This window comes from Nicotiana attenuata, unplaced genomic scaffold, assembly GCF_001879085.1.
Source record: "Nicotiana attenuata strain UT unplaced genomic scaffold, NIATTr2, whole genome shotgun sequence".
Lineage (NCBI taxonomy): Eukaryota > Viridiplantae > Streptophyta > Magnoliopsida > Solanales > Solanaceae > Nicotiana > Nicotiana attenuata.
This window is the reverse complement of record NW_017671512.1, coordinates 168,952-240,926: the sequence shown is the minus strand read 5'-3', so window position 1 is coordinate 240,926 and position 71,975 is coordinate 168,952. Positions and strand designations below refer to the sequence as shown.

At 38.4% G+C, this 71,975-nt stretch overlaps 4 protein-coding genes across 7 annotated transcripts; 2 read left to right on the top strand and 2 right to left on the bottom strand.

Moving 5' to 3' along the window:
- Window positions 1-16,440: 16,440 nt before the first annotated feature.
- LOC109208718 (L-ascorbate oxidase homolog) lies at window positions 16,441-21,453 on the bottom strand. Its single transcript, XM_019371866.1, has 8 exons — window positions 21,298-21,453; window positions 21,052-21,161; window positions 19,140-19,410; window positions 18,112-18,214; window positions 17,663-18,008; window positions 17,187-17,549; window positions 17,026-17,104; window positions 16,441-16,909 (listed from the first exon to the last, which is right to left on the bottom strand). The coding sequence occupies exons 1-8, from the start codon at window positions 21,433-21,435 to the stop codon at window positions 16,697-16,699; spliced, it is 1,623 nt and encodes a 540-aa protein (XP_019227411.1). The 5' UTR covers window positions 21,436-21,453; the 3' UTR covers window positions 16,441-16,696.
- A 16,241-nt stretch (window positions 21,454-37,694) lies between these two features.
- On the bottom strand, window positions 37,695-38,273 carry LOC109208717. Its single transcript, XM_019371865.1, has one exon. The coding sequence runs from the start codon at window positions 38,217-38,219 to the stop codon at window positions 37,884-37,886; it is 336 nt and encodes a 111-aa protein (XP_019227410.1). The 5' UTR covers window positions 38,220-38,273; the 3' UTR covers window positions 37,695-37,883.
- Window positions 38,274-47,537: 9,264 nt separating this feature from the next.
- Window positions 47,538-47,975, top strand: LOC109208720. The gene has a single exon (XM_019371869.1). The coding sequence runs from the start codon at window positions 47,538-47,540 to the stop codon at window positions 47,973-47,975; it is 438 nt and encodes a 145-aa protein (XP_019227414.1).
- A 6,465-nt stretch (window positions 47,976-54,440) lies between these two features.
- On the top strand, window positions 54,441-66,967 carry LOC109208715 (large proline-rich protein BAG6). Of its 4 annotated transcripts, none has more exons than XM_019371863.1 (18): window positions 54,441-54,651; window positions 56,652-56,800; window positions 57,116-57,233; window positions 58,246-58,350; window positions 58,423-58,544; window positions 58,636-58,704; window positions 58,946-59,095; window positions 59,194-59,263; window positions 59,343-59,497; window positions 61,740-61,904; window positions 61,986-62,057; window positions 62,172-62,295; window positions 62,420-62,578; window positions 62,754-62,908; window positions 62,994-63,149; window positions 64,153-64,749; window positions 66,309-66,464; window positions 66,607-66,967. In XM_019371863.1, exons 2-18 carry the CDS (start codon window positions 56,672-56,674, stop codon window positions 66,667-66,669), a joined length of 2,565 nt encoding a protein of 854 aa, XP_019227408.1. In that variant the 5' UTR covers window positions 54,441-54,651; window positions 56,652-56,671; the 3' UTR covers window positions 66,670-66,967. The 4 variants fall into 4 exon arrangements, with proteins under 4 accessions (XP_019227408.1, XP_019227406.1, XP_019227407.1 ...); XM_019371861.1 differs by having other exon boundaries at window positions 62,420-62,593; XM_019371862.1 differs by having other exon boundaries at window positions 56,637-56,800; window positions 62,420-62,593.
- Window positions 66,968-71,975: the final 5,008 nt, after the last annotated feature.

Below are 71,975 nucleotides of genomic sequence, written 5' to 3'. Positions count from 1 at the left end.
ATAATTGCCCACGACAAGCCACACATGATGTTACCACAGTTGTTTCAATTGCATCAATCACGACTTCTTTCCATCATTTATTTCACAGCCCTTACCACATAAACACATTCACACACACACTTGGTTTGTTGCCATTTATTCACACCGTCATATCGGAACATTAACCAACAATGTTCAAGGCAATTTAGTCACAAGAATTCATGAAATAGGCCATCTTGCCCTAACACCCGAGAAGCAAACAAAATTCACAAATAGTTCACATAAGAAAGCATACCAATTACTCGTACACCAAACAGGGTGACTTTACAAAGGTTAAAGTTAGCCATACATACCTGGAGTCAAATTTCCCTTTTTAACTTCTACTTTCAATTCACCAAACAGCCTAGTACCGTCAATCTAGTTCACAAGTCAACACATATATCTTAGAATTGAAGTTCACAAATACAATCCGAACTTATTTAGGTGATCAACCGCTCCTTTTTGCAAATCTTTACTCCTGCCCAATTCCTCTTACTAGATTTTAGATATTAAAGAACATGCATGTATGGTTCAACTTATATTTTCAAGAATCAATTCATGAGAATCCCCTTTTTGTCTAAATCTGAAAACAAATGAAAAAGGGTTGGGGATTTTACCTGCAAGAACGAAGATGAAGATAATCACTCGAAATGTTCAGGCCTGGGTGACTTTGAAAATCAAATTGATAGAGATAAGACTTTCTCTATCAAGAATCCTCCCTTCCCTCTCTCTACTTTAGTTCAACAAATGGGTTAAAATGAAGGGTTGGGGTGTTTTATTGAAGAAGGGGGTCGGGTTGAAAAATTAAAAAAATTGGAGCCCCGAGTCAGTTTTGCGATCGCAAAGTGGAAATGCGGCCCGCAGAATGGACCGCAAAAGTGCTCCCAAAATCTGGTCATTCTGTCTGGGTATGCAGCAGAAATACGGTCCGCATACCCGTTCTGCAGTCGCATAATGCACCGCAGAACTGCCTTTTACAACATTCCAAGATAATTATGAGATGACTATGCGGTCCGCATATCAGTTATGCGATCGCATAATGGACCGCATTTTTGACCTCAAATTTGACTAACACACTGACTCACTTTGCGGTAGAAATACGGTCCGCATACTTGATTTGCGACCGCATTCTGGACCGCATAATAGCACTTTTCTGGAAAACTTTGATTCTTGATTTTTTAAATGCTTAGATCAGTACAAAGGGTCCGAACAAGTTTTGAGTTCGTATAGGTCGGGTCCAACACTAATATCCAACGACTTCTAAGTTTTGAGCACAATTTTTGACGGGGCCTTACAGGTCGGGTCCAACACTAATATCCAATAGCAGTTCATAACAGTGTAAAGCAAGTACATAGGAAGTAGCTCAGAGATAGAATGCTCAGCCTTTTCATATTTTTCCAAAAATGGTTCCGCCTTTCAAGAATATCAGTGAAAAACTCAAATTCTTTACCGAAAATGTCATGAAATATGAGATAGTTTGTAAACTGTATTTTTTTCGGAAAAACCTTTTTCACAATAGATAAGATGTTTCATTTTCTTTCCAAATAGAAAGTGTGAGACACTTCTCTATGACAACATAATGATGTGTGTAAAAATGTCATGAATGATGTGAAACCGTGCAACATGAGGAAGATGCGTCTCAATGCGTGTATATCATATATGCATGCCAATGCCATGTACCTTAGAGATGAATCATGTACTCACACTCTCAGAGTACTCAACCGCACTGTATCACACTTTCCACTCATCATGCTCAACCACTCGATACTGTATATGGCTCATACGGCCCAAGGAAGATCCATCTCGGAATATATACATCACTGACCATCAGTCTCCAGTGTCACACCCCTTTTTTTCACCTCACTAACCCTCTTAAATAAATAAAAAGATTTGTAAAGCTTGAAAGGGTTTTCAAATTTGAAAAGTGACAAAGAATTGTGTTCAAAAGGATTTTTCAGAGTCGCCACCTGACATTGGTTTTGGTGTGCCAGGTCACCGTTTTAAAAATGATATTTCCTTTTAAAACACTTTGGACTCCAAAACTAAGTCTTCACCAAAGATTTGGGGTAAGGGGGTTCATTTGACCTGGGGAGAAGGTGTTAGGCACTCCCCAAGTCCTGTAACTAGTACGTTGCATACTCGATCTAGTTGGCTTTTAAAATATTCAAATTGAGGTAAAAACACAGAAAAAGAAAAATAAACACACTAGAGGCTCGAGGTCGTCCCCACCTACCCAAAATAAAATAAAATAAGAAAATAAAAGTAAAATCCTAAATACTAATATATACTATACTTTTTCACGAAGTTCGTCATGGCCTCCAAATACATGATACTACGGGGCATACCCCGGATAAAAATATATACAAATCCTTCGGGGCATTCCCCGGATAAATTTAACTAAGGGAATGACCTCTCGCCTCATAACTAACAAAAATCCTAAGGCTTGCCTACCCAAGTGACGACGGCCTATGCATGCTCCTATTCGAAAAGTAACTAAAACAAGAATAAAAGAACAATATTATTATCTTGAACCTAAATTTTTTTATAATTTTTTACCAAGCAACCCAATTTCTATACTGCGATAAATCACGTTCAACGACCCCGAAGATGAAGTTTCAATCAATTTGATACGAGGAAAAAAAACACAACATTCGAAGCTCGAAAAACAGCCGCGAAATTCGATGACAAGAACCGGCGGAACTCTGAACTTCGAAGGCACTCGGTGGATAACGACCTTCAGCGACCTCGAAACTCGCCGGATTGCATGGTTTTAAAAACTGAATGCAGAAGAACAAGCTAAACTATGAAACGAAAATCAGTAGGATTTGAATCCGAAATCAAACTTTGAAGTTCTTATATGTTTTTGCTGTGCTCGTCTCCTTCGTCCGTCCCTCTTAGATCTGTTTTCTTTTTTTTGTTTTTGTTTTTAGTTTTCTGAATGTGTATGTGTGTATAGTGAGTTTGGGCGGCTGTTTCTGAGAATTGTTGGCGGATTTCTGACGAGCTTGGTGATGCGGCGGCTGTGTGTGTGCGTGAAGGGGATGGAGGAGATGTGGTGGTGTGGGGTGCTATGTGACGGGGGGGGCGGAGGGGGGGGGGGCTCGTTGGCTGGGTTTTAGGAGGTGGCGGCTGGAAGGTTGTTCTTTGTTGAAGAGGGTTAAGGTGGCGGTTCTGGTGTCTTAGGGTGGAGGTTTGGGCGGCTGTCTCTCTAGGGTTTTTTTTTGTATTTGTGAAGATGAAGAACAAAGGTCTAGGGGTCTTCTTTTAGGCGACGACTGGAGTGATGGCTGGTTTTGTTTTTTTGGGGGATTAGGGTTAGGTCTTGTGTGTATTAAGGGTGAAGAAGAAGGGTTTTTTTTTAGGGTATTGGGTATTGGGCTTAATGGGCTCATCCGAAAATTGGCCTAAGATTGGACCTATCAAGACACATGGCCCAAAATTCATTTCTTTTCCAAGGATAAAATAAAAGTATCACAGATAATAAAATATAATTAACAAAAATATTTTAATTATATTTTGGGGGGGGAGGGGGGGGCCGGCGGCCGGCCAGCTCATGCTGGTTTTAGGAGGTGGCGGCTGGAAGGTTGTTCTTTTGTTGAAGAGGGGTTAAGGTGGGCGGTTCTGGTGTCTTAGGGTGGAGGTTTGGGCGGCTGTCTCTCTAGGGTTTTTTTTTTTGATTTTGTGAAGATGAAGAACAAAGGTCTAGGGGTCTTCTTTTAGGCGACGACTGGAGTGACGGCTGGTTTTGTTTTTTTGGGGGATTAGGGTTAGGTCTTGTGTGTATTAAGGGTGAAGAAGAAGGGTTTTTTTTAGGGTATTGGGTACTGGGCTTAATGGGCTCATCCGAAAATTGGCCTAAGATTGGACCTATCAAGACACATGGCCCAAAATTCATTTCTTTTCCAAGGATAAAATAAAAGTATCACAGATAATAAAATATAATTAACAATTGACTTTAACTGAAATGGAATTAAAACGAAATTATTTTATATATTTTTTTTTTCAAAGATTATACTAAAAATAGGATAGGATTAGATTAAAATCATCACAAAATCATAATAATACTACTACCAAAACAATAATATCCTTGAAAACAAGTGGAACTATTTTTGTATTTTATGTAAGGTAGATAAACTAAAAGTAACTAGATAAAATATCAATTAGCTAAATAAAAGAAAATTTTTGCAATTTTTATTTTTGTTATAAAATAAAGTAAAATAGTTAGAACTAGTTAAAGTAGCGATATTAGGCCTAAACTAAATATTTAAATGCTAAAATATGTAAAACCTTGGGGAGGGTCAAAAATTACATGTCTACAGCTGCCCCTCTTTGACTGGAAACACGAAGAGTTTTCAGACAAAGAATGACGAGACAGGTTTTTTTTTACCCGACCCTTATTTAGAGAGACCAAAAACTAAAAGAATGGAGAATGTGACCGAGCCCTGGTATCTGAGCTGCCTACATGTCCTTAGCTATAAAGGAATCAGGCCACGTGTAGTTCAGAAATGAGGAGAGCGACGAAGTATACCGAAGTGGAGAACCGATTGAGGTGTCGTCGAGGTTCCAGTCCGCGGTCCTGTTATTACATCAAATCAAAATCTAAAAGAACTAAGCAAGCCTATCAGCTATGAGTTACAAGATCCCTATCTATAAGTCTACTGAAGCTTGATCTTGAGTCTTGAATGGTTCTTCATGCAGACCTTTTGATTTGAACCTTGATGCTTGCTAGCTGCAGGTGCTGATTCATTCTTCCACGACTTCTTTGGATCAAGACCGGACATGCAGTGCTCATAACTTCAACCATGTCTTGAGCAATTCACATCTTTCACCTACTTCTGCATTTGGATTTACTTCTTTTTTTTTTTTGGATTGAGACTTCTTCTTTTGGTCATCTTGGACTCTCGACTCACATTCTTGAGGCGAGCTTCTGCTACTTTTAACTTGAATTGAATTCTGAAATGACTTCGCTCGTTCTCCAGGTGAGTGCGTGCAATCGAAACAACAAAACAAACAAAATTTCTGCCCCAGTTTGCACTAGGAAGATTTGTGAGTTGTTAGCAAAACTGTAAATCACTTATTCTATTGATGTAATGATGAGAGTAAAACTAAAGACTCGACTAGGATGTGCATCTCCTAGGGATGAACTCAAACGACTCAAACTAGGAAGTGCATCTCCTAAACAAAAATATAACTTGAAATACCCAGACTAGGAAGTGCGTCTCCTAGGGGTGAAACTTCAATGACTCAAACTAGGAAGTGTGTCTCCTAGGGATGAACTTAATAACCTAAACTAGGAAGTGAGTCTCCTAAAGGTAAAACCTCAATTTAGGAAGTGCGTCTCCCAAAACAAAAATATAACCTGAAAGACCCAGACTAGGAAGTGCGTCTCCTAGGGGTGAAACTTCAATGACTAAATCTAGGAAGTGCATCTCCTAGGAATGAACTTAAATGACCCAAAACTAGGAAGTGCGTCTCCTGGGGGTAAAATCTCAATTTAAGAAGTGCGTCTCCTAAAACAAAAATATAACCTGAAAGACCCGGACAAGGAAGTGTGTCTCCTAGGGGTAAAATCTCAATTTAGGAAGTGCGTCTCCTAAAATATAACTTGAAAGACCCAAACTAGGAAGTGCGTCTCCTAGGGGTGAAACAATGACCCAAACTAGGAAGTGCTTCTCCTAGGAATGAACTTAAATGACCCAAACTAGGAAGTGCGTCTCCTAGGGGTAAAACTTCAATTTAGGAAGTGCGTCTCCTAAAACAAAAATATAACCTTAAAGACCCAGACTAGGAAGTGCGTCTCTTAGGGGTGAAACTTCAATGGCTCAAACTAGGAAGTGCGTCTCCTAGGAATGAACTTAAATGAACCAAACTAGGAAGTGCGTCTCCTAGGGGTAAATGCTCAATTTGGGAAGTGCGTCTCCTAAAACAAAAATATAACCTGAAAGAACCAGACTAGGAAGTGCGTCTCCTAGGGGTGATGTGTGATCTTCTCAGCAGAATTGGGGCATTGCACTTGAAAAATTCAAGCTCCCAAGCTTTGATATGAACATACCCTTCATCCCTGTTTCAGACAAAGAAAACTTGTGAGTTCAAAACATGGTGGTTAGTTTTTGGCCTTGATTACGAGGGCGATTTCTCTTGCACTTGTCACGATCAACTTGAACTTCGACTTGGAAGACCTTTCCTGTTATTGACTAACCATTTTCTGTCAACCCTTATCACATAAAACACCTCCGATCCACTCGAGCCCAATATCCTCTATCGGTTGCACTCTACTCATGAATTGACACTTACCGAACCTTTGCATTTCGCATGAATCCTAAAGCACGTCAATTGTTATCAAATTAGTGCGCATGCCACTTTTCCCTGACTTATGCAACTTGATGTACTAGGCCAGATTCCGCTTTGTGCAATTGGAAAGCTGGTAGCAAATTTTTATTCATTTCTCACTTGTTTCGATAAAAATAGACTCAAAAGGGATTCAAACAAAACAAGAGGAACAAAATAAGGGAGAAACAAGAAGAGATGGTATCTAACAAGAAAATATTTTTACCTAGGAAAAAGAACAAAGTAGAAATTAATCTGATTTGAAGGCCATCTCCACTGACCATGACATGTATTTTTGATTTAAGCACCCTGATCTATCAAGTGAGTCTAATCTTCAACTCTTGTTATGCTTCTAAGTTGTGAAACTGGTCTTCAGCACTCCAATTGTCCTATTTGATCTGCAATCCTCAGTCGACTTGTAGTGCCCTGAAGGGTTTTCACCATCAAACCTCTCTCATTTTGCTCTTTTCTCAACTCACCGTCGCCTTACGGTGCCCATGAGGGTTTTCACCGATAAGACTCTCTCATTTTATCATTTCTCTCCTTGTGCTGAGAACAAGGTATTACCCATGATGCAGGAAGATCATACTTTCACCACACACTTGATTTGGCATCCTCAAAGATTGGTCGGAAGGTCTATCTTTGGACCGTAATGTAGGCTTTTGGACAGGGTTGGAAAGAAATGGTGGTATGAAGGCTCAAAATAATTTAAGATGAAAGGGTTCAAACTTACAACTTTTGGAATCGGATCTTTTGGCTAAGATTAAAACTTTTGCCCCAGTTTCTTATAGTCTGAAATTTTTTTTTTCTTGATGGGATTTCTGAGAAAATCTGCCCCACTCTTGACATCAGGGGATTATGAAATATTTTATTTGGTGTGACCGAACTGTAAGGCTGCATACGTATCTTGAGGTGACAAGAATCAGGTCAAATGTAGTTCACAACTGAAAGTTGTTTTGTTTTTGTTGCTTTTTTTTCTTTTCTATTCTTTTCTTCTCTTTCTTTTTTCTTTTTTTTTCCTTTTTTCCTTTTCTTTTCCTTCCTTTTTCTTCTTTTTCTCTTTTTCTTTTTCTTTTCTAGTTCCTAACTCTACTTCTGATTCCAAAAGAGGGGTATGAAACAAAACAAATTAAGGCTCAAAAGGGGTAGCAAAAGATAAAAGTGTTTGTGTAGCAGAATAAAATGCCTTCGTCATACCAAACTTTAAAAATGCCCAAGTACAAACATGCAATTGAAGATAAGCTAAGAAATCATACAGTATCTATTGATGGCATCAACACAAACAAAAAGTGCCATGGGCAATACCTTTGTCCCAACGAATGATCCTTGCCATTTCGAACTTGACTCAACCTTACCTTGATGTGGAAGAATGCATTTCAACACTCACTGATCTATATTAAACTGTTTGAGAGACATTTCCTTGTTGTATGATCTTATCAACCTCTTGATCCCAGACTAACTGCCTCAGTTTCACTCAATTCAAGCTTCAGGTTATCTCAGAATGCGTGAATCTTTACTTGTGTCCTCAAATGCCTCCTTTTCATATTCAAAACTGTGTCATTGTTTCTTGATTAGACTAACTTTCAAGACCAGGCTGAGAATTATGTGTGCATGTTATGTCACTAGAGTCAGCATGAAAAGGACTATAAAAGGAAAAGTGACCTAAACAAAAAATGACTAGAACTACCAGAAAACAGGAGATTGCATTAGATAGATGGTGAAAAGGGTTTGAACAAAACAATCAAAATAGACATGGGTTATAACCCTGGAACAATCCTAGATAACACTAGACGGGTTACTACCACTAAATGAACTAGGCAAAATAAGAAGCAGAAGGGTTTGAGCCACAAAACAATATCCGGATTACAACCCTGAAATAACCCGGAAAACAGAAATGACAACAAAATAAACCACCAAAACTCCTCCCTGGCTATCCAAGAAAGGAGTGTCTTTCCGATTACCAAGCTCGACATCTTAGCCACTGGGTTGCACATCAAAATTACTAGGACCTTCACCAATTTCAATATCATTAACTTCAGTCAGCAAGTTCCCAAGAGGATTCTCATACTTCCTGTCACCACTCATCTTCACCACAAAGAGTGCATCATCATGTGCAGGTAAAGGATTCTGCGCGATATTCTGGGTGTCACTGTCAAGGATCACAATTATCCCTTCTTGAATCATTCTTTCTATCTCCCTTTTCAAAGCACGACAATCTTCAATGCTATTCCCTTGGACATTAGATTGGTACATGCATAGTACAGTAGGATCAAAACCTTTTGCATATGGGTCTGGAGTATAGCCGAGGAGCGGCTCAATCAGGCCAGACTGTTTCAACTTTTCAAACAAGCTTGTAGTTGACACCCAATATTTCCCTATATATTTTCAATATGCAAAATACTTTCAAAGTAGCATATATATGCATATATACGTATGTCCAAATGTTTTATTATTATTTTTCATAATTTTTAAAGGTTTTTAAATTGATTTATTTCCCTTTTTCATCCATAAAATCCCAATAATTATGTTCAAAATTATTATTTTTGATGATTCATTTATTGGATCTTCATATTTATGCTAAAATATAGTTGAGGTAATTTTTTTATATTTTTACAAATTTATTTAGTATTTTTTAAGCTAAAGTGCATATAATTGCAATATTAGCCTCTTTTAAGATTTAATTGCGTTTATATTCATAAAATCAAGTCCTATATTTTTTAAGAGTTAATTATATATTATAAATCATTTTAATGCTTTTGATATTTTTTTCAGAAATTAATTTATTATTTTTATAAATTAAATAAAGAAAAATGGCTACTTAAAATCTAGCCCAATTGCATTTCAATTTTAGCCTAATTGTAACCCCTAATTAAACCCAATTTCCCCAACCCAATTTCAAATTGAACCGACCCAAACCCGGACCCCTACCTACCCTCTTTAATCCAGGCCGGTTATCATTCAGATCAACGGCCAACATTCACACTTTCCATTTTTAACCCAGAACAACCCCTAAACCTACTTCATCTTTCACTGCCCGCAGCCTCTGAATTCCTTTCCCTCTCAATTCTCTCTGCAATCCCTCATGACTCCTAGCCGCCGCCATCTAATTCCACCCTAATACCTACCTAATCTATGGCCTCTCGTGGCCATTTGAGATGTGTATCAGCCTCGATGGAGCGAGTGGTTGAGGCTAGCGCTGGCAGCCAGCGCCCGGAAGATTCGGCTGTAATAGTAAACCATCCCGGAGTTTCCACTGCCGGTGATGATCAACGTCCTTCCGGAGCAGAGAGCCAGACCCCTAGTGCCGCCGTAGTGACTTTGAGTGTGCCTTCTCCTTCTGCGCGGGTCGCATCCCCCCTTCGGCGACAGAAAAGGGGAAGGGTGTGATGGTTTACAAATATGAGTCTGAATCCGATTTGGACCCTGATGATGTCAGGATGTTCGAGGAGGGCCTCACTCATTCGGTGGTTCACGCAGGCGGGTCGGCTCGTGTTCTTGATATCCCTTCTGATGTGAATCTCTTGACACAGGGGGATAACTTGGTGTCGCAGCTTAGCTTGCTGTGTTCGGAAGCCGAAAATGAGTCCCTGCGGAATGTCCTCGATGCCAAATTGATGAGCGAAGTGGCCGTCATGGGTTTGAGGGTATGTCGTATTCGGTTCTTATTTCGACCTTTCCCTTTATACGAACGAACATTGGTTTAACTGATTTCCCATTTTTCAGACGTATCTGGTGGAGGTGGAAAGCATCCGTAGGGCCAACATCCGGTCGAGGATTTTCTTGCAGTTGCTGGAGAAGTACCGTCGCTATCACAACCGATGATGCGATTTGCACGAACGGTTGAGGACGAACCCCCGTAACCGGGCTCTGGGCGAAGAAAAGGGATCAAGAGCTGCTGCAGACGATCCGTAGCAAGAGTGAACTCGAAGAGCAACTTCGCCTCAAAGACGAGGAGCTTGAATTGGGTAGAGGGGTCGCTGCTGAGTGTGAGTATCTGCAGGGCAAGTTGAGATCGACGTAGTTGGGGATGGATCAGAGTCGGATTAGAATCGAGGAGATGAGCGCAAAGTGGAGAGGGAAGTTGACTGCGATGGAGAGCAAGGTTGCTGATTTGGAGCGTATTGTGAGAGCCTGGTCTGAGGCTTTGGCAAAAGCGGCGGCCCTGGAGGATACGATTCGCGTGCTCCAGTCCCAGCAAGAATTGGAGAGGGCGACAGCGACCCTAATGGAGGCGAGGCTCGAGGAGCGAATCGGCACGATTGATCAGGAGGCTTCGGCTCTGGCAGATCGGGTCGTGGTCTTAGAGACGGAGAACCAGAGGCTGAGGGCTCAAACTGGGCCTTCCCGTGCTACCGTTCCCCGCCAGGCCCATGAGCTCTGGACCTACGTTGAGGCCCAACGGGATATATTCAAGAACTTGTGGGAGGCAGGCATCGTGATCGAGGCTGCTTACGAGGAAGTGCGAGCAAAGGCTCGCGAGGCTCGTGCCAACTGTGGGTATTATGATGCGACACCCGAAGCTGATGGGGGTGAGCCTTATGGAGATGATGATGAAGACGGCGGTGGCGACACCGAGTGACGATATTTGTACTTTATTGTTTTATTTCGTTCGCCGGTTGGCGTTTGCTTGTTTCTTGTTTTGTTTTTTTTATTTGCCGACTGGTCTCGGCCGGATGTAAGCGGTGATAGTCCGCACCTATGACTTCATGATTAAAGAATTCTTTTTCGCCACTTGCCTTGCGTTTCAGCTCTTTCTGGTGATTTATGATCTCGTCATAAGGCAGAGGTTTGTCGGGCGAGTCCCGGTTTTGCTCTCCTCTTTTTGTGACGAAGGCTCCTGGCCTTGTGTGTTATTTCGAACTTATCGAAATAACAACCTGCCTCGAGTTCGTGCGAGGTCAAACCTCTAAATCTTTGATGGCGAAGGCCCTTGGCCTTAAGGGCGTTATTTCGAACTTATCGAAATAACAACCAGTCCGTCTTGAATTCGAGCAAGGTCGAACCTCTGAGTCTTTGATGGCGAAGGCCCTTGGCCTTAAAGGCGTTATTTCGAACTTATCGAAATAACAACCCGTCTTGAATTCGAGCAAGGTCGAACCTCTGAGTCTTTGATGGCGAAGGCCCTTGGCCTTAATGGCGTTATTTCGAACTTATCGAAATAACAACCCATCTTGAGTTCGAGCGAGGTCGAACCTCTGAGTCTTTGATGGCGAAGGCCCTTGGCCTTAAAGGCGTTATTTCGAACTTATCGAAATAACAGCCCGTCTTAAGTTCGAGCGAGGTCGAACCTCTGAATCTTTGATGGCGAAGGCCCTTGGCCTTAAAGGCGTTATTTCGAACTTATCGAAATAACAACCCGTCTTGAGTTCGAGCGAGGTCGAACCTCTGAATATTTAATGGCGAAGGCCTTTGGCCTTAATGGCGTTATTTCGAACTTATCGAAATAACAACCATCTTGAGTTCGAGCGAGGTCGAACCTCTATCTTTGATGGCGAAGGCCCTTGGCCTTAAGGGCGTTATTTCGAACTTATCTAAACAATAACCCGCCTTGAGTTCGAGCGAGGTCGAACCTCTATATCTTTGATGGCGAAGGCCCTTGGCCTTAAGGGCGTTATTTTGAACTTATCGAAATAACAACCCGTCTTGAGTTCGAGCGAGGTCGAACCTCTAAGTCTTTGATGGCGAAGGCCCTTGGCCTTAAAGGCGTTATTTCGAACTTATCGAAATAACAACCCGTCTTGAGTTCGAGCGAGGTCGAACCTCTGAGTCTTTGATGGCGAAGGCCCTTGGCCTTAAGGCGTTATTTCGAACTTATAGAAATAACAACCCGTCTTGAGTTCGAGGGAGGTCGAACTTCTGAGTCTTTGATGGCGAAGGCCCTTGGCCTTAAAGGCATTATTTCGAACTTATCGAAATAACAACCCGTCTTGAGTTCGAGCGAGGTCGAACCTCTGAATCTTTGGTGGCGAAGGCCCTTGGCCGAAGTCCCAGTTTGGCGGACATTGCTCGCATCGATGGTTTCAACGCTGCGGACACCAGGTGCTGACATTTCGTTCGGACCTGCGTGGTACGCATGTTACAGCTTCTCGCACGACTGGCTGTTTATTTTGAAGACGCCATCGACCGGGAGGGTTTCGGCTGTGCTAAGATGATTTTTGGTTCTTCGACCGAGGCATCCCTGCATCGGCGTCCGATTTTGTGAACTACGGGAGAAGAGGATGAGATGTTCCTTATCCCTGCCCGGTGGTTTTGATTGCGGCGCCTTTAGCCTTGTTCGGAATGTTTGGGGCTGGTAGGTAGGGAATTCTGGACCTCACTGGCCCGTTGCATTTTCCTTTTCTCCACGCGCTGCCTTCAAATCTGATGTGAGTTGGATGCTTTTCTCGCGTTTCTTTGGCTTCGATCCGAAAAAATGAACTAGGTGTTTTCACTAGGAAATCCCCACAGACGACGCCAAATTGTTTGACTCAAAAGATATTAACTCTTTTTGAGCAAATCAATCAAAATGATGAAGGGGTAAATCGTATTCAATCATAATTCATATCGGACCAAAAGATAAAAAAAATGGCAAATAAGTATGGAACAAATGAAGCATCAAAATGTCTTATTTATGATAGCCTATTAGAGTGTTGGAGAAGAAGGAGCAACCGGAGGATCTCCCTTCTTGGTTCTCTTCACTACATATTTATAGTCGAAAGAAATCTTCTTTCCTTTGCCACAGCTTGTCACGACTGAATTATGGGGGCTTCCTAGTTGGGGGGAGGACTTATCCTCGTCACTTATGTCGAATGTTGTAATGATGGAGTCAAAATGACTTCGTTGACTTTTTTCGTACGATGACAAGGATGGTTGTGGTCGTCCCGATCGGGGTGGTCAGATTTTGACCAATACATTTACCATATAAAAATTCAACCAATGTCATATTAAAACTTCAGTTCTCTTTATTTTTTGATACATATTCTTCAATTTAATTTCTTTATCGATTGATTCAATTGTAAATTTGTACTGGTGTTTCGTTGAACTTTTTTTTTCTTTATCAACTGGAGAAAAACGAATTAGCCTATATATACATGGCAATGTACATATTTCTTTCTTGCTTTCTAACCGCCTGGGGTATTTTCAACGTTATATATAGAGAGCTACTGTTTCTTTCTATTATTCGAAGAAGAAAATTATCAGGTACAGTTTTTGAAACTCTTTGTTTGCAGTTTTGTGCTTATAATCTTTAAAATAACCCCAAATTCATAGAATATTCATTTCCCTTATTCACCGGGTTGCTGATTTATTCTTTATTGGTTATGTGCCTTCGCAACAGTATTAAAAAAGAAATTAAAACTACTCTTGTATTTGAACCCACACAATGTTGTAGCTTCTATTGTCTTATCTTTATAAGAACGTGTAAACTAAAACGTTAGCAAGTAAAAAAGAGCCTAAAAAATAAGTAATATAAATCACTTTGGGACTATTTTGTATTTTCTTCTTCTTGCACTAAGAAAGAGCAATTTTATCATTACATAATATGCTGAATATATGATGTTAAAACGTTGTAATTTTTGTGAATAGGGGAAATAATATTTTTTGCAGTTCATTTTGGAGTGTTTGTATGACAGATCGGAAGAGGAGACAAAGAAGAGTAAAAAAGAAAAGCGTAAATGGTGAGAATAAATGAGTAAACAATATATAAAAGAAAGAGTTTCCTTTTATAAAATTGCGTGTACTTGGTTCTTGATTTACAACGGTTTCATATATTTGATTATATTGCATGAAGATATATTCTTAAAAGAATATGTTATTATCTGATATAAATGTGTCCATTAGTGCAATAAGCTTTTAGGATTTTTTTAGACTTCTCTATTTTTTTGATTTCGATTTCTTTTTACCAATATCTTCCATTGTATAGACAGTGCTTTTTTAATTATCACCAACTAGATGGGCGTTTTTCTTTAGGATGAATTTAACTATTTTTATGTATATTTATTCGTGAAAGTCGTGAGATATTTTTGAACCTGTCAAATTCATCTAAAAATTTATATATAAGAAAAAATGTCAATGAATTACGAGAGAAAGAAAGAGAGTTTATTATGATCTGCCTTTGTAAATTGCTTTATTCTCTTCTCTTTTTCCTTTTTCTGTTTCTTCGTTAGCCCAAGAATTAATGCTAAGATTCCAATGATAACCTAAAAGGTGAAGATTATTGGAAGAACATTGTGCACAACAATTTAAAAAAAAATTAATTTTGTTGTTTATTAATGGATCCAGCTTATTTAAACTCACTGTTCATCAAATTTTTTGGCTTTTGTTCCTCCTATTTTCCTATTTATCTTACTATAGATTCGAAGACTCAATTATTGCTCTAGCCTTTTATATTCTGCAGTTTGAGGGAGGAGCTCAATAAACTGCCCGTTTCAGCATAAAAAACTGCCCTTTTCAGCATGAAACTTCTCCTATCGAAGAAATTATGTTAAGCTAAGTAAATAGATGATAATATTTTAAGGATTTTAGGAAATTAGCTTTGATTCTTTTTATTTAAAATCTTTTTATTAAATGATTTTCAATCTTGAATGTGTAATCCGCTACTGTGTTAAAACACAAAATCAAAAAACTGTTAGAAGAATAAAAGAAACTGGAAAACAGTAAAGAATAAGAAATATTCCGAGTCCACAATTTGCTTGTGCGTCCTTAAGGAATTTTAACCCCCTCACACGTCGCCAAGGTAATGGATTAAATCCTCCCAGGATGAAACGGAATAAACCTTCCTGCAACAGTGGCAATACAAACTGCAGGATACGAACGAACTCAAAAAACGGAGCAAAATCACACTTACAAATTTGAGAGAGAGAGACTGCGAATTAGAATCAGAACAGTTAAAAACGAAGCCATGCCTCAGAATTTATAGGCAATTATTGGAAGAGGTGTGATGTTTGTTCTGGAAAAGGAGTCTGTTCAGAAGTGCGGTTACGCCAGGACCGGGCCAGAGTGGCCTTCTGAATCTGCAGCAGGGTCCTACCGCGGTCACGCCCGGACAGCGGCTAACTAACTGACATTTAATTAATTATTAAATAATTAATTAAATAAATTTTGTCCAAAAATAATCTTATCGATCGATCATTTGACAAATCCAAATCCAAAGCCGAGCCGAGCGAGCGACGACGACGACGCGAGGGTTCATTCTCTTCAACTCCTTTTAAGAGCTTTAAGAAGTGATTCTATATATATATATATACACACAAATGTAGTTGTCCCTCACCCATGAGGGACAAAGTTCAAGACAAAAGCTCACTTCATTCAAATTTTCATTTCCCTCCATTTTATTTCCCACCATTTCCAATTCACACTCTTAGACTTTAAAGCCCAATGCTTAAAGTCTTTGAAGCCCGATGCTTTAAAGTCCAACAGAATGTTCTATTCAAGAGTTAGTGAAGTGCATGAATAACTTTTGGAATTGGTAATATTGTGAGTTTCGGAGTTAATAGGAGAAAATATTTATATTCGTGTATAATGCATGAAATTTGTATTTCTTCTATCTCTATTAAATTTATAACAAGATATATGGTATATTTATTATTTTCTCTTATTTCGCGCGGACAATTTAACTAGTAGAAACATAAAGAAGGAAGAGAAATAAACGCTAATTATCCGAACACTGAAAAAGAAGATGTTATTTATGGAGGCGGCTAATGAAAATGGTTACTATAAATTAATGCTGAATTTCTCAAAGTTAATGTTGGGAGAGCCGTAAAAGTTAAATGCTCATCAAATTTGGCTGAGGATTCAATAACTAGTCACTTGTCAATGTTCAAATACATTTACTATGAGCATTGGTTAGGTTGTGAGCACTTGTGACCTACAAAAAGTTTTTGCCACATATTCAATTTTTTTTTATGCTAGTAGATTAGAACTTTTGAATACACCAATAAAAAGTAAAGCAGCTTCATTGACGAGAGTCATCTACCTCCACAAAGTAGAGCTAAGGTCTGCATACACCTAACACACTACCTTTATTAAGAAGTGTTTTACCCCACTATAAAATTTTAATTCCAACATGAGTTCAGATTTAATTAGCCACCAATGCAAATACCGAAAAAGAAAAGTAAATGTAGAAAGCATCAAATCTGCATACACTAATGGAAAAAAAACACTTCATTTTAATACAACTAAAACAATGGGGAAAGAACGAAATACAAAGTTCCGTGGAAGAAAGAATGAGACCTTGAGTTAAGGTCATTCAAATTAGCAGCTAGTGGTAAACCAATGGCCGTAGTAGTAGTAGTAATAAGATATTACTTCTAAAACTCGCAATAATAAGGACTGTATAAATAAAATTCCTCTCTATTAGAATTGCAAACTTTGCTTAAAGTGGTCGTGTGTGCCGGCCAGCCACTTTGCCACAAAGACGAGCGTTCCTTGGAATTGGATATTCATCTCTCAAAGAAGTTGATGTAGTGTAAACTCTCATGTATAATTGTTGTCCGAGGTATTGTCGTGCCCAAAATTCAGTCCTTAGGTTCCACATTCCTACATTGTCCAATGCAATATATATGGCAGTCCATGACTTAGGATACACCTGTGAAATTATAGCGAGTAAAGTTCAGTGATCATATGTGAAATTAACTCGTGTTCCTTGCCACTAAACAAGTGACTTCAAATTTTTTTGATTTTTTTTGTTCTTTTTAATGTTACCTGAGTTGTGCAACGTGCAACTGCATCACGAAGATTGTATCCGTTTCTACTAGCTTGAGTCCACTGCCCTCCATCCATCCTGCATATAACATCAAAATTAAATCAAAATCAAGATTCAAATAACGCGCATATGTTAACAAAAATCGTTGATCACTACATACCCTACAACCCAGAAAGAGTAGCCATTGAGATGCCAGCTTTGGACGATGTCCTCAGTGTTCTCGAATACAATCTCAATGAACTGCCTGTAATCAGTGCCTAGAACAGACGTGTCTAGGAAAATTCCTCCACCACTTGGAGCATCAGATATGCTTCCAACGCGGAATCCACCAACTTTGAAGTAGTCAAGAAGCTTGAGAGGAGTATCAAGTGGCACAAACGACACGCTGTTGACTGCATATCTCTGCTTGCCATTTACTTGACCAGCAGAACTAGCAAGTCTGATGGTTCGGGTTGTGTTGATCATTCCATAATGGTATGAACCTTGTGGATTTGGCCTTGGTCCACTTGCCGACAAGTTTGTCCTAAAATACACAATCAATAAGCAGGTTATAAGAACAGCTAATGCTTATCAGCTACTTTTAATCAGCTAAACCAAACTGGCTCTAGATATAAGCTTAGTGGAAGTTGGTCATACCTGATGGAGCGGGCTTGGTTAAGGGACCAATCGATTTGGATGGTAGGACCACCAGGAGGAGGACCAGAGACGGGGGTGTTAGAGTTGCTATAATGAAGTACACCGGTGGTAGTGAGGACCTGAGATGTGAAACGCGATGAAACAACAATGTAGTGGTCTTTAGCTTCTTGATCAGCTGTAATGAGGACAGAATAGGTTTGCCCAACATGAACATCAAGTGAGGAATAAGTAGTTTGCAATGTGTGTGTTCCCTCTACTTCAACTAATTTCATCTTGTGTCCCTCAATACGGAAATTCAACGAATTTTGTAATCCAACATTGGATATCCTCAGTCTATAAGTTTTCCCTGTTATAAGAAGAACTCATTGTTAGATTTTTCAGAAATGTGATGACAGTAGGCTATGAATTTTCACAGATTTTAGTAACCAATATTCCTCAATTTTTTTTACCTTGCTCAACTGTGAAAGAAACACCATTAGGTCCACGTCCATTGATAAGAATGCCATCAGGAAAAGGTAACTTCTTTCCTCCATCAAGAATTGCTTTCAACGCCTGTATAACAGGAAATTCAAATAAAAATTTTGAGTTTCTATCACTGAATCAAGTGTGTGTGTGTATATATATATATATATATATATGTACAAAATAAAACCTATCTTTTACTTTTAGTTTATTTGGTACGATGAGCTTAAACAGGAAGTGAGAATTCATATAGCCGACCCCATCATATTTAGAACGAAGGCCTAAGTTGCTCTGACACGGCAATTTAGGTGCTGCACCCGTGTCGATACAACACTAGTATGGGGGGCATTGGGTCCGTACCGGATCTAATCAAACAGTTTTGGGTACTTTAACCATGACAGACGGAAAAAATTAAGACGAGATAGTTGTTGTGGATGTTAGTAGTTTCTATCACTGACTAATGGCTATATTTTATTTGATTTAACTCAACTCAAACTTATATATCAACATTTCTTTTTCCAAAACAATAACCCTAGCCCTCAAGTATTGGAAGTTATAACTTGTTGACAAGTCTAGAATCACATGAACATTACAAAACCATACTTCTTTTTGTGTTTAAAGTAATTTGTAGATTTACATCTTTTTGACTCTGCTCAATGATGTTAGCTCAGTATAAGAAGTTTGGTTTGAGTATTAAAAGAAAAGATTTTTGCTGTTCATGTCTCCTATGGAGCCCGCAATAATAAAAGATTTAGTCAACTAGAGACCCATAATGGCCCACGAGAAAAAGCACACTATATTCCAAAAATGCAACAAGCCAAACAACATTACTACTTTACCTTACCGACACTCAAGACATTAGACAAACCCACTGTCCACATAACTATTTGTACATACAATATACAAGTGTCTCTATGTACTTGCAAAAATTAAATGCATTTTAACAAATTAAATTTTACAAATCAATATAAAAAATATTTACACTATCAGATTATTAAAAAGATAAAAGGCATACCGTGTGGTTTTTCTTGTACCAATCTCCAATGAGGACGGTGTAATCGTCTGCAGGATCCGGAAAAGGAACGGGGATTCTAGGCCTGCTGAGAATTTTAATTCCTCCGAAACCACCAGCAGCTTTGTGAAATGCAAGAGAAGGGAAATAGTAATAACTTCCTATTTGATCTTTCATTTGTAGAATGTATGTGAAATTTTTTCCTGGTGGTATTGGGCATGTTGTACCATATACTCCGTCTTCAAATGAGTTTCTTCTGTTTTGTATTCCATTCCTTTATATATTCCAACAAGATGTCAATTTAAATCTTTAAATGAAGTAATTCACAAAATGTAATATAGTAGAAGGACATTGATTTAGCTAATATTTAATAAAATTGTATGGTCAGAAAATAATAGAAAAAAACAGCTGAAATGGCCAACACATTATGGACAAAAGATGTATTTGGGACAGAATAAGCAGCAACTTTTCACATGCATATCACATGATCTACCGACTAGTTACACTCAATCTAATGTTTCAAAGACTCATCATTTGTTTAGCAGACCAAAGTAACCATGTGAATTTCATATATAATGAGAATAAACCCACGTTTTTTATTTTATTTTTTCCTATCGCATTCAATATTTAAAATCCACTTGCTTGATTAATCTGAATTCATGCTAAATAAGTTGTTACGGGAATATAACACTATCTAATATTAAAAAAAAATTATTTTTAAGGCTCGAATTTGAGATCACACCACATTTCAATTATGGGATCAAAAACATTGTTGCGCATCGTTGTTTACAACAACACAACAACCCAGTGGATTTCTACTAGTGGAATTGACCATATTAACCTTTACTATCTCACATAAACACTCCTAACATATATTCCAACACTATTTACTCCAAGGACAATGTAGGAAAAAAAATAATTCATTCTTGAAATCTAGAAAAATCACTTATTTTGAACCACAAGAAAAAGGCCAAAAAATCACTTATTTTGGACCGGAGGGAGTATTCTACAAGATATTGAAATTACACAAATCAAATTGTTTCTTTATAATGACGCAATAAATCAGCTAAATTGAGAAGGAATCAAATTAAAAGAAAAACGAAAGACTCGCTTATATCCAACTAGACTCTATTTTGCTAGTATTTGGGCAGAGTGTACAATTTTCGACTTTAACCACATTTACATATTTGAACAATATTTAGAAAAATGTAGATCTATACTAATATATACATTACCATAAACTAGCTGTAGGTACACAAAACAATCTATATCCACTAATTTATGAATCTTCCGTCTGCCTCTTATATTAAAAGGGTGACGGACATATACGAATACATGATCTAGAGCCGGTTTGAAATACGTCTATCTTATTATACATTTTAAATTTTTTGCTTATAAATATTTAGTTCGAGCCAAAAATAATAAGTTCAGTTGAACTTAAATAACTTAAATATCTCGTCCTAAAATCTTCTTTAACTAAAGAATGAGATCTGACTACAGAACCTTTTTAGCTAGACACCTACCTAACTAGATCGAAAAAATTAAAAACAATATAACTAAACCAATGGAAGTGAATGGACATGAAAATTGTAAATCCTCGAGGCAAATTATTATATACAGTCACAGCTGTATAATAGAGATTCACCATAAAAATTAAATTTTTTTAATATTTATACTATATAACAACATTTTACTATAATAACCACAAAATATCGGACTGACCGTATAAAGAAAAGGCTGGTGTTCTGATCCTTGGTTTTGGTGAATGGAGATTCAGTATTGAATTTAGGACACAAAATGTATTTGAATCGTGATATTCCAAAGACCAGCATTATCATTTTGACACGTGAAAATTTATGTACTAATTACTTAATTAATGTTTAAAATGTGAGAAAATGGAAGATTGGTAAATTACCAGGAAAGAAGAAAAGGTTCGTCCAAGCTGTTGAAAACGTTGATAATGATATTGTCATTAGTAACAGAGTAAATATCAGGTCCAGGAAATTGGCCATTGATCAAAATTCCCTACACAAACAGAAACAAAATCACCATTTTATGATCATATATGATCAAAACAACCCAAAAAAACTCAGATCCAGAAGAGAAAAACACACACACACACACACATTCTATTTTAAGAAACAGAGAAAAAGAAACTAACCTGTTGAGGAACTCCAAGAGGATAAATAGTGCCATAAGTAACATTCCACTCAAAGAATCTATAAGGATCTTCTGCTACTGTATTCACAACTAATCCTACCACTAAAAATGCCGCTACTGCGAGTTTTAGCGGCACCATTTCTTCTTTCCTTTTTGTTACCTGTCTTGAGTTCGAGCGAGGTCGAACCTCTGAATCTTTGATGGCGAAGGCCCTTGGCCTTAAAGGCGTTATTTCAAACTTATCGAAANAGAAGAAAGAGTGGGTTCTGGAACCGGGGTGGGGGGTGGGGGGTGGGAGGGGGTGGGGAAGAGTGGGTTGGAGGGAATTAAAGTGAAGGGTGATGAAAAGAGCATGGCATATTTAAAAGTGCGGTACAGACTACTACTACTACTAAAAGTCAAGTTGGCCTAGTAGTGTGCGGCTACACCCCGTCACGGAATGTGATGAAATGGACGAGATCCCTTTATTATTAATTAGATGTTTATAATTCAGAGCCTTAGAATGATAGTGACGAAAATAGATGAGAACCTTTCACGGTTAATTTGATATCTAATATTCGAGCTTTATAATGATAATGATCAAATAGACGAGATCCCTTCACCATTAATCACGTATTTCACCTTTAGAATAAGGATGATGAAATGGACGAGATCGTTTCACTGTTAATCAAATGTTTAAGATTCGAGCATTAGAATAACAATGATTAAATAGACGAGATCCCTTCATCATTAATTAGATGGCGATGAACGTACGAGATCCTTTCATCATTAATCAATGTCTAGTAGCATGTTTGGCAAGCTTCTAAAAGTATCTCAATGTGAGAAGTGTTTTTTTCAAAAGTACTTTTGTTGAGAAACAATTTGTATTTAATAAATTGAAACACTCTTCTGAGCAACAATTAATGTTTGACCAAGTTCTAAAAAGTGTTTTTAAGAATATTTTTCTCAAAAGAGCTTTTCAAAAATGTATTTTTGGGAAAAAATTATTTTTTTCTGCTTCTCCAAAGTTGCTTTTGCTTCTACTCAAAAATATTTTTTCCTTCTAAAAGCTTGGCCAAACAATTCAACTTTAAAAAAAATATTTTTTTTTAAAAAGTGTTTTTTAGTTCGAAAAAATTCGGCCAAACAGGCAATAAGATTCGAGCAATACGTTAAGAAGTTTTTTCATTAAGGCATATAGGTATGATATGTAATTAAATTAACAAGATAAAAGGTAAAAAGTGGCCCTAAGTGAAAAAAGAGAGGGAAATATTGTGGAAAATTTTGAAATTTACAACTGTAAGTCAGTAAATGGGGAAACCAAGAAATATGAAAAATAATTTAAAAAGGCGGTTTGATCTTTGATGTGTCGGTGATGGGGTCTACGCGGTACTAAAACAGTAGTAGGAGTAGTAAATATATGACACCTCCACATGCCTGCTGCTCACTGCTGTCTTCGTCTCCTTGGTATAATTTGGAAATGAAAGAATTACGTATTTATAAACAAATCCGTCAACTAAATCCGTCAAAAAAAACAAATTGCATTCGCATCGATAAAAAAAAGAAAAATACTTTATAATGTGATTACATCAAAAATATGATTACTACCTCTGTTTTAAAAGGCAGAATTGAGACTCGCTCCGGGGCGGAGCACTCGTAAAACGCCTCTGGGCTTATGTGTGAGGCTTAGTTCTATGAGACTTACGCCTCGGCCATCGAGGCTTACGCCCCGGACACGCCCAACGCCCAGCGTACTAGGCTCGCCTAATAGAACTTTATGCAATTGTATGTAATTAACCTTGTAAATCCTTATTTTTTTCTTAATAAATCGTTGACTATTCAAAATTACTTTTTTCTTAATCATAAATTATTAAGCTGAGAATATTTTATGTCATAATTAAAGAAAAGATTATTGCACGTTATGCACTAAGACTGCTATGATAGTTAATTTAAATAAATCTTTTATTTAAAAATTATTTATTTATTAACTTCTGTTATGTATTTACTATATAATAGTCCATAGTTTTTTATAATTATTTTTCTAAATATTATTTTTTACGTTTACGAGATACAATACTTATTAATTTAATAGCTCAGTATTAGCTAGCAACTATTTACAAATAATTAGTTATCATGGTATTGTATGGTGAATTATGTGTCACTTTATTAACTTGTTGAAACTTAAAAATAAATGATGCTGGAGAATCATATTTAAATTGTGAATTATATTTTTATATACATTCTCTTTCAAATAGAAAGCATACTAAATAAAGGAGTATTTTAAGAAAAATATCAAATTATAATATTGAAATTCTTTCAAGATTTATTACTCCTTAAGAGATACATATAAGATGTCGTATCAAATACATTACTTTTGATATTTGAGTTGTAACGACGTTGCAGCTAATTTGCATATTACGATATGTCATACTTTTCGTATTATTCATAGTTAAATTATAAATTATAAATATTTTAAATAGATTATTTGTTATAATTTTATGATTTTAATATAAATTTTATAATTATTTTTTATTTTATACTATTTTAAAATTTTTAAAATTAGTAAAATCTAAAGATCCACGGGACTTACGCCCCATATCTCAGGGCTTACGCCTCGCCTCGTCAGAGATAAAACGTCCCGCCTCACGCCTCCGCCTTTTAAAACAGTGATTACTACAACGTTAGTTTATATAATATATATTCAGAAACTATAATAGTAAGATGCAATAATTATTCCGTAAATAATTGGTTGATACACGTACAAACTAATTATAATAGCATTATTTTTTTAAGAAATAATTATATTCATATCGATTGAAAAGTTTAAATGTCCTACTACCTTTGATTTGTGTAAATTAAACATCTAAATGAAGTACATACCATGTAGTTCTCCAATCGAATCTCGTGGTTAAGTGTTACCTTTCAAATTACACTCCCTCTAATTTTTTTTTTCTTCTAATCTCCTACTGATGTTGGTATCCATAATACTATCTGATCAAATTTGGATTTACACCGGAAAATCACATATTAAGGGGTAAAGAATTCTCTAATAAAAGCGACTATATAGTAAAAATAGCACGGGCTAGCCAGTTTTCGGACTGGTCATTCAAAAATAGCCAGCGTTTGCAAAGTCATTGAAAAATAGCCACTATTTTGCTGTAACACGGAAAGTTCCAGCATAATATACTGGAGATCGGTGCACCTTTGTATGAACTTCCAACATATTATGCTGGAACTCCTAACACGCGAAAAGTTGCAGTATAATATAATATACTGGAGATTGGAGCACCGGTGTTCCAATCTCCAGTATATTATGCTGGACCGGTATATTATACTGGAACTCCAGTATATTATACTCGAGTATTTTTTCGTATTTTGAACAGTGTTTTCGTTCAAATTCATCTTTACATAAAAAGTGGTTAAATTTCTATTTCTTCTGAAATTGTAGCTATTTTTGAATGATCACTTGTAGATCTAGCTATTTTTGAATTTCTCCTCTATAAACTCATGATTCAAATCAAAATATTTGATTAAGGATAAAAGAATAATTATCGCTATATCACAACCGTTATTGGTATGGTAATAGTGGTACACTCACATTAATTTGAATTAATTGAATATTAATGTTATGTCATTAGAATTTTTCCCTTTGTTCTATTTTGGAACCACATTTGCTTGCGGAACTTGGAAAGAAAGGAGAAGCAAAGTGCGATGGATGTAGTCATTGGAAAGTGCATGTGATGAGTTAAACCTTGAGGCCCCACACCCATCTCACTTTTCGATGATTGATTGCACATTGCACATTTGCTCTTTTCCTTTTACTTTCCTTTCTGATTTAAAAAAACCTCATTTAACTCACCCTCAACCAACCGCTTCCAGCTGCCATTTTCTCTCCAATAATATTCAGATCACAGAATTTAAGTCAACAATTATTAAATCCAACTTTACTTGGACTAGTTTTATTGGCATAGCATCTCGGGAAACATATTTCAATGGCTAGCAGTAGTCCTTGACAATGTACAGTTGTGTACAACAATAATATACTTGGTGTAATTCTACAAGTAGAGTCTGAAGATAATATAGTGTGAAGGTAGAAAGGATTTTTTCGATAGAACATCGGCTCAAGAAAAGCATAATCGCCACGGTTAAACAATGTACAACAATGTATTTGATTGTTTTTACGAGGTACTCCCTCCAATTCAAACTAAGTGTCTACTAAGCCACTTGAACAACCCTTAAGAAAATACTAACTCCTAGAAAAAATTAGATAATTTGACTAAAGTATCCCTAATTAAAATTTCTTGTTTAATAATATCATAGAAAATGAAAGACTTTTAGGGATATGTAAATAAGTGTAATTCTGAAAAACAACGTTAATTCTTTCTTGATTTGGTAAGTGGACATTTATTTTGAACCAACAAAAAAAGGCTAAGTGAACACTTATTTTTAACCGGAGGGAGTATGATCATACTTTTTGGTTTATAAATGATATGATTGTGATAATACGTTTTACCCGTATAAAAATTTAGATTCTTGCGATTTTACAATTGCCCACATGCCATAGAGTGAATACATGTGAAGAATTTGAGACCAATTAACGTTTTACCAGAAATGCAGGGACAGAGATTTGACGTTGAACTTTGTACATGTAAAGTTCACGCATTGACACACGATGTCACTGTAAGAAAACACTTAAAATACCCAAAGAGACACAGAGATAGTAACCTTATTCTAACCACGTGGTGGATGTATTGAAAAATGATACAGGAAATGGATTTTGTCTTTCTATTCAGCCAAATGTTGATTTTTTAATGAAATGAATCTGTACGTGTTCACATGATATAGGTAAAGACGTAAAGTTTATGTTTTGAATATTAACCGCCCAACTCCATCCCCATAAAAAAAAATTACTTCTAGTAATACTTGATTATTCCAAAAAGTTGAACTTAAAGTGCACGTCATGCTATGGACAAATACTTTCTCTAAACCAAGTTTCAATACCAATAAATAGGACAAATGAGTTTATCCTATGTTTGGTTGGGATAAAATCGCAATATAACTAATCCCGAAATGAGTTATTCCGGGATTGTAATATTATTTTTATCCCTATGGGAGGATGGACAACCAATTCCGGAATAACCTGTTTCCAACCCCCCTAAAAGATTGCATAACAGAATCAAGCAAAATGAGTTTTTTTTCTTTCTTGTGGTTGTGAGAAAGAGTAGAGTTAAACAAATTACATAGCAGAAACTAGAAAGTTTACGATGAAAATACATCATATGCTGAATTAAGGAGAAGGCATAAGAAACATTCTTGTTGAAGATTTTAAATACAAAAGGCATATAAAGAATGTCCTTCGCTTTCTTTAATTGCAAAAAGTAAGAAGAATAAAAAAGGAGAGAACATGAGTATGTACAATAATTTGCAAACAGTGGGCCGTAGTATTGATTTTGTAGAGACTTTCAAGGTAAGGCAACATCCAATAAACTTAACTAGCTTAACTGTATTGTAGTGTCCCTTTATAAAATGGCCAAATTTGCAAATGCATGTGCAATAATTGCAGACAACCATCATATGAATTTATAGCCTTACTCTTAATAAAAATGGAGGAACAATCAAGAAATCACTACACAACGCGGCATCTCCAACAACCAATTAAAAATTTAAGGCAAAACAGAAAGTTTAATAACTAATGATCAAAATAATTAAAAATAAAAGAGTTGAAACTTAAAAGAAATACACATGTTTGCTTTGCTGTAACGGCAAATGGTAGGAAATAGGAAACAGAGATATACATTAGTAGATGCAGAAACAGTCAAATGTTTTGATAATACTAGGACCCAACTTGCGCAATCAGTGGCCATTTTCGTGTCCATGTGAGAAAAAAGGAACATGGGAATGGGAATGGGAATGAAAATGAAAGATTTAGACTCATGCTTACACAGCACAGCCAAAGGAAAAAACCATTATAGTAGTACTTGCAAATTCAGCACTAAGATCAACATCCGAGTTGACATGATGCTTGTGTTTGATTTACTAAAATGTCCTTAAAAATTGACCTATTTTGTTTCAGCTAGTTATAGTCCCGACTAGGGGTGTTCGAACCGAACCGGAAAACCGCACCAAACTGAAAAATTAAACAAACCGATTAAAAAACCCGACTAGATTTGGTTTGACTTGGTTTGGTATTGAGTAAAAAAACTCGAACCAAACCGACATATAAATATATAAATTATATTAATATTTTTTAAGACTTTATATTGAATTTTCTTTAGAAAATGTAGAAATATTCGGGATCCTCTCATGTTGTAACCTTGAAAGCGTACATTCAAAAACTTATTGTTAGACGACTAAGAAAATAACTATCATGTGTTACTAAAAAAATTATCCCATTAGAATATTTTAATAGATCATATCTTTGTTAATTTTTTCAATATTTACTAAACATATATTCACTTATCAATGCTTTATCTATAATTTTAACAAAGTAAGATTGAAATAATATTCATGTAACCAAAAAACCCGAAAACCCGACAAAACCGAACCAATCCAAACCGATATAGTTGGTTTGGTTTGGTTTTGATAAAAATCGAACCAACCCGGTCCATGTACACCCCTAGTCCCGACCCTTCAAAACCGAAAATCTATTGACAGTTAAGAAAATAGACTTATAGTCTAACTCAACCCCAATAAGCTAGCTTGAAGGAATGTTTGTTTAGACCATAAGCAGAGGCGGAGCTAAGATTAGAAGTTAATGCATTCGGGATTATATTCCTTCTATGTTACTGGATTCTAAATTATAATTTGTACATATTAAAAAAATGACAAATATAGAATTTGGACCAAAACTAATGGGTTCAGCGGAACCCGCGTCCAAAGCTATAAGGAAACAGACGACCTATTCCTCAACCAGTGTGGTACATTTAACAGCCCCCTCCCACCATACCAAGCTTAAGTCTAGACACTTGGAGCGTGAATAATATAATATGAGAGCCTGTGTACCAACATTTGAGTAAACCAAGACTATGGATTAATCAAATATACTATTTTAAGAAAATGGACAATGGTCATCAATCCTAAAGGTTAGCTCTTGCGGCAAGTATTGTCTATGACCATATGAGGAAACAAAGAACCAATTCCTCAAACGACATGAGACACTTGAGAACTGCAAAATCCAAGAACAGATGTGGGTGGTATTAATTTGTTCCCGAACTGCTTGGACACGACATTTCACAAATTTAACGATGTGTGATGGGTTTAAAGGAACATGAAAATGAAAGGGATTCTTTCTCATGCTTACACCAAAGAAGCATTATAGTGGTACTGGGGAATTCTTCCCCTAGATCAACATCCAAATTGGATATGCTGATGCATTGGGTTAGATTTACAAAAATGCCCACAAGATTGTCTCTTTTTTCAATTTTCCTTTTTGGGTCTCAGATAGTTGTGGACTTGTGGTCTAAACTCTAAAAACCTTCAAAACCAAACCAAGTGTGCCGACAGTTAATATCAGTCAAGAATTAACTGCATATTATGAATAATGATGAGTAGCAGATATTGATGCTTGATTCTGCTTTAGTTTGATTAAGTTGAATGTGCATGCCAGACGTGACATTACCACCCCCATACATGAAAATAGTTAACTAAATGAAAAACGGAAAAGGGCTAAAAGTACCCCTATCGTTTGGTAAATGATTTAGAATTACTCTCCATCCGTCTTTTGGTCCAAAAATATCTCCACTGTTGTTTCTATTGCTAAAAATATCCCTCTATTTAACGGCAACAGTTGTGGGGCCGACTTCTAGTGTGTTGGCAGCATTTTATTAGGCCACGTAGCTCCTGATTTCACTTCACCAATATGGTATGATAAACCCGCCTTATTTTTTTGACCCGCACCGTTGTTTGACCCGCTTCATTATCTACAGTCATAATTATTTTTTTTGCTTTTTTCCTCTCTTTCTTCCTCATTGACCGGAGGGGAACTACACAGAAACCACAAACAACAAGTCTCGCCAGAAACCTCACATAAATTGACTCCTTGAATTCCAACTCAAAAATCATTGATTGGTGGTGAAGAAAACTGATTTTCAGATCTTGTTTTGAAGAAAGTCGAGGCGTTTGGCCTTGGCGGTGGTCCGTTTTCTTAGTAGTGTTGTGGCTGTTTTGGTGGAGGAAACTGTGAGATCATGGTTATGGAGCAGCTTTAATGGCTGGTTTTGAAGGTTTTAGAAGATTGAGATCCGGAGAAAAATGGGTGGCTAAGATGGCTGAAACAGAGATGATATGTTCGGAGCTTCTACACAGTGGCGCGTCCAGCTGCGTTTTTATGGCTGTTCGGGGCGTTTTCCTGTGGTTTCGCGGTTGTTTTAGGGTGAAAAAGGTTATTTTTAGGGCTGATTTTTGGGTAGGAGGAAAAGGTAGGGTGGCAGCTGTAGGTGTAGTTTCCTGTGATTTTAGTTTTACTTAGATTTGTTTTTAGACAAGAGTGTCACGTGGCCCAGTAAAAAGATGCCAACACATTAATTTGAAGATCCAGCTGGTCTGCCGTTAAACGTAGGGGTATTTTAATAAATAAAATTAACGTAGTGTATACTTTTGGACTAATAGATGGACGGAATATGTATTTTTGGACTGATAGATGGACGGAGGTCATATGTAAATCATTTATCAAACAATTCCGAATTAAAAATTCAAACTAATTATCATTACATCTGCAATACCTAAAAGTAAGAGCCCGTTTGGATTGGTTTAAAAAAAATAGCTTTTAAGCACAGGTGCTTAAAAGCAGCTTTTAAGTGTTGGAGCTTATTTTATAAATAAGCAGTTACATGTTTGGATAAAAGTGTTGAAGCTTAAAAAAAATTATTGAAGTGTTTGACAAACAACTGCGGGTAAGCACTTTTTCTAATAAAAAAAAAAATCCTTAAAGCTGTTAACATTACGGTGAGATGATACATCACTTTATTTTTAATTAGAGGAGAGTGTAAAAAAAAATATAAAAATAATTGAAAGGAAACACTTTCGCTTTTAATTGGTTTTGTGTAATCTGGAGCGTAAATCCAAATTAATTAGAATCTGAATATTGTTGTCAAATATCAGTTAAAAAATCAAAAAAGAAAGAAAAGATGGGAGTATCATACTTATTTATTAGAGTAATACTTTTCTAGCCGGAAAGTTAATTATTAACAGTTCATAAAATGTCAGCTTTTAGTTAACGCCGAACTCCAATTGATATATCCATCGGAAGTGTTGAAGAAAAGTGCAGAAAAATGAAGATGAAGCAGAGATGAAGAGGAAAGAAGAGAACGGCAGAGTAAAGGAAATAGAAGTACAATATTTTAGGGTTTCTTTGACCGAGGATAATTTTGGTATTATAAAAATTTATAAGGGACAAGAGAGTAATTTCATTGGTCAAACTAAAATGGCTTTTAAGCCAAAATCAAAAAAGTTGGGGTCAGCCAACTTGTTGCTTATAGCTTTTTTAAGCACTTTTTAACTTTTTTTAAGCGGCTTTATTTTTTTTTTGCCAAACACTCCAAAAAATAAAAAAGTGCTTAAAAGCTGGTTTGACCAGCTTTTAAGCCCATCCAAACACCCTCTAATAGCCCGTTTGACCAAGCTTCTAAAATCGGCTTATTTTGAGAAGTGATTTTCTCAAAGGTACTTTTTAAAAGAGTGCTTTTGATGAGAACCAGTTTGTGTTTGGCTAATTAATTTGAAAAGCACTTTTGAGCGGTAATTAGTGTTTGGCCAAGCTTTTGAAAACTGCTTCTAAGTGTATTTTTCTCAAAAGTGCTTCTCAGAAAAGTGCTTTTGGAGAGAAGCTACTTTTTTCTACTTCTCCAAAACTGCTTCTGCTTCTCCTCAAAAGCACTTTTTTTTTCTTCCAAAAGCTTGGCCAAACACCTCAATTTTTGGCCAAAAAATGCTTGGCCAAACAGGCTATAAATCTTCATAAAATTCGTCATTTTACTCCCCTGAGTAAAATTAACTTGCCATATGGAAACTCTAATTTGAATATTTATTCACCTACCAACACAGAGATCGATTATCTTTCACGATACATCATCTGGAAAACCACATAATCTAGGCCAAATCAGCTGCAAATATATTTCTCAACTTCTACCAATAGACTATCTGCATCTTTTAAATTTGAGCATAGACCTTTCAATGTCCAGAAAATAGATAATAGTTTTTCTGTGTTCTTTAAACAAGAGTCGCAAGATTAAAGAAGCATGCCAATTGGCAGATGTCATGAATCATTATAGCTCACCTCAAATAGAACATGTCCCCAGAGAACAACTCCAGTAGTGGAATCCCCAGAATTCACATTCCTTGGGAGTACCATATCATTATTTCAAGACAAATTCTGGATTTCAAGCAAAAATTACCACTGTACTTCCAAAACCCTATTACACGTCAACACCAACCCCCTCAAGGATCGTGAAATTATGCTCCAATCCCCTATTGACCGTCACCATTTTGTCTTGAATAGCTGGTAAAAAAAAGTTCAAAATGATTCTCAGAGGCACAAGTTACATGAATCTCTGCTACCCTAAGATGGCTTCAAACAATTGAAGTTTAATCCAGTTCCCAGAGACCAGAGTAATCAAAGATCATGCTCTTTTGAAATCAAATTTGGCTGACGTATGTTTAAAACCAAATATGATCCATAGGCTTTCAACAATGAAGGATACAGTACTAAATATATCATAGCAAATTCTAAAACCTAAGCTCACATAATTCATTCCTCTCTCGTGCCTACTCCACCGTACAAAAACAACAAACTGCATACATCAAAGATGACCCAAAAGGTAACAGCCTTTAACACCAATTAATGCAAAGAAAGAGAGTGGTCATTGCAGTAGTCATAGAGCTAGATACAGTTGAGCCAGGACAACAACTGTTACTTAAGGGACGTATAACATGGAAGTGAAACCAACAACAACAACAACAAACCCAGTATAAGACCTTACTCCTACCTAGTGAAGGTAGAGAGATTGCTTCCGATAGACCCTCGGCTCAGGAAATGGAAGTGAAACCATCACTACATGAAAAGGGGAAAAAAGAAAAGGGGAGGGGGAGGGGGGGCATACACTATGGAGTCTATGTTATGGATGCATTTGTTGGCAGAAAATTTACTAGACGCAAGAATTAATAGGATAGATAATGATTGATATTTTCTGAATTATTTTGCCAGCTTTGAATAAAACTTCCCTTAGTGATTTAGAACTCTTGTTATCTCTTTTAGTTAGGACTCTTTTCTGAGTTAGGATTCTTGCTATTTCTTATTTGATTAGGACTCTTGCTTTGTAACCTCTATTTAAGAGAGTTGACGCTATTAATAAAGGAGGTGAATTTCTTCAAGTCACAGAGATTTGGAACTTTTCTCAAACAAGTTCCCAGGTGTGCAATTCCCTGATTGAATTGCAAATCCAGCAATCATAGGCAAGTCTAGGAACAAGAACAAGGGCTTAGACCTTCGTGTTGGGCCTGACTTTCCTGTTAATCGTCCAGCGACTCGATCCAAAATTAGGGACCATACAATTTGGTATCAGAGCCATCCACTACCCTCTATGCCCACCGTGCCTTGGATGGTGACGCCGGTATTGCAGTGTTCGCCCGGGGCTAGAAATGTCTAGCGCACAGCCGTCGAGGACGACGGGTGCGGAGCGTGGTGGTTTGTTATGAAATATTGCAAGGAATGGGACTTGAGTCCCACATCGGTACTACAAAGTGTTGATGTGGGGTTTATATAGCCTTGGGCTCTCCCACCTTAATAGCTAGCTTTTGGGGTGTGGTTCTCCCTAGGTGAAGATCTGAATGTTCACCTGCATTACTGGTTCGATGGGCAGCAGCTGCACTATTATCTCCAACTTCAACTCCCTTCATACACGTCGCGGTGTGGATTAAGGCTTCAATCTGTTGCGATAGTTGCTGGAATTTGGCGTCTGTCCTCGCTTCTGAAGCTGCTACTTTTGCTTCAGCTTCAGCTTGGGCCTCCTGGAAAAGATTTTGCAACTTTGCTTCTACAAATTTTTCGTCCATTCCTGCTTATGAACGTGAATTGATTGGCTTGACAAAGGCAGTTCAACATTGGAGACCTTATCTTTTGGGTCGAGCCTTTCTAATTCGAACTGATCATTACAGTCTTAAATACTTGTTAGATCAGCGTCTTACTACTTTTCCTCAACAACATTGGCTTAGCAAGTTGATGGGGTATGATTTTCGAGTTGAATACAAGGCCGGGCGCTTGAATACTGTTGCAGATGCATTATCACGACGAGAAGGGACTGAAGATATGTTATTTGCTATTTCCCAGCCTCAAGTTTTGATATTTGATGAAGTCCGGGCAGAAGTCGAGCAGTCCCCAATACTTCAAGAACTTCAAGCTAAAATTGAACAGGGAAAGATGGATGTGGATTGGGTATTTCGAGATGGATTGTTGTTCTTTAGAGACAAGGTTTATCTCTTGCCAAATTCACCATTGGTAGCTTCTGTCTTGTCCGGGTTTCATGATAGCACACATGAAGGTGTTCAGAAGACCATGCAACGTATTCGCAAGGATTTTTATTGGCCAACTATGAAGGCAGCTATCAAGGATTATACTGCTGCTTGTTCAGTTTGCCAACGTAATAAGGCTGTTAACTTGAGTCCAGCAGGACTGTTACAACCTTTACAACTACCTAATCAAATCTGGTCGGATATCTCCATGGATTTTATTGATGGGCTGCCAAAATCATTAGGTAAAACAGTGTTACTGGTAGTTGTGGACAGGTTCTCTAAATATGCACATTTTATTCCTCTTGCTCATCCATATAATGCGTCTTCTGTAGCAAGAATTTTCTTTGAGAATGTTGTTCGTTTGCATGGTATCCCAGAATCAATTGTTAGTGATCGAGATCCCCTCTTCACTAGTACGTTCTGGAAAGAATTATTTCATTTATGTGGGACTAAATTAAATTTTTCATCTGCTTATCATCCACAGTCTGACGGCCAAACTGAGGTTGTTAATGCACAATCGAGATGTATTTGCGATGCTTGGTGGGTGATCATCCTACCAAATGGGTAGAATGGATTCCATGGGCTGAATTTTGCTATAACACTTCTTTCCATTCAGCACTTCACACATCTCCATTTCAAGTTGTTTATGGCCGCGAACCTCCCAGATTGCAATCCTACTTGGTTGGTTCTTCTCGAGTTGATGCTGTTGACCGAGCATTAATAGACCGCGATGTTGTCTTACAGGATATTCGAGCCAAGCTCCAACAAGCGCAACATAAGATGAAGATTGTTTACGATAAAGGACATCGTGATGTGGAATTCTCTCCGGGATCGTATGTCTGGTTACGTTTACATCCATATCGCCAAAAAACTCTGGCTAGCCGTGTCTATCATAAACTTGCTCCAAAATTTTATGGCCCTATTGCAGTTTTGAGGCGCATAGGATCTGTAGCTTATCAACTTGATCTACCTGCAGGTTGCAAGCTTCATGATGTGTTTCATGTGTCACTTCTTAAGCCATTCAAGGGTGAGCTACCTGCAGCTCTACCTACTCTTCCACCAATTGAAGAAGGACGCATTGTTCCTACCCCTTGCTCTGTGCTTCGCTCCCGTCTGAATCGTGGTAATTGGGAACTTTTGGTTCAGTGGTGTGGTTTCTCTGTTGAGGATTCCACTTGGGAGAATGTAGATCATTTCAAATCTGCCTTTCCAGACATCAAGCTTGAGGACAAGCTTTTTCTCCAGGAAGGGAGTAATGTTATGGATGCATTGTTGGCAGAAAATTTACTAGACGCAAGAATTAATAGGATAGATAATGATTGATATTTTCTGAATTATTTTGTCAGCTTTGAATAAAACTTCCCTTAGTGATTTAGAACTCTTGTTATCTCTTTTAGTTAGGACTCTTTTCTGAGTTAGGATTCTTGCTATTTCTTATTTGATTAGGACTCTTGCTTTGTAACCTCTATTTAAGAGAGTTGACGCTTATTAATAAAGGAGGTTGAATTTCTTCAAGTCACAGAGATTTGGAACTTTTCTCAAACAAGTTCCCAGGTGTGCAATTCCCTGATTGAATTGCAAATCCAGCAATCATAGACAAGTCTAGGAACAAGAACAAGGGCTTAGACCTTCGTGTTGGGCCTGGCTTTCCTGTTAATCGTCCAGCGACTCGATCCAAAATTAGGGACCATAACAGTCTACTAGGAGGATTAAAAATTATCGGCGCATTCAATAAGCTTAAACAATAAAAAAACAACTCAAACTGTCATAATACAAAAGTAGTTGGCAATAAGAGCTCCCAGACTGAGGATAGACAAACAACTTTTCTAACCTTTCACATTTCTTTTTTGTGTTTCCTCTACCACATTTTATGGGACAACATGGAATTGGACGAGAATATTAAAATGTAAAATGTCTAGACAAAACAATTACACAAATACTAACTAAACTATGGTATTTAAAATGAACAGCAAGCACCGAGCAGTGGCGGAGATAGAAATATTACTAAGGGGTGTCAAAATATAAAATAAAATAAAAACACGCGAAGAAATAAGGGACATATAGTATATATGCATAAAAATAGATTTTTGACCTAGCTAAACAGTGTAATTTTCTGGTGATTGACACCCCTTAACATAAGGTGGCTCCGCCACTGGAACCAAGGTGGGAAACACATAAAATAGGATAGTACTATTAAGGGAAAATGGAAAAGGAAAAAGAGAGGCAGCATGAATATGAACAAGATGCAGGACAATCTGTAGTATGATTTGACCAGAAAGTGGAAAACTAAATAGAAAAAAAGGCTTCAGCAGAAAGGCATTTAAGTCAAAATGGAAGACACAACAATAAGTAAAAATCTAAGAGAGCAAGCAGTATAATGCTTTCTCATAGTAATATTAAAACAAGTTAATTCAGAAAGGCATTTAAGTCAAAATGGAAGACACAACAATAAGTAAAAATCTAAGAGAGCAAGCAGTATAATGCTTTCTCATAGTAATATTAAAACAAGTTAATCCACTTGTGTAATATCAAATAAAGTGGTGATTCATAGTAGTCCAGCAAATGTTGCCACTCTCTATGGCTAATTCAAAACTAATGAAGCCTCATGTCAGAAGGAATCGTACAACCTCTTATCTAATTTTTCCTGCTAATTAAAAACTTGGATGGAGGATAAATTTCCAACAGAATCAAAACCATCAACATGCTTGAAGGCCCAGACAAACAGATAGATACGGAGTGTGCATACCTAAACTCAGCTCAAAGTGCATAATTTGGAAATTTTAACTACATACCGAATTGAACATGGTACGACTGTCAATCTTATAACAAAACATAAATCATCAACAATGGTGAGAGTTAATGCTGGAGGCTTCAAATGAGAGAAAAAATGTTTATGCAAATATCTTCTTTTTTTTTTTTAATAATGGTGGTGTCTAGATCAACTGGCGCGCACCTTCGACTAATTCATTGGGCACTTCTACCTCCGACCACATGTACCAAGTAAATCTGTCCCCGAGACTTAGGCAGATGGAGAGAATTCACCTAGTGTGCCCTATATTTCCTAATATCTCAACCCACCAAAAGTGCCACGGAATACTAATTTAAACCAAAGACGACACATCACTAACTGAAATGAAGTGGAAGGATATGCTAGTTGAAACAGAAAAAGCATAGGCAACCTAATGATCATTTTAGAAATGCTGCAATCACACAATAAACTCAAACAAAGGCTTTACCTATTAGGTAGTACATTGTTTTAGCTACTTCACTCAGCTGAACTATAAGGTCCACCTTGAATCCATCACAGCTATTAATTCACCCTTTTGGCATCAGACATAGATTTATCCCCATGAAAGCCTAGGGGAAAAAGTTCTCACTTACAGAGTATGCTACTTTTGAAATTTCAAACATCTCAATGATTTTCCCTAGCATGGAGATTCTCTTTTTTTTGCGTGTGTGTGTGTAGGGAGTCAGTTATACTAATTATAGACTTGTATCTCTATGGATTACACGTATGAGGTCTTAGAGAATCTCAATATTTAGAAAACCCCTAGTGTGCCTTAAAGTGGACCTTGACGTAGCGAAATGGATAGAAAATGACACATAGTTGATTGACTGAGTTGGCATTCTGGAGATAATACTAATTGTTACATTCCTTTTAAATTCACCTGCTGTTGCGATCACCTGCTAACAGTATGCATAAGTGTTTCCATAGCATTTTTCTTGAACAATATAATACCATCTAACACATGCGTCATCGGTGTAATTCAATCTGCTAAAATTGGTTACTTATCATTTACTGTATGTTACCAATTAGTGCTTATTACATAAGATTACCTGTCGTTACCTTTTAACTAACCTGATTGTGTAAATACGTTTTACACAATGAATGCATAAAACTTATACTCAAAAGAAGAACAAAAAAACGCCTTAGAAATGATAAATTTTGAAACATATGAAGACAAAAGTCATCACATTTAACACTCTAGGTCAGTCTACAATAATCCTAAATTCCAAAATCCATAGATTCTGTTTATAATTGAACAACCTATATCAGATGTATATGAAATATAAACTCAGATAGAACAACAAAACTCAACTGTTTCAACTGTCATCACCAAAGAGGCGTTGAAGGCGTGAAGCAAAAGCACCAGTGGGCTCCACAGCAGCTTCAGCAAGGAGGCTTTGCTTGATATTATTCATTCTTAAAACAAGGCCTTCTTGTTCTTCCTTTAGCGCAGCGTTATCCTCCATCAGATCATTTATGCGGTACTTTTGCCCAAGCGATCGTACACTAAGAAGAAGGATTCCTGTCATGGCGAAGAATTGTATGAAGCTGTTTTTCCTCTTCATTGCGTTTGCGAAGAAACCTAACGATCTCTTAGGGCTCTGATAGCCGCCGGCAGTGGCGGAGCTCGACGGTGGTGTAGGGATAGCCATCGTCGGGAATGGAATTCGGCAGGTTTACAAAATGCGACTCCAACAATTGCCGCATTGACCGTATATATTTAGGACTTAGCCGCACTCATAATTGAGAAATCGCATACCACCATTGCAATTCATAAGTTGCATTCTTCCATTGCGATTATAAGTCGCATACTGAAACTGCAGTTTACGAGTCACATTTTCACATTTATAAGACACATTCCTTGAGATTTATAAGTCTCATTCTGCTATAGAAATTATAAGTAGCATTGCCATTGCGATTTATAAGTCGCATTTTTCATTGCGTTTTATAAGTCCCATTCTTGCACTGCAATATATAAGACGCATTTTGCGATTATAAGTCACATTCGACCACTGCGATTTATTGAGAAGATGAGGTGCCTCGGCACTTCCATTTAGAAAGAAAATTCGAAGGTTTTAGGCATGTAGCTTCCCTCCCCCCTCGTCGGGCGGTGCTTGTGTGCCTGAAATCGGGCTTGAAGCTCTCACCTTACTAACAAGCCGAGAGTTGATGGTTGTTGGTCACGACTATTATTAAAAAGCTCTTATGAAGATGAATATTTCACATGGAGGATTGTGCATGTCGTATTTACTGAATACGATTTATAGTATCATTTGCTATATGACCAGGGAATGAGATGTGATGTTAAAAATCTAATCATGTTTATACTATATCGTTAAGGTTTCGAATGAATATCTTGCTAGATCGGTCTACATAGATCAAGGAATGGGTCTCAAGCATAGCCTTGTGATGCAACACTAAACGATCTTTACATAGTCACTATATGTGAATGCACAATACTAGTATTTTTTACTATTAGTCTCATCAAAATTAATTGAGAATCAAATATGCTTGGAAGAATGAGTTGTGGAGCGTCAACTGATTTTTTGAAAAGGTTAGTCATTTATATATAACTAGTTTTTGACAGCGTTACTGTGTTAAAATACAAAATCAGGAAAACAAAATTGTTAGAAGAATTAAAGAAATCTGGAAAAATAGTAGAGTTTAAGAAATATTCCGAGTCCACAATTTGCTTGTGTGTCCTTAAGAATTTTAACCCCCTCACAAGTTGCCAAGGTTATGGATTAAATCCTCCCAGGATAAAACGAAATAAACCTTCCTGCAACAGTGGCAATACAAACTGCAGGATACCAACGAACTTAAAGAACGGAGCAAATCACACTTATGAATTTGAGAGAGAGAGACTGCGAATTAGAATGCAGTATATTCAGAAAGAAAGAAGTTCTCGAGTGTTTTTCGTATCTAGAAAATGGACCCTTGCCTCAGAATTTATAGGCAATTATCAGAAGAGGTGTCTGGAAAAGGTGCCTTTTCAGAAGAATACGCTGCCTGCCGCGGTTCTACCGCGGTCGCGGCAGAACCGGGGTCAGAGGAGCCTTCTGAACCTGCCTGCCGCGGTTCTACCGCGGTCGCGGCAGAACCGCGGTAAGAGGGGCTTTCTGAACCTTCAGCAGTAGTGATTTGGCATTTAATTAATTATTAAATAATTAAATAAATTTTGTCCAAAAAATAATCTTATCGATCATTTGACAAATCCAAATCCAAAGCCAAAGCCAAAGCCGAGCCGAGCGAGCGACGACGACGGCGCGAGGGTTCATTCTCTTCAACTCCTTTTATGAGCTTTAAGAAGTGATTCTACATATAAGCACACAAATGTGGTTGTCCCTCACCAATGATGGACAAAGTGCAAGATAAAAGTTCACTTCTTCAAATTTTCAATTTCCCTCCATTTTATTTCCCTCCATTTCCAATTCACACTTCTTCTACTTTAAAGCCCAATGGCTTAAAGTCCAACAATCCCCCACATGAATGGGAATGGCTGTATCAAGAAAGATTATAGATGAAAGCTATGTGATTTTGCAAGTAAGGATTAATTGCATCTGGATAAGTAGGTTTCCCTTTGAACTTTCCGTAGTGAACATATGTCGGATATACTCGGTCAATCGGTAGATTTGATATCTTTGAACCGTCGAACTTTAGTGTATACCTAGACAACCATATGTCACACAATCAACCCTTAACCGTCTTTTAGTTCTCATTGTTGTGTTCGTTTCAGCCATGAACACCGCCTGGTCTCATAAGTGCGTAGAGAATTGGCCTTACAGAATTCTCATTGAAGCGGCTTCCACTTCACACTTACATAGGTGATTCCTAAACGTGTAATCCTTTAGATTGACACTATTTGATAACTACCACATCAAACTTAGGTAATCATTAAAGAACGTGTAAAGTTCTATCCTTGTTACTGAACATTGTCTTCATCACGAGAATGGACCAAAGATTTTATTTTGACAATGTTGAACCGGTCAATCACAACTTTGTTTGAGCTCCTTGAACCTAGATCTCGGAACATCCAAAATTCTAGGTAGAGTTACCGCCATGTTGACTTGTCCTCGGCCATAGTCCCATTCCCTTAGATGATTTCTCAACTCCCTCTCTAGTTAAGCCTTTTGTAAGCGGATCCGCCACATTATCCTTTGATCTTACATAATCAATAGTGATAATTCCACTAGAAAGTAGTTGTCTAACGGTGTTATGTCTTCGTCGTATATGACGAGACTTTCCGTTATACATAACGCTCCCTGCCCGTCCTATTGCAGCCTCACTATCGCAATGTATGCAAATAGGAGCCAAAGGTTTTGGCCAGAACGGAATGTCTTCTAAGAAATTTCGAAGCCATTCAGCTTCTTCACCGGCTTTATCCAAAGCTATAAACTCTGATTCCATTATAGAGCGAGCAATACACGTTTGTTTGGAAGACTTACAAGATACTGCTCCTCCACCAACAGTAAAAACATATCCACTTGTGGACTTTGTTTCTATTGAGCCGGTTATCCAATTTGCATCACTATATCCTTCGATAACCGCAGGATATTTATTGTAGTGCAAAGCGTAGTCTTGGGTATATTCCAAATATCCAGAACTCGTTTCATTGCTACCCAGTGATGTTTGTTGGAATTACTTGTGAATCGACTAAGTTTACTTATCGCACAAGCTATATCAGGTCGTGTACAGTTCATGATGTACATTAAGCTTCCCAACACACGAGCATACTCCAATTGAGACGTACTTTCACCTTTATTCTTTATAAGATGATGATTTAAGTCAATTGGAGTTCTTGCACTTCTAAATTCCAAATGTTTGAATTTTTCAAGTACCATTTTCACGTAATGTGATTGAGACAAAGCTAGACCCTGAGGAGTCCTCTTGATTTTAATTCCTAGAATTACATCGGCAACTCCTAAGTCTTTCATATCAAACTTACTAGCAAGCATGCGCTTAGTAGCTTGAATGTCGGCAATGTCTTTGCTCATTATTAGCATATCATCAACATATAAGCAAACAANGCTATTACATTTAGCTTATAAAGGCCCTCATTTAGGTAACCTTTTCCTACATACAAATCGTTCTTACTTAGTACAACACTATTAGAAACAAAAATACATTTGTATCTTGACAGAAGTGACGTAGACACAGATTCTTGCGAATTTCTGGAACATGGAGGACTTGGTTTAGAGTTACTATTTTTTCCGACGTCATCTTCAACGCAATCTTGCCTCTTCAATTTTGGCCGTAGATGAATTTCCCATGAAGATTGTCTCGTCGGGACCTGCGGGGGCATAAGAAGAAAATAACTCCTTGTTAGCACAAACATGGCGGGTGGCTCCATATCTATCCACCATTCTTTCGGATTTCCTACCAAGTTGCATTCAGACAACATGGCACACAAGTCTTCCATTTCATCTTCAACCATGTTGGCTTGATTCTTTTTCTTCTTATCATTCTTTGGCGCACGACAATCCACTGCCTTATGCCCAGATTTTCCACAGTTGTGGCAATTACCCTTGAACTTCTTCTTACTTGGGTAATTCTTTGGTCCAGAAGCTTTCTTCCTTTTCTTATTTTGTGGTGCCTCCTCAACAATGTTTGCCCCCATTATTGTCGAGTGTCCACGTGACTTCTTTTCAGCATTTTTGTTGTCCTCTTCTATCCTCAAACGAAAAATCAAGTCTTCTAGTATCATTTCCTTCCGTTTGTGTTTAAGATAGTTCTTAAAATCCTTCCACAGCGGAGGTAACTTTTCAATGAAAGCAACAACTTGAAAAGCCTCATTTATGACCATACCTTCAATAACAAATTCATTATTAATAATAAGATAAATCTTATTAATAAAATTATTGATTTGGGTCATACCTTCAGCAAGGAGGTCATGTACAATGACTTGTAGTTCTTGGACTTGAGTTATGACCGACCTAGTGTCAATCATCTTGAAATCCAAGAACCTTGCAGCCACGAACTTCTTAAGTCCGGCATCCTCAGTCTTGCACTTCTTCTCAAGCGCATTTCATAACGCTTTTGATGTTTCCATGACACTATAGACATTGTACAAGCCATCTTCCAAACAACTCAAAATGTAATTTTTGCACAGGAAATCAGAATGTTTCCATGCTTCAGTTACAACAAGTCGTTCATCATCCGGAGTATTTTCAGCCATGACCGGAGGATCCTCCTTGATGAAACGTTGCAAACTCAACGTAGTAAGATAGAAGAGCATCTTCATTTGCCAGCGTTTGAAGTCAATACCGGAGAACTTTTCGGGTTTTTCTGCCGGTGCCATGGCATGAGCAGGAGTAGAACGGCTTGACGAGGCAGCAGCACTCGTAACAGTAGCACCCGTTCCCGCAACACTTCCATTAGTTTGGTTTTCATTCGTAATATTTCTGTAAAGTTGAAAACAATACAGAACTTTGTTAAATCAGTGAAGTTTTGATATCTTCAAACTGAATATCAAACCAAACATACAACACGTAACAATGGTGAAGTTTTTATATACTTCAAACCCGTACGTTTATTATTCCGACAAAGTTTTTATGTACTTTAAACCGGACAGAAAGAATTATTGGAGTAGAAAGCAACAAGGCTTTAATCTCCAAAACAGTATACAAAATATGAATAACAGTTTAATAAATGTTTCAACACAGAAACGTTAGTAAATAAAATTCCTTAAGCTTGACAGCGTTACTGTGTTAAAATACAAAATCAGGAAAATAAAACTGTTAGAAGAATTAAAGAAATCTGGAAAAATAGTAGAGTTTAAGAAATATTCCGAGTCCACAATTTGCTTGTGTGTCCTTAAGAATTTTAACCCCCTCACAAGTTGCCAAGGTTATGGATTAAATCCTCCAAGGATAAAACGGAATAAACCTTCCTGCAACAGTGGCAATACAAACTGCAGGATACCAACGAACTTAAAGAACGAAGCAAAATCACACTTACGAATTTGAGAGAGAGAGACTGCGAATTAGAATGCAGTATATTCAGAAAGAAAGAAGTTCTGGAGTGTTTTTCGTATCTAGAAAATGGACCCTTGCCTCAGAATTTATAGGCAAATTATCAGAAGAGGTGTCTGGAAAAGGTGCCTTTTCAGAAGAATACGCTGCCTGCCGCGGTTCTACCGCGGTCGCGGCAGAACCGCGGTCAGAGGAGCCTTCTGAACCTGCCTGTTGCGGTTCTACCGCGGTCGCGGCAGAACCTCGGTAAGAGGGGCTTTCTAAACCTTCAGCAGTAGTGATTTGGCATTTAATTAATTATTAAATAATTAAATAAATTTTGTCCAAAAAATAATCTTATCGATCATTTGACAAATCCAAAGCCAAAGCCAAAGCCAAAGCCAAAGCCGAGCGAGCGACGACGACGGCGCGAGGGTTCATTCTTTTCAACTCCTTTTATGAGCTTTAAGAAGTGATTCTATATATAAGCACACAAATGTGGTTGTCCCTCACCAATGAGGGATAAAGTGCAAGACAAAAGTTCACTTCTTCAAATTTTCAATTTCCCTCCATTTTATTTCCCTCCATTTCCAATTCACACTTATTCTACTTTAAAGCCCAATGGCTTAAAGTCCAACAGTTTTAGGATACGCACGATGCGCGTGTACCCTATATCGAAATGTATAAAATTATAAAAAAATAAAAGCCCTTGAAAATACAATTTTAAAAAATATAAGCTCTTGAAAATGACGAATATAACATAAATAACCAATATAATCTTGAAAGATTAGTGTTCTATTATTATCCCGTTCTTTTATTTTAATTTTGTATCAAAATGACCGTCTAGGTACTTATTATAGACATATCAACTATAAAAAGAAAAAAAATAGTGATGGATCAATTATGCCGCTAATAATAAAAATTTATCTCTAATCATAATAGAATTAGTGATAGATTATAATATATATCACTAATTAAATAGATGAATTTTGTAAATAATTCCTATTTTGTAAAGTCAAAATTCTGTAATAAACTTTATTAATAATAATATTGGTTTCTTTTTTACCAAAAAATAATAATTTAGGTACTTCTGAAACTTAATTATGGAGATTAATTTTTATCACAAATTAATAATTCCTATTTTTTCCAACAATAATTACTATTAACCTAATGCCGTCGTAAATTTTAAGAACAAAGACAAATGGATTAAACAACTAAGCTTCTAAAAAAAATACATTCGTGGACTTTCCTTGTTGGAAAAGAAACTTTCCTCCTACTTTTTTTGTTTTCTTTTAGTGTCTTAATATTTCGTATCCTTATTTGGAGAAGATATCAAACACTAGATTATATTTTTTAAACTTCTTTAATTTAGAACTCCTAAATATTAGGAATGTTTTTTTATTTTACGATTTTATCCAATGTAAAATACATTTTTAAAGGGTGAAAAAGGCGAACGATATTTCGCTAAAGGCCTTCGTGCTTTTAATATAGTATAGATTATATAACCATAGGATATTTCACGAGTGATATGCTTAAATAATTTATGTTATAACCTCAAGCAAGTCTTGAAAATGAACAAATCAACATCCTAATGACTCATTTCATATCAGGGAAAAGAGAATGAAATAAGAAAATAAGAGAAAACGAGGAGAGAAAGTTAGCTCTACATTAGGAGGAACATGCCAACAATCATAACTTATAAACACAAAAAGGACAATACACTTACACTTTCGTATACGGGTGAACCCGAGCCCGTTGAACATCACAGTTTCCCGGTAAGACAAACGGAGTAGCAACATGATCGTAAGGAATCGGAATCTGGGCGGGAAGCCTCTCGTATCGGGGTTCGAGCAAGACACCTGCCCTCCGGGGCATCGGAACCACGTCCTCTTGGTTCGATTTGAGCCTCGAGACTTCGGAGAACATTATTGAACGACCGCACACGACTAACGAAGGGCCGTAATATCCGTGCCAAACCGAATATCACGGCGTGAATCTCGTCCCGTATCGATAGAAAATCAGTTATTAGAGAAACAGAGGATTTTTACCTTTCTTAGAATTGTACTTAGGGTAAAATAAAATTCTCCTACTATATAAAGGGGAAAACTTATTATTCATAGGACACATTGTAACACTCATATCAAGGCAATATACTTTTATTCACTATGTTATTCAAAGTTCTTATTTTTGTTCATCAGTACTTCATTAGTGTGAGCTCGGGATCGAGGGCAGGCACTTCATTAAACTGTTATTGAGTCCAGGATCACTCTCATTATTGGTTTGGCAATATATCACGTCTTTTATCTGTTTAATCTAATGCCATTAATCACTTGTATTGAATTAATCTACATATCCTTAAACCACGTATAAATTTAATTGTTATCCGTTTTTAGGGTAAACAGTTTGGCGCCCGCCGTGTGAAAAAGGATAATAGTGACAATTTGATACAAATTTCTATAACGCACTCTCATTTATGCTTGTTCTTTAAGATTTTAATTTCAGAAAAAATTAAGAAAGACAAACTCTCAATCTGCTCACTTGAACATTGATGATGAGTCTTGCCACCATGGCGAGAACAACAATATAGTACCCAGCAACACGGTTCCCCCTGCTAACCCCAACGGAGTCTCAGTCACAGACCCAATCGATGCCAACTCCCATGTGGCCATCAACGCTAACTTGCCCACCGACCCGAAAAACAATGTTCGGGGAGGAGCCAGGTCGTTAGCTAGGGGTATGCACGACGGCGAAGGTTATGGTATCAATTTGCGGGTGATCTTCGAAAAGTTACAAGCTCAACAGGTGACAATAGCCCAGTTACATAACCAAAGTCGCGCTCCCAGCAGAGGTGAGCCCGAACCATCCCGGGAGAACATCCGAAGAAATAAACGAACCTCCGAAGGGCTGGGTGAAGCTGAAGCCGGGGCTAGACCGAAATAATAAAGATGCTAGAGGAACTAACAAAGCAAGTGGAATTGGGGGGAAAGAAGATCGAAGCCAACGATAAAAAATTGGAGACCTATAACTTCAGGGTTAATCAAATCCCCGGAGCACCATCGATACTGAAGGGCATGGATTCCATGAAATTTGTCCAAAAACATTTCCCTTTGAGTGCAGCTCTGAAACCAATCCCAAAGAAGTTTCGTAGGCCCGAAAATTCTGAAGTACAATGGAACAACTGATCCAAATGAACATGTGACCTCCTACACTTGTGCCATCAAGGGGAATGACTTAGAAGATGACGAAATCGAATTTGTTTTGCTGGAAAAGTTTGGAGAAACCTTGTCGAATGGAGCTATAATATGGCATCACAACTTATCCCCTAAGTCTATTGATTCGTTTGCTATGCTTGCAGATGCCCTTGTAAAGGTGCACGTCGGGGCCATCAAGGTCGAGACTAGGAAGTCAGACCTTTTCAAAAAAAAAACAAAGGGATAACGAGATGCTCAGGGAATTCGTGTCGAGGTTTCAAATGGAACGGATGGATCTGCCTCCGGTCACAGACAATTGGGCCATTCAGGCATTAAGTCAAGGACTTCACCCACAAAGCTCATTGGCTTCGCAGCACAGTTGAAACAAAATTTGATAGAATACCTGGCGGTAACTTGGTTCGACGTCCATAACAGGTACCAATCAAAAATTAGGGTCGAAGATGATCAGCTCGGGGCCCCTTCCAAATCCGTGTATCCCGTCAGAACTAGTGACAGATCCAAAAGAGTTGTCGATCATGAACCAAGATCGAACAGAGATCGGTATCAACCATATAATGGAGATCGAAGGGGTAAAGGATCCGAACGCAACCCTGTGAGGAGTGAAAAAAGGAACGATTGAGGTCATAGTAGTCGGGAAGTCATGGGTAAGAACGGTTTCGACAAGCCACTCGGGGCCAAGGAGGCACCGAGACTATCAGAATACAACTTCAGTGTCGATGCTGCCAGCATCGAATCCTCTATCGGACGCATCAAAGATACCAAATGACCTCGACCATTGCAGTCCGATCTTGCCCAAAAGGACCCCAAAATGTGTAAGTATAATGGCACTCACGGGCACATGACCGAAGACTATCGACAACTGAGAGAAGAAGTAGCCAGATTATTCAATAACGGGTACCTCCGAGAATTTCTGAGTGATCGAGCTAAAAATCACTTCAGGAATAGGGACTCCAACAACCAGACCGAGCAAGAGGAACCTCAGCATGTCATTAACTTGATCATTAGTGGAGCTGACGTCCCCCAAGGGCCAATGCTAAAGCGCACTAAGGTGTCCATTACAAGGGGAAAATGGACTCGAGGTTATATACCAGAGGGAACCATATCTTTCAATCATGAGGACGCTAAAGGCATCGTGCAACCACATAATAATGCACTGGCAATATCTGTACTCATATATAAATCTCGAGGTAAGCGTATGTTAATTGATCCAGTAGCTCGGACAATATCACCAGATCGAGGAAATTGAACAGTGTGCTGAGGAGTTAAGGGAAATTGTAAGAAGAAAAAGATATTTCTGCAACCCACTATGCGGCCGCAGAATCACATCGCGGGCCGCAGAATAGCCGCAAAGCGAAGAAGAAACTTGAGCAAAATAGTAGGACCAATTTGGGTCCATTATGCCGTCGGCTGCCGCACAACGATTTCGCGGGCCGTACACCGATCGCAGATTCAGCATGGAAAATTTTCAGATGGAGGTTCTGCTAACTGCATAATGGCCACAGAGAAGGGCATACCTGCTCAATTCTGGAGGGCCATTTCGCAGCCCATTTCGCGAACCGCAAAAACATTATGCGGTCGCATATATGCGACCGCAAACCTGTGTCGGGGCTCCTATTTTTCTAATTTTTGAACCCGGCCCCATTCTAATAAAACACCCTTTGGAATAATTTTAGAAGGATAAAACATATATTTCTAGGGAGAGGGAGTGGCATAGAGTGAGAAAGGGAGTTCCTAAGCTTCATCCACCAATTCTTACTCAAATCTCGGAAGGTTAACAAGGAAAACACACTAGGTCTTCATCCTAGAGGTAAGATTCTACACCCTAACTCTTAATTTCAAAATTTAACTAGAAATGGGCAATTAGTAAGGAAATTCATGGGTATGGGAGTTGCCTATTTTGCATACATGTGTGATCATGGAATGTAGGGAGATTGTTGAGCTAAAATAGTAAAGAATGGATGGTAGGATGATGGAATCCTCCATAAAAGGACCTTGAAACCTTAATGCACACCTAGTGTTTGATAAAATGCTCAAATGAGCTAGATCAATGATCATCTTCCTAATTTTGATTCACTTTGTTATATTTCTAAAATAGATTGAAGTTGATATGAATTCCAGAACATTTTAGAGTTTAAGGAAGCTCAATTTGGCTAAACTCCTTTCTTAGAATCGAATCCCACGGTGTTCATGTAAGTTATGTAAGACCCGAGTTGGTCATTATAAAGTTGGCTATTTCGAGTAAACTTGTGTTGAAAGATATATGTTCAATATGTGTTCCAAATGCTCCTATCATGATATGTTATCATTTGAGAATGTGTTCAAAGTATGGGCTGTGTGTTAAGAATGTTACGACTTCAAGTCAAGTTTGAATGAAGGTTATTATGCCAAATAATGTGAAAAACCTCTATATGTCTAAAACTCATTGCTCACATGTGTACTTAAAGTCTTGAATTGAAAAGCCTTGTTGTTGGTAATGATGATGATGTTTGAAAGTGAGAAGGACGAGCATGAAATATGAGGCTGAGAATGATATTATAATTGTGGCCACTAGTGCCAATGAATTTAAAAGATCTGAAAGAAGCACGAAATGAGTTGATTGATAGAAAAGGATGATGTCTCGGGTGAGACGGCCTAGCCGGTCGGGTCATGGTCGGACGCCATGCCGCACACATGATGGTGATTGTGCTAGAAATTGTAATTGAAATTGTGATTGTGATTGATGTCTCAAGTGAGATGGCCTAGCCGATCGGGTCGTGATCGGACTCCGTGTAGAATTACGGTGGTATTGTGAATGATGGTATATCGATACTAAAGATCTCCCAACCTAAAAACATGGAAATTTACTTGAAAACTTATGTGGTTCTTAACTTGATGTTTTGGTATTGTTTGAGGCTTCTATTGATTTCATGATTGTTCCTCCTTGTATTATTACTTATTCTATTGAGAGGGTGTTTAGTTATACATACTAGTACTATTCCATATGTACTAACGTCCCTTTTGCCGAGGGCGCTGCATCTTCAATGGATGCAGGTGGCTCCACAACAGGAGGCATTGATCAGTGATAGCGGTACACGCTCTTTCCAGCAGACTTGGTGAGCCCCACTTCGTTTCAGGGTCATGTACCTTTTGTTCTTTGTATATGGTGTTGAGGTATAGCCGGGGCCTTGTTGTCAGCAATATCATAGTACTTCTTTGTATCTATTAGAGGCTCCGTAGGCATAGTGTGGGTTGTATATAGGTGTTGGGAAAGTAAAACAAGTTATGTTGTGTTTTGATCACTTGTTCCACTTCAAATCATAAAAATGTGTGTATTCTTAGACTTGTCAAAAAGAGTAACTAATGGTGAATTAGTATTGTCTATATGATCTCCCTATTGTTTAATAAATGAAAAATGTATTCTCTCTAATTATGAGTGAGCTTGGGTAGAAAGAATCTAATAGGCTTGCTCAGCCGGGTACAGTCGGTTGAGCGCCGGTCGCGCTCCCCGAGTTTGGGGCGTGACAAAGACAGTTTACGAAGAATATTCGGCCGCAAAATAAATGTTCGCGGTTGATGAGATGACCCGATATCCATACTCTTGACATTAATGAACCTGGATTCGATTAGGAAGGAAGAAAAAAATAGCAATCACCGACACCGGTACCGACCGATCCTGAGAAACGAAGTTCCTAGGTCGTTCATAGCCCCTGATGATTCCAACGCCACCAAGTCGACGGTCGAAGAGCTAGACCAAGTCGTGTTGATCGAACTCTTGCCCGGTCGGAAAGTATACCTGGGCATGGAGTTGACTCCCGAGCTCAGGAAAAAACTCATTAAATTGCTTATAGCTAACGTGGATTGTTTTGCTTGGTCCCATTTACATATGACAGGGATCCCGCCAGAGGTAACGACGTATAAGCTAAGCTTGGACCCGAAGTTTTATCTGGTTAAACAGAAAAGGAGGCCTCAGTCCGACGTCAAGCATGCGTTCATCAAAGACGAGGTATCCAAACTCCTTAAAATAGGTTTCATTCGGGAAGTTAAGTACCCGGATTGGTTGGTTAACGTAGTGGTTGTGCATAAAAAGGGAAATAAATTAAGAATGTGTGTAGATTATAAAGACTTGAACAAGGCGTGCCCCAAGGATTCTTTTCCTTTGCCTAACATCGATCGTATGATCGATGCAATGGCCGGGCAAGAGATACTCAATTTTCTCGATGCCTACTCCAGGTACAACCAAATCCAGATAGACCCGGGCGATCAAGAAAAAACTTCTTTTATCACTAAATTAGGCACCTATTGTTATAACGTAATGTCGTTCGGACTAAAAAATGTCGGTTCCACTTATCAACGCCTAGTAAATTGGATGTTCGAAGAATAAATAAAGGGAAATTTTTATATATTTCGGAATATCTTTACAAAGGCTCAACAAAAACAGCCTCAACAAAATATATGTACATGATACAAAAAACAAAAACAAAAATAAATCTAAGGCATCTAAGCCTGATCTTCACCGGAACTTGATCTGTCACCAACACCGTCGGGGCCTTCGAATTCTTTAGAGCCCTCAGAGCCCTCTTCACCTTCGGTATTAGCTAGCCTCTTGGCCTCGACCTCAAGTGTTTTTGCCTCCTCGATCTCCGCAGATAGGTCAAAGCCTAGGGCATGGATCTCTTTGAGGTCTCTTTTCGGGATAGCCGCTTCACGTACTCAACAGTGGTCTTCAGGCGGGCCTCGACTGCTTTGACATCGGCCCTATATGAGATACATTCCACTTCTCAAGGAATAGCATGAACTCGGGAGGGGGGGGATCAAGTCTTTGTTCTTCACTTGAACGAAGCATCCCGTCCAGCCCCGGTCCCGGTCCTTATCGATACTCGAGAATGGGGCTTTGCTATCCCAGCGTATGAGCTTTATTAGTCCCCCTCGGAAGATTCAGGGACTGTATAGGTGGAGTAGATGATCGATGGCGAACCGTCGAGATTCAAACTTGTTCACGAAGTAACGAATGAGGATCGCGATCCTTCATAGCGACAGATGGATCTGACCGAGGCATACTTCGTACCTCTTGCAGAAGTCCAGGATAACCGGATCCACCGGGCCGAATGTGAAGGATAAGTGTAAACACTTAGATACCCCTCCACATGGGTAGTGATGACGTCCTCAGGCTTGGGGACTACTACATCCTTACCCTCCCAGTTGCAGTCCCCTCGGACCACAAGAATGACGTTTTCAGTAATAGAGCATATATACCTTGATGCTCCTTCACCCCGGCCGTGCACCGATGAGGGCTTTTCGACCTTAAAGTCATCTGCAATTGAGCAGCCCCCGGGGATGAACATTTTCCAGGGAGGCTCGGGAGCCGGTTCATCGATAGCCATGTTAGAGCAGACGTCTTGAGGAAGACTATCTCGGGAACGACCTCCTCGATTTCAGCGGTCGGTTGGGAAGAAGAAGAAGCGACTTGTTGAGGAACAAATTTGGATGTTTTAGCCATTGTTATCTGAAAAAGCTTGAAAGGTCTAAGAAAAGGTTTTGAAAAATGAAAAGTCAAGTATGCTGACTTGGGTAAATATTAGGTAAAAAATTAGAAATTACTGAGAAATCTTGAAGAACGGAGGTAAAAATATGAAAGTATGAAGAAGGTTAGTAGCAACTTTGAGAATCGAAGGTAGAAGTTTGGTCAAACGATGAAAAACGAGGAATGGAAGCTTTTATATAGGTTTCGTGACGCTTCACGTTCAGAGGTGACTTGCCAATGGCTGACATGTGTTCGAAGTTAGAACGACGCGACTGACGTGACGTTTCGGCTTCTTTGTCGTTTATGTTACGGCGCATTAAAGAAGGAGTTGAAAAGCATTTCTCGTTTCTCATCGTTTCGGTAAACCTCCTCTCTAAGAAACGAGGGGACTATCTGTATACGGGTAAAACCGAGCCCGTTGAACATCTTAATTTTTCGGTAAGACAAACGGAGAAGGAACATGATCGTAATGAATCGGAATCTGGGCGGGGAGTCTCTAGTATCGGGGTTTGAGCAAGACACCCGCCCTCGGGGGCAGTGGAACCCGTGGCGGAGGCAGGATCTCTACGAAGGGGGATCAAATTTTTTTTTTTGTAGCTAGTGGGAATTGAACCCATGACCGTATGTAGATTTTGACCCCCCTTGACCACTAAACTACACTTTTGGATTGTGTTAAGGGTGTTCAAAACTTAATATATAGAGGTAAAAAACATATTTTGCCTTATATATACAGTGTAATTTTTCGGCGAAGGGTGTTCGGGTGAACACCCTTGCGCCCCCCTAAATCCGCCCCTGAGTGGAACCACGTCCTTCGGGTCCGGTTCGAGCCTCGAGACTTTGGAGAACAGTATCAAACGCCCGCACACGACTAATGAAGGGTCATAATATCCGTGCCTAACCGGATATCACGCGCGTGAATCTCGGTCTGTATCGGCAGAAAATCAGTGATTAGCGAAACAAGGAATTTTTACCTTTCTTAGAATTGTACTTAGGGTAAAATTCCCCTAGTATATAAAGGCAATATACTTTTATTCTCTTTATTATTCAAAGTTCTTATTTTTATTCATAAGTACTTCATTAGTGTGCTCAGGATCGAGGGCAGGCACTTCATTAAACCGCTACTGAGTCCTTGGTCACTCTCATTATTGGTTTGGCAATTTATCACGTCTTTTATCTGATTAATCTACGCCATTAATCACTTGTATTGAATTAATCCACATATCCTTAAAACCACGTATAAATTCAATTATTATCTGTTTTTGAGAGTAAACACACTCAAATAAACTACGTTTACACTCTTTATGTGAGTTTTCCTATTTGTATTTATGCTCAAAACTTTGTGTTATTTTAAACATAAATTATCTCCACAAATATTATCAAGTTCAATATAATAAAATATTCCCCATTAGCAAAGCCCATCCGTAACATTATTCATTTGATGTTATCGCTTGTCATGATCTCGTCGAAATTACTCTCGAACCACTTTAAAGGTAAATGCATATTTGTAAGGAGCATCGAAATTATATGAATTGAATGGGACTTCAGCTTTGACAATCGTATCCTCCCTCCAGCAAATAAGGTGGAGTGGGCTTGCTTCTCATGAGATTGGGTGAGGGAATCAGAAAGGGTCTCAAAAACCGGGCGGGCGGGCTTTTGGGGCTGCCGGCATATCTTTTACGTCACCGGCCACATAGTCCCTTTCAAGTGGGTTGAACTCTTTCTAAGGCAAAAGGCCATTCTCTTTATATTGCTATATGAGGATTGGTTTCTAAAACAACGTTTTAGCAATTAAATACCTCAAATAAGCAACTATCAAAATATAGCAAAACAAAACCCTTTATTATTATTTTAGCTGACCTCACACGTATAAACCTTAAAATTCTTCGATAGTCTAGCAAAATTTGCTTATGAATTGTATTCAAAAAGCTAGTCAGATGATTAAAATATCTTTCTAATATTTTTTTTCGTCGATACAAACTTATATGTCAATTAAAAAAAGAGCAAACACTTTAGTGATGTTTATTCTGAAAAAAATTAAAATTGCATTATGAGTTTTTCAATTTGTCAAAACAAACATCACCTCCCATTTAAAAAAAAAAAAAAGGCAAACCCGGCAAGAAAGTCAATGTGGACTTAAGTGGACTGGGTTGTGGTGACCCGAATACCCGTTAAACCATATCCGATAAAAAAAGTCCAGATCCTTCTGGAACAGTACAACGAGCTGGCAAATTCTAGATTCGACCCTTGTTGTGATAACACAAAAAACTGCATTCGCCTCCGATTCACTTTACGTTATAGCTATATCTTTGCCCAAAGTTGACGCCGTTCTCCTTTGCGAACTTTGCCCCTTCCGATCTCAATCTCCGACAAAATCCAGTTTTAGTTTCCGCATCGTTTTCTCTCACGCTCTCTTTCTCCTGAGGCAAGAATCTTATTGTATTCCCTTGATGATTTTAATTTTAGAATCAATTGTGAATTAGGTTAAAAATGCTTTGTATTGTTTGATTCTGTATATGCTTCAATCTCAATTTGTTTCCTTTAGTGCTCAGCATTTTCTATTAGCAAATGGAAAAAAGAGTTTTTTAGGCAATACAAATACCAGTATTTATCTTGCATCGTGGGAGTTATGAGTAAAATGCAAACCTATCACTTTGACCTTAATGATCATCTTTTGATAACCGTACTGTCCGGGTTGGATTGGGTGCACCTCGACTAATTCCATGGGATATGTGTTACCGCACTAGCGCAGGTACCCGGTAACTCAGTCCACCAAGGCTTGGACATATTGGAAGAAATCACCTAGTTCTTTGCCTCCGCTGGATTTGAACGTGAGACCTTATTGTTTTCAACTCACTTCATTTACCACTAGGCCACAACCTTGGATGCTCAATGTGTAGTATCATTAATATATTGGAACTTTTATTCCACTTTTTGGTTGACTCTAGAATCTTTTGTACGCTACCAAAGTAATTTATTGGATTTGAGTTACTCGAATCTCCTATGAACTGCGGCCTAGCCTATTGAAGCTGCATTCACATTTGTATAAGTGGGGGTGTGCAGACCCATCGGCCATCTCCATTTAGCTAATGCAGTTCTTTTCCTGATAGTGGGTCACATATATAGGACCAACGTGGGTAGTGGTCACGGACTAAAAAAATATTTAGAAGCTCAAAAAGGTCCATTTAGAGTTCAGACTATTTAGGCTTTTTAACCATTGTTTTTAAGTATGTAATAAATGAAGGCCCATTTTGAGAAAAAAAAGTTGAAAATTTAGGGACTATATGGAGAGTACCAACTCGTTCTATTTCTAATGATAATATTATGCGTTTACTGATCTTGGTTAAAGATTCATTCCTGTGACTCCTGATAAGCAACAAGGACAAGACTAAAGGAAGTAGGTGTTAAAATATTGAAAAGGTAGACAAAACTAAAGATGTGGCGTGATTTCTTATTATCATATTGTCCGCCGTGGTTATAAATGGCAAGCTTATATTGTATGGAATTGGCACGTATGAAAAAGTCTTACCGTCCTGTGACCTGAATAGTCTAATATCTTCCAAGTAGTTTTTTTCCTTGACATGTGAGAGTGAAAGTTGTCTTATTTTTTGGCAACAACGGGTATAGACAGGCTAGAAAGTTGAGCTATAGAAAAGTGTGTGTCCAAAGTTACTATAACTAGCTCGTTCTTTTAAGAAGCTATTGGTAATTGCAAAGAGAACCCACATCCCCTACGGCTTTGGGTCAACAGCAAAAGTTGTGCAATGTGGAATGCAATATGTGCTAGGAGCACACCACGAGTTCGAAGCTCGGCTGTTAGACCAAAGTCTGCTATTTAAGTGGAGAAGACTAGAGGGACAAGTCCATTATCCCCGAATTTTCTCGGTAAAAAAAATTGATAAGAGAGTACACAAGACCATGCCCGTAGGAAAATGTTCCAAGAGTTTGCCATATCTTCCCTTGCATAGTATTCTTCCCCGGATCTGTGGATCATTCGGTGTATTCTTCCAACAAAACAGAAGATGAGCGTGCTAAGGTCTATAAATAATGTGAAACGTATAATTAATGGTATCTTTAGTCTCGCCGCACAAAATATATGGGCAGTATAGTTTCTCCTTTTGAAACCAGAGTATTGTGTGTGTGTGTGGGGGGGGGGGTGTTCAAGATAGCTGCTGGTCGTGAATTACAATTTACCTTTTGTATCCGACTCATTCACAGTTCCTTGGTCTTTTTTCTATTTTTCAGAATGGATGCACTTCTAAATTATCTGTGTTAACATTTTAATTGATTTTGCCCTTTCCGGGGGGTGGGAGATTTATTTTGCTGCTACTTTTTTGCTCATCACATCTTGGTATGAGTTTGTCTTAACTATTTTACGTGGTGTTTTAGTAAATGCTTACCATCCTGCAGATTTTGGCTGTTCAGGTAGTTGTTTCTAAAGTCTCATGGCTGAGCAACAATCAGTTGAAGGGTCAAGCACAAGCAATGTTTCTAGTGGAAGTTCTGAATCAACCGTGGAGCTCAATATCAAGACCTTAGATTCCCAGACACATCCTTTTAGCGTGGATAAGAATGTAAATTTTGTTACTTATTCTGTTTCTGTTGCAACTTATGCTAAAAAAGAGTACCTACCATAATGCTTATTCGGTTGGATGTGAAGCTTTCTTAAACTTATGCTGATTTTGAAAAGTGTGATTGTTCCCACTTCTGTTTGCCAGAAATAATGTATTGACATGTAGAAACCTTTTCTCAAATAAGGTCCTATCAATATGAAGTTGAATGTGAATTTTAGCATTTGGAATTATCACTCACGTGCACTGTACCACTCTGATATATCTCTTCTTGGCACTCATTATTCACTTTACTGTTCTATCATATCTCAACGTCAGATGCAAGTTTCAGCCTTGAAAGACACAATAGCAAGTAAGATTGGTGTACCTGTTGAGCAGCAAAGGCTAATTTTTAGGGGCAAGGTCTTGAAGGATGATCACCTTCTTTCGGAATATCGTATCCTATCAACTGGGAAATTCAAGTTTCCCACTTTGTACATATAAAACGTTCTATGTCTTCAACTCGACAAGTCTTTGGTGGGAGTATTATTTTCTCTTTAAAATTTGTTGGACAGGGTTTTCTGATAAATGTTGTATATGTGCATTTGGGTTTTTACATCTCTTGAGGTAATTTCCAGGATTTAATCATTTCGTGTAAGCTTATTCCACCTTTTCTGTTTCTATCATCTCATAGCTGATTGTTAAATGCTTAAAAGCTGTATAAACTGATCCAGAAAGAAGCTCTCAGTTGTGGTGATTGAGGGTGGAATATGCTGTATTTCATTGATAACATGTAATGCTTGAACATAGTCTGAAATAATTATCTTTAAAAACCGTAAAAGAACTGTTACCGTGATTAGGCAACTGCTCTCAGTTGTGGTGATTGAGGGTGGAATATGCTATATTTCATTGATAACATGCAATGCTTGAACATAATCTGAAATAATTTTCTTTAAAAACCGTAAAAGAACTGTTAGCGTGATTAGGCAACTGCCACAACCCTAAATACCTTAAACAATTTGTTTGGAAATTTCAACCCTTAAACTCAAATTTGTGATATGTTCCTAATCCGCAAAGCAAGCTTAGGAATAAATCTAATAGAAATTTTGGTGTCCTTCCCCTTGGGATATTGATCTCAACAGGGTAGTTCTAGTTGACATTTGACACTGCCACCAACCTAAATCTCTCTTCATTGGTTTTTTCCATTGGTCATCTAGAGGTGACCATGTTGGTAATTAATTTTGGTGAGCTGTTTCCATCTAACAATTTGATTGACTTCTCACCTCTAATTTTTTTCGTGGCTATGATTAATTTTAGGGACTTATCTTTGGCCAGCTGATTAGATGCAAACTCCAATGCTTTGTTAACAGAGTTTTACAGATTTGCCCGATTGGGTGTAATATTTTTGCAAAAATGGAGCCTGTCATCTATGATTTTTGGGTTTCTTGCCAAACCTTGACTCTTTACAGATGTCGAAAATGGCGACACACTACATTTAGTACTGAGGCAATCTCAACCGCAACCTTCATCGGTTAGCAGCACTGGACAAGCCACTACTAACAATGTTAGCAGAGGTAAAGGTTTTGTGATTTAAAATTTAGGCTTTAAGGTCATTTGGCTGATTTTATTATCTTTGAGCATCACAGGACAAGAGTCTCAACCTTCTGCTGGAGGCTCACGGCGTGTCGGGCAGATTTCACACAGTGTTGTCCTAGGAACTTTTAATGTTGGCGATCAGGGGGAAGGAGTTGTGCCTGATCTTAGTCGGGTGGGTTTCATAGGAGTTGCAAGCTTTTATAATCAGTGTAATTTGAGTTAATTTGGGAGAATCTCATAACAGAAAATGTCCAACTTTCTAGGTTATTGGGGCAGTTTTAAACACTGTAGGGATTGGGAACATGACTGGTGGCCAGCTTCCTGGTGTGCAGGTCCTTTTCCCACCTTTATCTCTTATATTTCAGTTCTCTTAGATTTACCTGCTTCTTTTATATTTTACTGGGATTTCTCTATTTTGTGATAAGCCCTTTCAAGTTTCGAAACTACAGGACCCTCACTAATATGTGGCTTATAATTTTACTTACGTTCACCTAGCAAGGTGCTGTAGAATTGCATCTGCGTTGTCCACTGCTTCCTCCCTAATCTTTGCTTGGTGGGTTGGTTTGTGAATAGGTCAATGCTCCAGTTCCTCCACCTCAAGGAAATGTGAGTCAAAGTCAGTCAGGAAGTCAGCAATCTGGGCAGGCATTTGCTGGTCAATCTTTACCTCAAGTAGTTCAAATTCCACTGGGGGCAGCAATAGCTGTCCCCTCAATTAATTCGGTAAGAATGTCTTTCAGATATTGTGTTACTTTCTGTCTCATGTTGTTCATGGCCATTTTTGTCTCATTCCTTTTCTCTTTTGTTTTTAAATGTTTTAGCCCATTCCTGATTCCTTGCACACGCTTACTGACTTCATGAATCGCATGGAGCTCGTATTCTCACAGAACGGTGAGATTGTTTTTTTCATTTTTGCTTCTTCTCTTATGGTGGAGTGGATCTCTGAATGACTTTGCGTCCTCTTACCCAGGTTATCCGCCAAATCAGTCAGCTAATACTGCAGCAGATTCACCTGCAATACAGTTGCCTACAAATTCTCATGGCTTATCGACTCCAGAGGCATTGAGCACTGTTCTGCATCATGCAGAGCGTCTCTTTGGTGGTCATGTCATTGCGGCATTATCTGTATGTACCGTGACCCTGATGATCTCTTTTGTTATTATTGTTCTGGTCCATCCCTGTATCCTCACCTTCTAGTATCTGCAGGGTTATAGTGTTACCTGTTAAGAAATCAAGGCCAGAAGCATTTTTGACTATGATCAATAGCACATGCTGTGCAGTGCACGTGTTTTTGGCTAATCTGGAACCACCATATGTGGCCCGAGTTCCTAGCTTGAGTTTCTCAGTCTTGAATTATTCACAAGCTCTAGCCAGTTTTACTGGAGAGCGATTATATTTTGTTAAAATCAAATCCGTTCTGGAAAAATTACTATTTTTTGGCTTGAAAGGACCAAAGTGCATAAGTTCTTTAATCTTTATCAAAGAAAAGGGTTTGGGTGGTGGGGATAGAGTGCAAAGGTTTAGATACTAAATAATCATTTTTGTAAAGGGTACTCTGTCCGTTGAGAATTGGGTCCAGCACTAGATCAATTGTTTCTATCCTGCAACATGTGTAACACTTTAATAAGCCTATATAAATCTTAAGATCTTAAATTCTAGTTTTCTCACTTGCCTCGCAATATTAGGAGTCATTAACGCATTGATATTTTTTTCTGATAAGGTAATATATTTCATTAAAAAAGGGCAAAACATGCCCGTATACAAGGAGTTTACCTAGAAATGGAAAACCTTACAAAAGGACATGGTTTTATACGAATGACACCCAATCTTCTGTACAAATAAGGAACCGCATGGGTGCACCAAAAATAAATAAGGGAAAAGAGGCTACTCCTCAAGTGAACAATATCTTTTTCTACTCCATCAAAAGCTCTCCTATTCCTCTCATAACCCACATGAGTGCTAGGGGTGGTAACATCCCAAGCTCTGCATTTTCTCTTCCGTCTTCAGAAGGCTCAACTAAACATAGCTTCTTTCACCGTGCCCGGTCCAATTATATGGATATAGATCGGAGATAAAGGGTGGATTAGTTAATAAGATCACTTGGGAAGATGGGAAGGAATTACAGTGATGGGAGTTATTGAGCCTGGATGGAGAGAGATAGAACCTTTTTCTGTGGCAGCCTTCTCTGGTTTTTCTGTGTTAATGTATCTCATATAAGGATGTGCTCATTTAGGGTAAGTTTACAAGGCCCCAGGAATTGTCCTCCTAATGCTTGTGGATTACTCTTTGATAAAACAAAGGTGGCAGACTAGTTGCCACGAGGAACCCCATGATACACAAGAGGGACAGAGGGGGAAGAGGATAGGCAGGTTTAGAAGAGTATTTCTTGTTTTCCGGCTAGAGCCTTTTTTATACAGAAAGAATAAAAGGGTCAATCCCATTCATGCATATAAATGCAGGCATATAAAAACTTTCCCAGCTATGGGAGGGTTGAGCTCTGCTTGAGAGTTGCTAGCTGCAAACCTCAATCAAGCTGCAGTTGCTTGCAAGTTAGCTAGGTTCTCATGCTGAGACTTAACTTGCACCATATTTGCCTATTCTTGACATGATAGTAGAATATCAGTCCTTTGTGCTTTTAATGGTATGGATCCTTCTTCTCTGTCTGTTCTTACCCTGTGAAAAATGGAACCGGTATGCTCCGTGTCTGGTGAATCATGTCTTGCCTACGACCTTCCCGAGCTGTAATAATGATAGACCGTCACCATGTTTTGGGCTAAACAAGTCATTTACTTCAGAAATTATGAGGATACTAAATACAGTGCTCGGATATATCTTTAGAGGGAAGTCCCTTGCAGCAAATCTCTTGTGGTCACGATTTGTACAAGTTGCATGATGTTCACCTGTTTTTACTGCAACAGCATGCATGCATGGGACCATACTGTAGATATTGCTCTTGTTCCCTATTCTCTAAGACATGGAACTTGATGGCTCAAATAACGTTGGTCCAATTGCGTCCCCAGACTGTGAAATCTCATAGCATTAGACGCAATATGTCGTTAGCCTTACTTGCTTAGGAGAATTCCATTACCTTCTGTCTCTGATGGAATACTTTTACAGTTCCATTAAGTATCACTAATAAGATATTTTAAGTGATCATTGATAAAGCTATGGTTCCTAGAATTGATAATCACATTCATTCTTTTTCTGCTGTAACTGCAATTGTCCAACCTTTTACTTTCTTTTGCATTGTCAACTTGCTCTTATCTAGCCGAACAAACAGTTGTTAGTTACATGTCTTTCTTTCTAAAAAGTTGTGCTCCTTCTCTCTCTCTCTGATTTTGTTTGCTAATCTTCTGCCACTTTATAGCATATTGCAGGACGGTTGGAACGGGAAGGGGGCTCCAGTGATCCTGCAGTAAGGGGACAGGTGCAGACAGAATCAGTGTTAATTGGTCAAGCAATGCAACATTTAGGTGCCCTTCTACTAGAGCTTGGAAGGACGATACTGACTCTCAGAATGGGACAATCACCTGTATGTCCGTTTCTTCTCTTATTGGTGGCAAAACATTTTCTGAAAATGCTTTTCTTACAGTCGTTAAATTGCTCTTTGCAGGCCGAATCTTCAGTAAATGCTGGTCCTGCTGTTTATATATCTCCCACAGGGCCGAACCCCATAATGGTTCAGGTCTGTTAGACAGTTAAAAGTTGAGAGATTAGTCTAGGTTTGCAATCTGAAAAATAGGTAGATGTTCCTTTTTTAACTTTTCATCCCATGACTTATTGCTCTTCTTCGATGCAGCCTTTCCCCCTTCAAACCAGTTCACTCTTTGGTGGCTCAACTGCTGTTCCCCCTAATCCTGGTCCCTTTGGCGCGCTTGGGATTGGTAGTGCTCCAAGGCATGTCAATATTCATATACATGCCGGTACGAAAAATCTGCTAGTATTAGAATATTCTGTATTTTGTTATCGTTTTTCCTTTTTTTCTTTGGACCGTTGCAACAATTGGGAGGAAATGTGTGTAACCTTTCTAACTATGGGTGCTTTTAGCACCTATTATTTCTGCAGTTGGTGGTAGGGCGACCAATGGAGATGGAGCACAGGGTGAACGTGGTAATGGAACTGACTCTGGCCAATCAAGGGTTTTGCCTGTCCGAAATATGATGGCTGCAGCTGTTCCACCAAGGCCTGCTGTTATCTCAGTCTCTAGTATGCCACAACCTGGTACATTTTGCATATTAATGTTCTATAACAATCTATTCTTGTATCTGAACTTATTGTGGGCTGAGAACGTCTTGATATTGGAACATCTATACTTTGTCATTGGTTGATAATGATACATGTTGGCGATATACTTTCTGAAGTGCTTTTCTGTATTATGAAGGCCAATCAGAGAGCTCAAGTGGCATAGAACACACTACTGTGCCAGATGCTGTGAACGATACTGTAAGCACTCAACTAGGTATCACATCTGCAAGTGGGATGACTGTGCCTGAGCCGCTACTGACGCACGATTTTCCTGGAAGAGAGGATAAAATGGTCGGTGCTAATAAAATGATTCTGTTACCTGTCCTTTTTTCCCTAGTACAACTTATCTAGGCCTAATTAAACTTGCAAATGCCAGGGTCAAGGTCAAGGTCAATCAAGCGAAATGTCTTTTGGTAAGCCAGAAGCCTCAGCCAGTGCAGGAGGAGCTCAAAGATCTGGTCAGGAGTTGGGTAGTCCTGATGAATCCTCATCTGTGCCCCTTGGCTTAGGGTTCGGAGGTTTGCAGCCAAAGGTAGGCAAGCCTGTCTGATTATTTGATTTGGCTGAAAGATAGAGTTATAATAGAATATTCATTTTTATTTACAAATATAGTAGACTGTTTGAAAGGACATGTGATAAGGAGTTAGAAGCCTCTAACCATTTTATATTGGAGTGATGGCAGTCACCAGTTTCTGCCGCTTCATTGTCAGTTTCTATTTATTGAATAATTTTGTGTCTGCTGACTTGTTTAATGCTCATGTTCCATGAAGTGCTAGGTGAAATTTTCTTGTGTTGCTTTCATGTGCCCTAAGTGTTTGTATTTTCTTTAGTCTCGTCAATCATTTATTTACCTTAAATTTAGCATTCGCGTTGCTCAAGAGTTTTAAAAGTTGATATTCTATAATAAATAAGACTGCAACTTGTGATGTCGGGTCAGGGGAACATCACAGTTTCTAATCCTGCCACAAACAAGAGCCTGGTAATTAAGGGGAGAAGGGTAGAGGGACGAAACCATTATATTTCGAGTATCGAACCGTGCGCCAATGGCCCTCTGAGATTTCTCAGTTATAAAAAGAATTTCTATCAGTGCCGGTGTGGTGCGGCCCTTATCATGCGGGAGCTTAGAGCATCGGGCTGCCCTTCTTTTTGTTATATAAACTAGAAGATAAAAGATTAAGACTTCTGGATTTGAAACAATTTTCTTAACCATCAGGGTTGAGTTAGTGAACTTGTAGTGTCTTCTGCTGTCTTGATGATCATTTTCTTTACAAGTATAAAAATTAGTTGAGGAGCTGGAGCTGACCTTTTAACGATTTGGCCTTATATCTTAAACCAATATGTTGAATTAGTGTGTACCGTGGTTTGTCAGGACAATGCTTTTTAATGTTGATCTCACAAGTCATAATTGAAGAAAAAGTCAGATTTGTGAATGCTTTCTGGAATTGTTTCAACCTTTCACGACTTTCTGTTTCTTGTACTGCTTTTCAATTTTTGGTCCTGGACTTGACATTTTCTTTTGTGGACCTACATATTAGAGACGAACTAAGCAATCCAGACCTCATGGAAATAATGGTGATGGTTCAACTAGCGACAATCAAAATGAACTACCTAAACGAGATGGGCAACAAGTTTTGCAGTCTCTTGCAGCCCTTGCAGCCAGGGAAAATGACACTGCTATGCCGTCAGGGACACACTCAGATAGGGGAGTTATGGGGACTATTGCCACAGGAAACCGAAATGTTGATGGCCAATCAGAGATAGCGGATGCAATGTCAAGTGTCCTTCAGAGTCCTGCTTTAAATGGTTTGTTGAGTGGGGTTTCACAACAAAGTGGGGCTGGCTCCCCGGATCTCTTGAGAAATATGATGCAGCAACTCACTCAAAGTCCAGCAATGATGAACACTGTCAGTCAGATCGCCCAGCAGATTGACACCCAGGATCTTGGAAGCATGTTTTCCGGGCAAGGTGGTGGTGGTATGGACTTGTCTAGAATGTTTCAGCAAATGATGCCAATTGTCTCTCAAGCTCTTGGTGGCATTTCAGCTATGCCTCAACAAATTCCTAATATTGCACAGAGGCCTGGTGAGAATGCCACAATAAGAGTGGCAACACCAACCAGTCAAAATTTTCAGGTTTGCTCCTGTTAGCTAAGCTATTTTGTTATAGATATTCAATCATTCTGTCGTATTTCCCGATACTGATATTGAACTGTTCATAAGGTTTCAATATTATGGAACTGGAATTCTACTTCGACCTGGCTCAGAGCCCTAGATTTGTTTGATCTGTTTTTTGTTTTACTTTATTGAGAACAGGATTTTGATTTGTTTTCTATATTTTTTGAAATTTGAGTATTTTGTCTGGGTTCCTTAATTTTTTAATTGTGTTCTCTGCTTGCAGGTCATGAGCTCCTCAAGTTTTTAAATTTTTTTGAAAGTAGAGATCAGGAATATGATATGGTGATAATTTAAAGTTTTTGGCTTGGGATCTAAGTTGTTAGATTTGGATTCTTCTAAATGTAGTTACCTGATGACAACAATGGGCTATTCTTCTAACAACTAAGAAGAAATGGATACAAGGATCATTTTAGATTATTTATGTCCATCCAGGCTGAACAAGGGAGGAATAGCAGGGTCTTAAGGACCTTCCCCCTCAGAACATAAAATTTAGGGGTCTAGTCACCAAGGGAGCAAAGTCAGAAAGGGGCACTGGTTGCCTCCTGGGTAGGGGTTTACCATAACAGAAGTAAAAAAGCATGAACTAAGAACTTTTTCTGCTTAAAGTTCCTGTCGTGTTGGCATACAGTAGTGCATGACATGGGAGAAACAATACATAGAAATGTCTTAAAGAAATTGAGAAGACCGTGGTGTCCACTTTCTTGTTTTTCCAGGCCTGGGAGGTGTGTGTGTGTTCTTTTTTGGGGGGGGGGGGGGTCTCTTTGTCTCCCAAACTTTATCTACTTTGTTTGTAAAAGTTATCAGAATAGTTGAGGTGCTACCTCTGTTTCTATCACTGTAAAGCCTATTATGTTATATTTATTAGTTTCCTGCTGAATAACAAGATTTTCAAGGAAAACAATTTTATTGAAGTATTGTCTCAAGGAAATCTTTGTCTGTTTTCTTTGTATGACATTATCTACTGCGTAGGATCTGGGAGGGGGGGGGGGGTCACATGACTCACATTTAACTGTCTGCATGGTGCTCGCCTTAAAATTTAATTGGTCTGGTTCATGTATGGATATTGATCTAATTTTTGACGTTTGTATAGAAAGTTTATTTAACAAATATTAATGAACTTGAACTTTAGAAATCAATGAATTTCGAAAAAAAAATTCATTTATATTTGTAAGTTAAAACATGCTGGGACATTTCAAGATATGAAGTCTGACAGACAGTGAGATGGAAGGAGTGGTTTGGTTCCTAAGCCTCTTTTTAGTGTCCTTCCCATTCTTCCTTTCATGTAACATTCCTGATTGATTAGTAGGTCTCTAAGGTTAACTAATTCCTCATTTTATCATATTTGTTGTGTTCCTTCAGGTGTATCTTTGCTTCTTAACGTGTCTGCATGTTGAACCTTTCATATTTTCAAGAAAGCTACTGCTTCAAGACATTGCAAACAAAATTAATTCTTACATTCCCTTTGCTTTAACCAAATTGCAAATTAAGTTTTTACATTTCAATTGTAATCTTTTCAGATGGACCTTCATGAGGTGGCCCAGAGAATTGAAAACAATAGTCCACCTGCAGAGATTTTTCGGTCTTTGGTTCAAAGTACAGAATCTTTGCATCATAGTGGAGGTACTGATCAAAGTCTTGTTGATGAACTGTGTAGTGCCGAGGGCCTAGCAATCGTGAGTAACTGCATTCAGAATTTGAGCTTGATATTTCTTTAGGGTTTGATCTCATTTTTTTTTCCTTCCCCAGACCCCAAAGTGTGGGATAATACTGGGTATGTTGTTGGTGTGATATCATTTTTATATCCTATTCCCGCAGGAGTTCATGCAGATGCTGCGCAGTGATGTTTCCCAGAGATTCCAGGATAAACAGGCCCAATAGGGAACATCTTCTTTCTTCATTTTACACAAAATTTGATTTGTTTCCAATAGAATGTTAAGTTGCCGTTTGTTTTGGCCTCAAGTTGACTATTGATTATGGTCTCTTCTTTTTTGAGGTGTCATGGGGAAAAATTATCATTATTGCTATTCCGGTGTGTATATACGCATGGGATAGTTCATCCAGCGAATGGAACTGTATTTTTTGGTTATTATTGCTAGTTCTGTGTTAGTAAATTATAACGCCTGCAGTACAAGAGTTTAGAACCGGCTAATCAGACTTGCAGTGGAGTTTATGTATCTTTCGCTTGTGTGAGGTTTTACTTCAGAAATTCCATTTTGCGACGTAGATTCGATCTTTTCTTTTATTTGGGGCCTGCTTGCAAATTTGGCAGCCCGCCTCAGTCATTATCCCAATCAGGTTCACTGTTGTAGATTTGGCCGCTAAGATTTATCCTCTATATTCTTATTAATTAGTTTAACGAAAAGCTTAACACTTTTTGGTCAAACAATTCTCCTACTCAATGCGCGTTGATGGTTAATCTAGAGTTAATTATCCTTGGTTAAGATTTATCCTCTATATTCTTATTAATTAGTTTAACGAAAAGATTAACACTTTTTGGTCAAACATTGTATACATTAAAACAATATAGTACAATATAAGCGCTACATATATCTCATTCTTGTCAAAAGAATTATTGAAAAGTAACAGCGAATTAGTTTCCGCCAAATCAACAAGAGACCGTAATTTATCTAATGACTCCCTTTCACTCCTTCCTCCATTATATGGAAAAAGATACTATAAAAACATGTTTAAGACTTTTAATGTAATACTGCTCATTCTTGACAATGATATGAATGTCAAGTGCCAATAATATCTTCTGACGCTAATTTTAAGCCGCAAAAGCAGTATGCATTTGAAACTTAGAGATCCATCATAAATATTTGCTTAGATTAGGTGCATGGTATTAATGCAGTAACATTAATTCAGTTCATCAACTAAGAAAAACTATAAGTTTTCTAGTATTTTTAGTGCTGCAGTTGCTGGCAGCGGATCGACAATATGAGCACCGGATTCAAAATTTAAGTTTTATGGATTCAATCTTTCATATTTTTAGCATTAATCTTATTATATTTTTGAAGTTATGAATTTATATCTACTATTTGTTAGTAAAATTTTAGTGCATTTTTTCGCAAAAACTTATGCTCTGCATCAAAAGTGTTGGGTTCAGATAAATCAGGTGCCGGCACTCTACATCCGCCTCTTAACAATAAGATAAGATAAATAAAAATTTATCAGATCAAATGTTTACATCAGATTAATATGGACTTCTCTAATTTAACCATACGTTAATTAAAATATATTTTCAGCTCATTAGATCACTTAATTATAATTGATATTATTTGACGTAAACACTCAATATGAATAAATATTTAGGTATTGTAATATAGCATGTGTGAAATGTGTTATTGAGATGTATTGTAATGGGTGAGTCCACGTATATGCGGTATACTCACATGTTTGACTTTATTTAATTCCCACAACCACCTTTTTCCAAATAAAATACTTTTTAAGCACACCACTGGGATATGATAAAATAATTTTTTAGAATTCTGATTAGAATTCATTTACTTTAGTTAGAGATCTCGAATTCAAATTTTAAGATAAAATCTTAGATAGCAAACGTTTTAAACTTATCTGATACAAATTTAAATTAGTCACACTAATGAGATTAGAATGTCGAATGTTATATCGAAAAAAAAGAGAAAAAGAGTTTTTTAACATGCTGTTACTATATTTACATATTTCAGCACCTAAAATAATACAGATTTCCAGTTTACTTTCTTTGCTGTCACTGTAAAAACGCCATCCCGAATGACAGCAAAGTTGGTGTTTAACGTTGAAAAATTTATTCGTATTCGATATTTTCATGAGATTACAATACATCGTGGTTATATATGTGGTTACGCTATAAATTGAGGTTAGAGTATGTATTAATTTATCTATCATTTAGTGATAACTATCATGTAATTCATTTGATGTAAACATGTCATGACCCGGATTTTCCACCCTCGGGAGTCGTGATGGCGCCTACTAATAGGAGCTAGGCAATCCAATTATCAATTACCTCTTTTAGCGAGCATCGACAATATTAGAAACAATGAAACATTTAATAATAAAGCGGAAGTCTCAAATATATTTAACTGAAAGAAATGCAGAAGCTTAACAAAATCCTCTACCCAAGACTGGTGTCACAATACTCACGAACGTCTAGAGAATACTAAATACAAGGTTCGAATGAAACATAAAACTGTCTGCTTCGGTACAAATGATAACAAACTGAGTAAGATAGAAAGGGACTCCGGGCCTGCGGACGCCAGCAAGGCTACCTCGAATGTCCCTGAACTGAAGTCAGCTCCCGAATGCTCCTACTGCTGTCCAAAAGCTGCTACTCCGGTACTGTGATCTGTGCAAAAAGATGCACAGAGTGTAGCATCAGCACAACCGACCCCATGTGCTGGTATGTGCCTAGCCTAACCCCGGCGAAGTAGTGACGAGGCTAGACCAGACTACCAGATAAAGCTGTGCAGATATATATATATATATACACAACTACAACAAAATAATAGCGGAAAGTAAGAAATTAAAGCTGGGAGGGGGAACATGCTTATGGGGAAGCAGATAAACGGAATATCAGGAATAACAAGAGAAACTACATCTGATTTCTTCTAACACAGAATAAAGGAAAACAAACTACTTTCACTTATTTCAATTTCCTCTCATTGCAGGCGTGCAACACGATCCCATTTCCTTACATCACGTGGTAGGCGTACCACACGCTCCATTAGAATAATATCACGTGGTCGGCGTGTCACACATTCCCATTTCATAATAACTCGTGGCCGGCGTGCCATACGATCCCATTTCATAATATCTCGTGGTCGGGGTGCCACACGATCCCATTTCATAATATCTCGTGGTCGGCGTGCCACACGATCCCCTTTCTTTCAACACAATACACAACATAATCCCGGCAAGGGAGAAAGATGTTATAATAACTATCCCGGCAAGGGAGCCATGTAAATATAATAAACTATCCCGGCAAGGGAGATCCAGCTATAACCAAACTCATTCAATTTCTACTTAACACAATTAAATCCACACTTAGTCTCAACAATTACTGGCTCACTGTTAAAGATTTCCAACCAATTCCTCATAAATAACAATTACAAATTCGATAATTTAGCAAATTAGGACTCACGGTCATGCTCGACACCAGTGTATAGATACTCGTCTCCATGCCTACACACCGTACTCGACAAATAGCAATTAACAAATAAGACTCTACTCCTATTCCCTCAAGCCAAAGTTAGACCAAACACTTACCTCAACTTCCACGGCTAAATCAATCCACAACGACCGCTTTCCCTTTTGAATTCGGCTCCAACCCAATCAAATCTATGAAATAACGACTTTATAATATCAATAATAGGTAAACTAATCAAACCCAATGCCTAAATATAGATTTCCAAGATTTCTTCCCAAAGTTTCCAAAAATGTCCCCGGGCCCGCTTGATCAAAACACGAGGTTCGGACCAAAATCAAACCCCCCCTATTCACCCACGAGCCCGAATTTATAATTTATTTTCAAATTCGACCCCAAAATGGGGTATAAATCAAGAAAAATTGAAAAACCCTAACTCTACCCATTTCCCTAATTTTCTACCATTAAAACCCTAAGATTATTGATAAAAGTTGATGAAAACACTAGATAATGGAAAGAAATCAGTTAGTAAGTGCTTGTGATTTGAGAAGAAAGTCTCTTGAGAAAATCCCCCTAGTCTTCTAATTGTTGAGAAAGTTTGAAAGAAAATCGCTGAAGTTATATTTTTTTAAAAAGACTCACTGCCCGACTTCCGCATCTGCGGTACAGGGGTCGTACCTGCGCCACCGCACGTGCGGAAAATGGGCGCTTCTGCGGAAATGGCTAGGCCCCGCTGGAGCCTCACCTGCGAAGAAAAGATCCGCTTCTGTGCACCGCATCTGCGGGGTAGGAATCCGCATCTGCGAAGGAGACCGCATCTGCGACCCGCTGTTCGCACCTGCGAGTCCGCATCTGCGGCCAAAGGACCGTAGGTGCGGTTACACCAGAACTGGTGCAGCAGCAGTGATCTTCTGACCTCGGAATTCGACTCCGGGCATATGCCCGACTCTCATAGTTTTCTACGGACCCTCCGGGACCGTCCAATCACGGGTCCGGGTCCGTTTACCCAAAATGTTGACCAAAGTCAACTTTAATCATATTAATATCAAAATTCATCATTTTTCACACATAATTCATACTTAAGCTTTCCGGGTGCGCGCCCAGACTGCGCACGCAAATCGAGGCAAGTAAAAATGAGGTTTTCAAGGCCTCGGAAGCACGGAATGGAAGGGAAAACAGGTGATGACCCTTTGGGTCGTCACATTCTCCACCTCTAAAAAACCGTTCGTCCTCGAACGGACAAAAGAAAGAAGTGAGTCGGGAAATAGGTGAGGATAACGGCTCCGCATATCAGACTCGGACTCCCAGGTCGATGCCTCAGGAGGCTGACCTCTCCACTGGACACGCACTGAAGGAAAACTCTTCGACCTCAACTGTCGAACCTGCCGGTCTAGAATAGCTACCGGCTCCTCCTCATTAGACAGATCCTTGTCCAACTGGATAGTGCTGAAATCTAACACGTGAGTTGGATCGCCGTGATACCTCCGAAGCATGGAGACATGAAACACTAGATGCACGGCTGACAAGCTAGGCGGCAAGATGAGTCTATAAGCCACCTCTCCCACTCGATCAAGGATCTCAAAGGGGCCAATGAACCTAGGGCTAAGCTTGCCCTTCTTCCCAAATCTCATCACGCCCTTCATAGGCGACACTCGGAGCAAGACCCGCTCACCAACCATGAAAGCTACATCCCGGACCTTACGATCTGCATAACTCTTTTGCCGCGACTGAGCCGAACGAAGCCTGTCCTGAATGATCTTGACCTTATCTAAGGCCTCCTGAACTAAATCTGTACCCAATAACCGAGCCTCTCCCGGCTCAAACCATCCCACTGGAGACCGACATCGCCTACCATACAACGCCTCAAATGGAGCCATCAGAATGCTGGACTGGTAGCTGTTGTTGTAGGCAAACTCCGCTAAAGGCAAGAGCTGATCCCACGAACCGCCGAAGTCAATAACACAAGCTCGGAGCATGTCCTCCATTATCTGAATAGTCCGCTCGGACTGTCCGTCCGTCTGAGGATGGAATGCTGTGCTCAACT

Coding starts and splice junctions, on each gene's coding strand:
- LOC109208718 (XM_019371866.1), bottom strand. CDS start 21,435: ATGGTGCCGCTAAAACTCGCAGTAGCGGCATTTTTAGTGGTAGGATTA. Junction 18,215..19,139: donor GGTACAAGAAAAACCACACG/GTATGCCTTTTA, acceptor CCTGTTATACAG/GCGTTGAAAGCAATTCTTGA. Junction 17,105..17,186: donor TACTCTTTCTGGGTTGTAGG/GTATGTAGTGAT, acceptor TGTTATATGCAG/GATGGATGGAGGGCAGTGGA.
- LOC109208717 (XM_019371865.1), bottom strand. CDS start 38,219: ATGGCTATCCCTACACCACCGTCGAGCTCCGCCACTGCCGGCGGCTAT.
- LOC109208720 (XM_019371869.1), top strand. CDS start 47,538: ATGTGTAAGTATAATGGCACTCACGGGCACATGACCGAAGACTATCGA.
- LOC109208715 (XM_019371861.1), top strand. CDS start 56,672: ATGGCTGAGCAACAATCAGTTGAAGGGTCAAGCACAAGCAATGTTTCT. Junction 62,058..62,171: donor CGAACCCCATAATGGTTCAG/GTCTGTTAGACA, acceptor TCTTCGATGCAG/CCTTTCCCCCTTCAAACCAG. Junction 64,750..66,308: donor CAACCAGTCAAAATTTTCAG/GTTTGCTCCTGT, acceptor TAATCTTTTCAG/ATGGACCTTCATGAGGTGGC.